Here is a 60,166-nt window from a genome sequence, read left to right as displayed (position 1 = left end):
GGACCAGATCATGAGAATTCTAAGACATTCCTACCAGGTTTTGCTGATGCTCTCGTTAGGATTAGAGCTGCCTGCCTATTGATTAGCTTTGATTGAATTTAAATTTATTTACAGATTGCCAAATCCAAAAAGAATGTGCCTCCCCCCCCAAGGATCCTGAAAGCAGAGAGATACCATCTTTTAAGTGAGAGGTGGACTCAATACAGTAAACTAACACCCTTTGAAGGAAAGGCCACCCTTGATATATTTGTGTTCATCACTTTTGGGCCTATGTCATCAGGTGGCTCTGAAGGCTATTGATATTGAATTGGCTTTCACAGCCATTCCTTTCCCCACAAAGACATGTAGGTCTGTGAGACTGGCTAGGGGTGTCCAACAAAATATGTCTAGCATCCTCACCAGCATAAATTCCAAGTGTCCTTGACCTGGGACAGTCCCAGGGGCAACTCCAAAAAGAAGGAAAAAAATTTGGGGGATGGAAGGGGTGGTCCATGACTAGGGGAGCAAGGATTTTGCTACACATGTTCAACAGGAAAAATACTGGGTCGGATCTATATTCATACTTGGTGTAGTATGAAATCAATGGGACTTGAGTTGGTTGTGAAAATGCAGTGAGACAGAGAGGAAGAGAAGGGGAGAGAGACAGAGAAGTGCAGGGATAGACACAGAAACGAACAATTTAGGCTATGTCCTCTTTCGGCTTTGGTCACGCCACTGTTGGTATGAGGCTCATTGGCTGAAAAAGTCCACCCCTCACCCCCAGTCTAACCCCTGGTCTAAGCTGATGAGCAGTACGTCTCCAGTGTCTCAGGCAGAGGCCTTTCTTCCATCACCAGCCACCTGATCCTTTTAACGGGAGATGCCAAGGTATGAACCTGTAGCCTTCTGCATGCAAAGCATGTACCCTCCACTGAGCTATGGGTCCGCCCTGTGACATTTTGCTACTGCTGCTCTCCTCTCATAGAGTTCCGTTTCCTTCCTTTCTAGGACGCTTATGTCCTTGCACTCAAGGATGCTGTGAGGATAACTGGTTCCAGTACAAAGATGCTTGTTACCGGCTGGAGCACTCCCCAACCTCCTGAAAAACTGCTAAGGTACATTGTGTACGTGTGTGTGTACACATCTTGAGAAGGTGTGTTAGACTCTGGGTATATCCAAACGTGGCTTTTATTGTGCAGTTTGTCGTACCTCATTCATGGATTTTTACAGGGGTCCAGATGATGCTGTCTTCAATTTGTAGCCTTCCATGTTTTCCTACTGCTTCTCCCATCTTTTTCCTTACCAGGGGGGAAAAACATTAAGGAAGAGAAGGCAGAATAACTGCACAAGGCTTTCTGAGTGTCAGTGCCAGGAGCTCTCCATTTGGAAACACCCCAGGTCATTGGTCTGTTGAGCCCAGTATTCTCTCCACTGGCTCTCCAGAAACTCAGATAGGGATATTTCCCAGCACTTCTTGGTAATGGAGGCTGCTAGCTCCAATTCTGGTGGGGCTGTAGATCCATTCTGGGCTCCAGTCAAAACCAGCCAGAACTTTAAAGGGGCTATCCAAGGTTCTGAACCTGCTCCGTAAAGTAGGTTCAGCATCTTGGAGAGCTCCTTTAGAGTTCTGTCTGCTTCTGCTTGAGAACCGGGATGGATCCATAGCCCCACCAAAATCAGAGCCACCAGCCTGCACTGCTTCCTGGACAGACCAGGAACTGAACCAGGGAACTTCTGCAACTGTTCTACCACTGAGTTACATGCCCTCCTACAAACAATGCTTTGAGAAAAGAGGAAGCTGTCTTATACTAGGTCAGGCTAAATGTCCATCTAAGCCAGGGTGGTTTTACTCTGACTGGTAGTGGCTTTTTAGGGTCCTGGAGAGGAAGTACAGAAAAGGGCAATGAAAATGATCCAGGGGCTGGAGCAACTCCCCTATAAGGGAAGGTTGCAACAGCTGGGATTTTTTAGCTTGGAGAAAAGGTGAGGAAGGGGAGGCATGATAGAGGTGTACAAAATTATGTATGGTGTGGAGAATGTGGACAGGGAGACATTTTTCTCCCTCTCTCATAATACTAGAACCCGAGGTCATCCCATGGAACTGACTGGTGGGAGATTCAGGTCAGATAAAAGGGCTGCTTCACACAGAGCATAGTGAAACTATGGAATTTGCTACCACAAGACATAGTGATGGTCACCAATTAGACAAATTCTTGGAGAAGAAGGCTATGAATGGCTACTAGTCCTGATAGCTGTATGCTACCTCCAGTACCAGAGGCAACATGCCTGTGTACACCAGTTGCTGGGGAACATAGGCGGGAGGGTGCTGTTGTGCTCACATTCTGCTTGTGGGTTTCCTGTGGGCAGCGGGTTGGCCACGGTGTGAACAGAATGCTGGACTAGATGGACTCTTGGACTGATCCCGCAGGGCTCTTATGTTCTTAGAAAGGTCTTTTGCATTACTTGCCACCTGATCCTTCCAACTGCAAATGCCAGGCACTGAACCTGGGATCTTCTGCAAGCAAGGCATACGCTCTACCATCGAGTTATATTTCCTCCCTACGGCCCATCCTGCTAGAAATAGGGCACCGAGGGCCTGCTTGATGATTGAACAGCCCAACATGGCTTATTTAAGACACGGTGGGCTGCAGCGTGTTTGGGCAGCCATTTTGCGACTTGTGTGACTGCGGCTTGTCATGTCATCTGGACGTGGCAGGGGTGAGTTATTGGTGTGGTTAACAAATCACCATGAACCCATGGGCTGTTTTAGGGTTGTGGGTGGTTTGTTAATCACGCCAACAACCCACTCTCGCCAGATTCAGACAACACAACAAGCCGTGGTCACAGCCTGAATATTCAAAAGCCGGCTGGCACATGCCAGCACACGCTGCAACCCACCGTAGCTGAATTAAGTGGGCTGCGGTGGTCGTGCGAACCAGGTCTGAGATTCCTTTTTCAAAGCCTCAGGGTGTGATTCAAAAACATTGCCACCTCCATGTGGCAGCTCAAAAATGCATCCTTGTTTTAAAGGCCCTGTCCCCACTCCAAAAGCTGCATCAGCTTCCCCGCAGCTGCTATTTACATAACAAACAATGTGCACTGTGATTGCATTCATGCAGTGTATGTCTTGTCTGATGGGAATTGCTTGGTATTGCTGCCTCCTGTTAAAAAGGCAGTTAGCAGAGAAAAAACAAAAAGGCAGAACAGAATGAGTGTTTACCAGTACCACATGCACACAAGGCTAAAAAAAGGAGACCACGCTCTTCTTCAGTGAAGATAAGGTAAAATGGTTTCCTCGCAATATTCTTGCATAAAAATACAGGTACAGCATTTTCAAACAAGAGTTTGTTGGGTCCATTTCTTTGTGTTCTATAGCACTGGCAGGAGAGAGAGCGCAAACACCAGCAATGGATGAGGTCAAGGGGGGGGGGAGAGAGAGAGGAGGAGCAGGAAACCACACTGTAGGCTATAGAGATCCTAAGGCTAGCTATGCTCAAATTCCCATGAACTAACTGCAACACTGCCCCCTTCCTGTAACTTGCAGGCAAGGTGGCAATATTCCCAGCATTGTCTAGTTTCTCCCTAATGGGTGGATCTCCATGTGAGAACGCAGTGCACATTCATTGCGCTGCAAAGACGGCCAATATATTATACCATCATGTGCCCGTGTGCATTATGACAGCTTCCTCATGTATACCCGCAGCAAAAATCAGTTGGTTGAACCCTCCCACCCCATCGGCCAAGAGGGAACTTTTTTCAACCAGATAGATCCTGGGTGATTGGTGTTTCGAGTGCTGGAAAGGGATGGCAGTTCCACCGATGCTTGCTCTGCTTATTTTACCTCAGGACAAGGGTAACAGACTCCACGCCCACTTAGCCTCTGTTCATAGTGATGACGAAGACAATTTCATCTTTCACCTGATGAGGAAACAGGATGGTTACTGGCTTGGAGCACATAAAACCCGTGTAAGAAAGGGGATACACAACTCTTTTTATTATGCAAGTGGAGGGGTTTCACATGGGGCTTGTCTACCTCATTGTTTCTGGAGTTCTGAAATGTATGCAGTCCTGGACCATTCATTCAATGTAGAGATCATTTAGAAAAGGGCTGGGCAACTTTGCAGGCTCCCTCCTCTGCCCCCCCACCGGCGCTCTAATAACCGCCGCCACACTGCCACCAAATTTTGGTGGCAATTAAAAGCTGCATTTTCCATTTAAAACAAGGTGTGCATGGAGTGCAGGCCTTGGTTTAAAGGGAAAAAGCTGTTTTTTTTCTCACCACCTCTTTGAGCCTTTCTCCACGAAGCTTTTATTGCGCGCACGTGATTGCTCACTCACAGTAGTTTGCAGGTCCTTTACATGACTTCCTCATCCTCCAGGGCCAGTCCTGCTCTTTGCAGCCATTATCGCAGGGTTTTTTCCTAACGAGGAAAATCTGTTATTATGTAGAAAACATGTTATAAAGCCCCGTGTGATTATGCAGTTCCGTTATACCACAACAGCCATCTGGTGGTTGTATAATGAAACATATAGAAAGGCACAGAAAGAAAACCCCTGGGAAAAAAAGCACAAAGGAGACAATCTTAATCCCACAAAGAATCTGGAAGCAGAAGCCTTGGTAAAAGTGTGGGATAACAGCCTGATGTAGAAAGGCCCTTGCCATTTAGGAGAAGCCACATTCCAGTGGTGGGCAGAGCCACAGGCAAGAGGGGGCAGGCCCAAACGCCAGCATATTTTTGCTTAAAGCTCTTCTGCCAGTAACTTAGCCTTAGTATTTCAACCTTTTAGAATAGGGAAAAAACTGCACAAAAGTCAGACAACCACCAAAGGATCAAGCGGGGGAAAGGAGGCATGGCCATCTGGGGAACTCCAGAGCATTGAATCGGGACCCCAGGCAGGCTAGATTTGTAGGGGGGACTTTTCTTCCTACCATGGTCCCAGTCCGCATCCCACCCCCCACTCCTGCTTTTTGGATTGGAAGAGAAGTGGCTAATGATGGTGATGGGAGCTGCCCTCCTAATCCAAATAGCAACCACAGTCCTCCCCCACCCCCTCTAATTCAGAGTAGGACTACAGCGAGGACAAAGGATTAAAGACACCCCGTCCTTCTCCAGTGCGGTGGTCTGGCACCTCTCCTCTATTCCTGTGATTTACTTTTAAGAAAACAACAATCATGAAATTGCAAATTTTGTGAATGTGTTTCAGCTATTAGCCTATTATCGAGCTATTTAGCACAATCAGTAAATTGAACTGAGTTCAATCGGGCTTAATCCCAGGTAAATGCGTAATATAGGATTGCAAGTGGGGGTGGGATAAGCACCTGAGAATATTGTCACCAATATCAGGGGCACATTCTTTTTTTGCTTCTTGTATAGGATTGCAGCCTTAGTTTCCCAAGCAATGGCCTTTCATGATCTTTGACAGTGATCTTGTTTTGTTTTAATTCTTGGATCCTTAGTACCAAGCATCACCCTGGACGTGGACGGATAATTCCACACGGGACTATAATAAGTTTAGGGAGCCTTTACCTCTGGGATACCATCTGCTACACCATAATTATGTGGCTGTTGACACACTGGAAGATAAAGGTTTGCGGAGGGGTGTGGAGTGCGGGGGGGGGGGGGCTCCCTTATATTTTTACCTACAATATTTTTATCCTGCTCTTCAGCCAAAAAAGGTTCCCAGAGTGGCTTACAAAGATTAATGATGAGACAGCCCTGCCCTCAGGTTTACAGTCTAAAAGGCATGACACAAAAATGCATTGGGAGGGAGGAGGGGAAAAAAAGCAAAACTCAGGATCCTGTTCTTAGTTTCAGCATTCTTATAGGTGCTCTTTCTGGCAAGGAGGGATGAAACACGCTCCCTACGGCTCCCCGCTCTCTGACTGATGTATGGGGCCAGGTCAGTCTCATGATAGTCTTTCTGGAAGGCAGAGGGTGCAGCTGCCAAGTGACCGTTGGTTCTTTTACTTCAGTGCATTCAGCCTGCAATGGCCAACCAGCTTCTAGTGTTGATGTGAAGAAATGATGGAATGGCAGGGTGGAAACACACGTACCGTCAAAGGGGGAATGAATTTGGGCTTCTCAACTGTGGGGTTCTTCACTCGCGTTAGAAACCAGTTTAGGGCGCAATCCTATGCAGGCTTAGACAGAAAAAAGCTCTACAGCTCCCAGCATAATGTCTTACATGCTGGCTGGGTAATGCTGAGAGTTGTGGGACTTTTTTTTGTCTAAACGTGCATAGGATTGCACCCTTAGTAAACAGAAAACAATTTAAGCATCACGGGTGGAAACACCCTCCATAACTTATTGGGAACACAGCCTGATGTGTTTCCATTATTAGTTTGGGCTTTGTTTCGGTTCAAAAAAAAAATTATATATATATATATAGCGCACGCACATACACATATGTGAAAGGGAAGCGTAGAGGAGATGTGGCATGAGCAGATGGGGATATGTATGTATTTATTAATGTGCTTATTTATTCACACATTTACATTCTGCCTCTCAACCAAAGATTCCAGAGGCGGCTAGAAACATATGAAAACAGTAACAGAATAAAATCCACAGGAAACTTTTAAAGTAAACAAAACGCTGATATGGCTCAAAAAGCCTGTGGCATTAAAATCTAACACTATGAGAAGCCCGAGAAAATATAGATGCCTTTACCTGTTGCGCAGAAATGATGTGGGGAGTTCCAGAGAAAAGATGCCATCGGGGTTGGCCCAAGACATTCTGCTGGCTCAGGTGAGGGATAAGATGGCACCTCCCCCGGCCCTGTTCCATGCACAAAAGATGACCAGACCGGCAGCTGAATCTTACATCAAGACTGGCAATTGGACAGCATTCTCCCCTGCACCCGAGGGCAGCAGGCTAGCTTAGGGGGTGCAGGGCAGGCCGTGTGGCATATAGGTATCTTCCAAACACCATGCTGCTCCTCCCTGCACTCCAGCACACGCTGCCTCATTCTGCCTAATGGTAGGTATGTGGATACTGTCATTATATAGTTTAGTCACTAGGGGGCACTGGACGTAGTTGTATTTGGGTGGAGTCAGGGGTTTCTTGTTGCTGTTCCGTCCCTCTTTCAGAGAGATGGTAACAGTCTTGGCTTGTTTCCCGACTGCTGCGTCCTCTAAGCTGTCCATGACAATAGGGCTGGCCTAGGTGGCACAACTGAAAAGGCCTCGTTCCCTTTTGCTCCCAACTGCAACTCAGAAAGTCAGTGTACTCTGAGCAGAGCTTCCAGAAGAAAATCTCAGTAGCTGGGCAAGTTAACAGCTTATGAGAGCTTTGGGGGCTTTCGGGTCAGTAAGTGTGGCTTTCTCACATCAGGGAGTGGTTTTTAGTGATCTAAGGGGCAGAGCCAGTCTTCTTTCCTTCCCTCAGTTTAGCACACACTTGCTTCTGTGCCCACATCCAGACCCCACACTCTTATCTGCTGCAACACTCTAGCGCAGGTTGGGATAGAGCCACAGTTAACAATCCCAGTCAGAATAATAACAACAAAAACAAGGAGTGAGAACTGATATAAAAGACAGAGAAACATGCTGCCACTCAGATTTCCTGGATTCCATTTTCAGCTGCCCCATCTTTCTTTTAGGTACCACTTACTGGAAGTATGCACCTAATGTATCTCTGCACATGTCCATCTGCAAATACCTTCTGGAATGAGGATGCAGGCCACAGTGGATGGAGAACTCCTTCTGGCTCTAAGAAGCTGTGCTGTAGCTTTGCTTGGTGATTATTAATCCAGGAGCTGAAAGTGCTCTGGAGCACATACAACTCCAAATGGTTTATTTATTCTCTGGAGTACTGAGCTTTTAAGTTGCACAGAGTAAAGAAAATGCTTTGACCTGTAGGGAGTTTTTGTTATCTAGGAGCCTTTAAATGCATGATGCCTCACTTGCATTCTGAAATGGTACGGTCCAAGGAGACTTATATCATATGTTTCTTCTGAACATTTGAATTGGTTCTGAGAAGGAGTGTCTGTGAGAGTATCCAGAAAATTATACAGGAAACCATTGATATAGATGTTCCTCATTGGCAAGAAGGACTGAAAATATTACACATGTGTGCTTTCTGAAACAATGGATTGACTTAATACATTTATATCTACCTATTAAAGATCAATGTCTGACACAGCTTACAAAAAATACAGAATACATTATAAAAGAAATAACAGAAAACTAAAATATCAGTGGCAGAAATGAGATCCAGATAAAGTGCCAGTGAAACTAGATAGTAATTTACTGCAGCAGCAGCAAAATGATACAATAATTAAAAGCCTAGATAAATATATATATTTTAATCTGTTGCGAGAAAGACTTGAATGTGGGTGCTTGGGGAGTATTCCACAGATAGCAGCCCATCACTAAAAAGGCCCTGTTTCCCAGTCTCTGGCTCCAGAGAACAGACCCACAAGTAATTCTTAAGGCACAAGGAGATCCATATGGGAGCAGGTGGTCCTTGAATTTTAAAAACTTTTTGTTTTATGGCAGGAGGTGGAGACAGACACTCACATCTTGCCCTTCCTCTGAATTTGAGCATAATAAGTTTCCTACAACCTGAACCACATCTCCAGAGCCAAATGAAAATGCACTCTGAATTCAAAGAGAAGATACAATTTTTTTGAGGGGGTGTTCTACAACTCATCTTCGATGGGATGTTTTTAATTTATTAAGATCTGTATCCATGTTAAAAAGGGTTTAAAAAACAGCTGTAAAAGCCAAAAGAAAGACAACCCTAGATATGCCAATGTTTATGGTTCTCAGTGCATTTCAAGAATGTCTCTTTATCAAGGGGAATTCTTATTTCATTCACGATGTCCAAACAACTGACTCTGACAATAATACTATGACTTATAACTCTAATATCCCCATTTTCCAGAAGGGGGCTGACCAAGGACATAATAATAAATCCATAAAAGAGAGGAAGCGTTCTTGAACCCATGCCTGCCAGAGCCAAAATTTTCATTTCTTGACATCCTCAAATACCCACAGGCAAATTGGAGACGAGCAAGAAATGTCCACAGATGCAATTCAAAAGCTTGTGAATTCTTTTTCTCCACAGTCATTTCTGTTCCAGAGGAGGTTAAATCCCAGAGCATTTTGTCATTCTCACAAGGAGCCTTCTGGTGCTCAGCTCAGGGCGTGACAACAAAATGTAACACCAGAAAATGTAACACCTGGGGAGATACATCCTGCTAAGCAAGGCCAAATAGGGGCCTAGGATAGCGAAGGCCTCTGTGGCCACCGCACACTGTTCCCTTGATGTGAGGTAGGCTGGGCAAATGCAACCCAGACACTGAGGCACCCCAATAAGCTGAAACAGATCAGCCAAGCTTTGCTGAAGGTATCATGGAGGTTCCATGCTAAGAAGGCCCCGGTCAAGCTAAATCCTGCCAGCAGGCCCAGATAGGCCGGCATGGCCCAGAACGTGGCATGTGAGCCTTTGCCACACAACAGAGTGATGGCATGGGGAATGGAGTCCAAGTCTCCTTCAAGGGAGGGAGGGAGGGGAAGCCACTAACTACACTGTGCACAGGAGGAACTGGGAGAGGCAGCCCAGTAGGACCTTAGCTCGGGGCACCTGGGAGCTCAGCCACAGCCTTGTGCGGCCACCAGGGTTGGTGGCCCTGAAAGCTGCCATGACCATTAGCATCTTGGCCAGGATGCAAGAGAGACAGAGGGCAAAAGTCATCCCAAAGAGACTGTGGTGCAGCAAGCAGGATCTGTGCACAAGCTGTCCGAGGAACAGCAGGCAGCAAAGGAAACTGAGGGTTCATCTATATGAGCCATTTACTCTGGGGCTGCTGCAATTCGAGGTCCTTCAGGACATATGACACAGTCGCCATTTTGCGGCCATACCGTGGTTTTCATCCTTAAAATGCGGATTTCTGCAGAGGCGTTTTGCTCTGATTTTTTTGTCTACCGTGGGGTTCCTGTGGTTGCCAAGCTGTCTGTCTCTTCCCTGAACCAACTTTGCATTTTGTGGTAGGCGTATGGTGGGCATGCTCAGTGATTATGGCTTCACTGTGTGACGCCCCATCGCTACTCCTCCTCCTCATTCCTTTGCAGCTGCACAGTTACAGCAGCACGAAGAAGCGTGCTCATTTCTTCAACCACAACTTCGTAGCTTTGTATCTTCGCAATGGCTGCTTTGGAGTCAGTGGCCAAGGGCCAGGGGGTTTCATGGAAACACCTCGAGATACTGGACCTACTAGATGTGTGGGGGGGAACAGGAGGTCCAGGACCAGCTTTGCTCCAACCACAGAAACACTGATTCCTATGAGCTCATATCTTGGGAAACAAAGGAAAAAGGGGCACAACCGCAGTGCTGTGGAATGTCGGACAAAAGCCTAACCTCAGAGGGATCCATTTTGGAATGATGGGTGGGCACTACCTCTCAACTGGGCACGCCCCTTTGCATGTGCGAACCATCATGAAAGTGTGAGGCTGGAGGGCCTCCGGTGTAATTGTGTACAAACAGCTGGCATGGTAATGAAGGAGCAACCTACCCACATTTTACCGAACGAGAAATGGGTAGACACAAAAGAACCCCTAAAACACAAAAGAACCCCTAAAAACCGGGGCGTCGCAGCCACATCCTCACATTGCTGTGCAGCTGCGCATTTTAAAAAAAGTTTTAAAAATATGCAGCAGTGCAACTGGAGACTGCCACAGTTTACTCTGCATTCACAGCCGTGTGTCATGGCACTGCAGATTTTTCCCTTGGAGAAGTCTGCAGCAAATCGCATCTTGTGCTGCAGCAGAAGCTCATTCGCAGCCACCCTACTGCACAGCTGCAGCGGAATGAAGATTGAAAGCGGTGCCACGTGGACGGCCCCGAGTGCCAGCCCAACCAGCGGCAGGTAGCTGAGCTCACAGCTGTTGGCCCGAACCAGCAGGGTTTCTTGGTGCACAACAAAGAGGGCAAGGACCAAGACAGGCAGGAGGGAGCCACAGATGGAGGCCAGGCTGGCCCCTGGGGGCTCATGGAAGGGGAGAAATAGCTCCATTCTGGGTACACACTGCGTCTGCCCTTCATCAGGTCATTGGTCTTCTGGGCACCTTGAGCAGATGGAAGAATCTAGAAGCAAAGGCAGATGTCGTATGCTCTCTTGTCACTACGATGACAACCAACCTCCCTCTGCTCCCTGCCAAATACAGGTGTGTTTGTCCACACTCCTGGCTTTGCTGTCTGGGTTCTGTATCAATCTGGGGTCCAGATTCTGTCAGGTCCCAGTCAAATTAGATTCTTTTAGATTACCAAGATGAAACAAAGCCACTTGTGCAAAGGATGACAGTTTGTTGATAGAAAATAGGTGCAGAAAGAAAAATGTGAAGAAAGCTCACACCTCTCATCAGCCAATGAAGCTGTCACAGCTGGGTGTCTGTCTGGGTCCCCAAGATAGACGAGAAGTCATTCCTAGGACTGGCAAAAGTTCTCCTGGCTCACAGTATGCATATTCCCCCTTGGAGCGAGACCAACCCGGTCTGCTCTTGGGCACAAGCATATATAGCTCCCTCCCTCATTCCTGAAGGTGCTTGAAGCATCACAGGCTGAGAACCCACCCTTTCCCGGAGAAAGCATCACCCTTTCCCTGAGAACAGGGCCCCAGCATTCTAGCATGGGAGGGGGAGTCTCTCAGCTCCTCCGTGAGAATCAAGGCACGACACCCTTATCTTTAGAAGGACGAGGTAGCCTGGCATAGGCCAAACAGCTGTCACTCTACTTGCCTGGCACTAATTAAGGTGTGTGAAAGGCCTACTTAATTAACTATAAAGCTGCCGGTTAGGCCAAATTACACAGGTCTCTAGGTGGCAACAAACAGCATATAAGAACGCTGTGAAGTCCACCTTATTGCTCACCAACAAACTCACTACATATGCAAGTAAGGCATACATAAGTGGAGGCTAGCAGTATACATACTCCTACTGGGTAACAGATACACTACCTCACATCATCTTTTCAGAAAGAGGCACCTACAGCCCCCTGCCCACAAGCTTTCAAGCTTCAATTAACCCTGTTTCCCTCTCTCTGACCTGGTTCACACAATCACTGCAGCCGGTCCAAGCCCTCAGCGCCATGGCTTCTTCTTGATACATGTGAACCTGGCAAGGGTGGGTTGTTGGCATGCTTAAATGAGCCATTTACACCTGTAACCTTACGTATATTGGCCATTCATAGTGCCATTTTGCATAAGATCAAATGCGTGCATATCTGCGATCATTATTATTATTTTTTTTGCAAAATGGCGATTGCCAGAGCTCGCCAGATGGGCCCGGGGTGAGGGTGGGTGGCTTGGCGAGTGCAGGGGGAGGTTGAGCAGAGAAGGGGGCTTGGCGGGCGTGGGGCAGCGGACGGGGTGGGGGTCCACTGGGCTCCCGGATCTGATCTGGCACCGACACCTAGCAGTAGCAGCAGTTCTTCCTTTCTATTCTTTTATTTTTTAAAATAAATTGCCTTTTAAATCGCCTTGAATGTTTGGTGGCTACTCTGAAGGACTTAACGTGGGCCTCTCATTCCAAGGAAAAGACAGAGAATGACCACCTTCTCATTTGTAGTTCATCAAGGAAGACACTGGATGAAGACAAAATTGAACTCCCATTGGAACCCAATGTAATAGTAAGGAAGAGAGCCCCCATTTCAAATTTGATTGTTCCCTCAGGTGACCCCGAATTATGTATGATAGTTGAAGATCCCCTAATGAATAAGGAGAGTAACTTTTTTGAACAGCTACTTACTGAGGGGGCCAAAGCATGACGAGTCTCAGACCAGCATATACAGGATACAATAAAACCTTTGGAAATCATCTCATGGAATGTAGCAGGGTGGGCACGCTGTAAAAGTCAGGAGCACTCCCTCTTTCAGCAGAATTATGATATAATATTAATACAAGAGACCTGGACAGCTGAGGACCTGCTGATTGATGGCTACCACTCCTATAGTAGTGGGGCAACACCAGCAGTGGGCCCAGGGAGGCTTAAAGGGGGGTTAGGAATAATAGTATCTAGTGCATAGAGGGCTAGGTGCACCTTATTACAGCCGTTGAATCAACAGGCTATGGCAATACTTATTAAATTAGGCTGTTCCTATACTGGTGGTAAATATATATATCTCACCCCGCCACAAAGAAAGATGATCACCACAATGATCTGGGCTGATCTGGAACATTACCTCGAAGATCTAATAGCAGACAATGTTGTAGATAAGGTCCTTTTAGGGAGGGGATTTTAACACCAGACTGGGCCCAAACGATCATTTTCTTTATGTTAAATATAAGGTGCCTATTGCTGACAACGAGGAAGAACATCTCTATTCCCATTATCCTCGCTCCTCTAAAGATGGCCCGGCAAACTATGCTGGTATATGCCTTGCTAGAATGGCTGAAAGACTGAATGTTGCTATTTTGAATGGATCTACCTTAGGGGATCATCCAGGGGATTTCACATTCATGGCTGGAACAAGATGCAGTGCTATTGACTACATGTTAATCAATGAAAGCTGATTCCCTTTTGTTAAGAACTTTCAGGTGCTACCCGTATTTGTGGGAGACCACTAACCACTTCTGCTCCGTATGGCTCCTTTAGAACGCAAGTTGCATCTTAAGATCCAGTCAGGGGCTTATATAACACCTACCCAGCAATTGGGGTGTCGTGCTAAATGGTCACCCCTACTCGAGCAGAAGCTGAAGGCAGCTTTAGAGGATGAAGGCATGTTAGAGTGCCGCGCAGCTATAGTGGAAAGGCCAGTGGGCCAGGAGCCAGTAACCGCCTACAATAATTTATTGCCGTTACTGAATCCAATACTGACTCACGATGCTGATTTACAAAAGAAAAGAGTAAGTAGGCATTCAAAGCGGTGGTTTGATACAGATTGCCGGGAAGCAAAAAAGGCGCTCAATTCTGCATATTATTCTTATAAGGCTGCAGCAAGGTCAGATGTCTCGAGCCTTCTTAATCAATTATTAGAGAAAAAGAGAGCTTATAAACAGATAGAGGCCCAGAAGAAGAAAGATGATACCAAAGCAACATGGGTTCGGCTTATACAGGCAGCCAGAGACAAGAACTCTTCAGTCTTCTGGAAACGGATATCAAAATTTTTACCTAAGGATGCCTCCCCTTTAGCTTCCTTAATCACACCCGATATTTGGGAAGCATATTTCCGGAAAATACACGTTGAGGCTGCTTATTAATTTCGCACAGAGAAGATGGCTGATCTCCCTGAATGGTCTCCAGTTTCTGATAAAGAAATTAAGTCACTGATTAATCAACTTAAGAGAGGGAAAGCCCCTGGTATCGACAATATTCCTGCTGAACTTTTGAAAAACAACATTGATTGGTGGGCTCCCCCCTTGGCGTCATTATTTACTTATATTTGATTATTCAAGGCATATCCCAAAGGATATGTTTATACATATGAGCTGGTTGTAGACTATTAACAAATTTATTAAATGCAGCCACCACTCTTAACGTTACCAAATTCTGTGCTGCAGCATGCAAAAATCACCAAGAACTGACCTCAGAGATTCTGTAACCCTCCTTGGGAGATTGAAATATGATCACAAACTGTATAATATTATCCTGTTTCTCTCATCTTATGTTTTTATCTTATTTTATCTTATGTATTGTGTGTGTCATTTTATGTGTTTTATGCATTTTTATCTGCTATGCTGGTCATTGACTGTAACAATAAATGACTGATTGATTCTTTTCTTTCTTTCTTTCTTTCTTTTTGCATTTATATCCCGCCTTTTTTTCCTCTTGCAAGGAACCCAAGGCGGCTTACATTATCCTCTTCCTCTCCGTTGTATCCTCACAACAACAACCCTGTGAGGTAGGTTGGGCTGAGAGTCTGTGACTGGCCCAAAATCACCCAGTGAGCTTCCATGGCCGAGTGGGGACTAGAACCTGGATCTCCCGGCTCCCAGCCCGTCACTCTAACCACTACACTACACTGGCTCTTTTTTTTACAGAGCTGGTAGGGAAATGAAGACAGCGGGTACAACCATCTGGAGCTTCCCCTCTGTAAAAATGAGCGCCACAGACAGTCCTTTATTTGAAGATGCCCTTTATTTGATGGGCTGTCCAATCAAATCTGACGTAAAGAACCATAAGGGAGAGCAGAGAAGGGCCTCACAGTTGCCCATCAAGAGTCAGCACGTGGACAGCACAGTGAGAAGCAGGGCACACAGGTCACGTGGTCATAGTCTCCCCCACTATGGTGAGATGGATTGTATTTCTTTTCAAAATACAAGAATCATTTCTAAACTTGCATCTGTATGTATAAATTAGCACGTGCGAATTGTATACAAATGGGTGTCCTCTTTTTTGCTGATATATTTCCTCTTTGGCAATATGTTGGTGCCAAACATAATGCCAGCTGCAGAAATGGAACTGACCATTTGACAGAACAGAAAAATCCTGGGTAAAACAATAAACTTTGGTGGAGGTGGGGAGATATGTGAATAGGCGCACTTGGATACAGCATGAGTCCTAGTTAAAGTGGAACTTTACAAGACATTTCCCAAGGAAATAGTAAGCCTGCAGTGAACAAATTGAAGTAACAGCCTAATGCAGGTACTCCTCTGGAATAAATACACGGTGAATGTCAGTGAAGTACACTCAGTTCATGTAACCACATTGCCTCCTAATGGTCCTTTTGTGCAACTACAACAACGTGTTGGTGACCAGTGTTCAAGAATGCCTTCAAAAAGCATAGATAGCTTGATGGACCATAGGAACACCCCACCCCCCACCCTCTGAGTCACCAAAATCTACCGTATGGATGACTGACCAAAATGCTGCAAAATATGTTCAATGTTTGTGAACTGTCCTGAGAGCTTTGGCAGTATAGAAATGAAATTATTATTACCACCATCTATTGCATTTCTATACTGCTCCATAGCTGAAGCTCTCTGGGTGGTTTACAGAAGTTAAGATGATGATGATGAAAGCTTTCAGGTCCTTCAGAACACCTCATCAGGCCAAAAACGGGGGTGGGGGGAGGGGAGAGAGAAACTTGTCAGGTTGTGATGTGAGAGCCACGATGTCTGCAATTTTACAGTCTACTCCTAGAGGAGTTTTGCAGGTTCAATTAGATTAGCCCCTGCTAGGTACTAACAGGTTTCAGGTTGCACCTATGCTGCTGAGACAAAGAAACAAGCATGGCAGATCCTCCATTAAACATGCACACACATACACACACACACACTCGATCCATCTCCAGCACTAAGCCAAAGACACAGATTCCTGGTGTGGATTTGATGGATGGATCCTTGAGCGCTATATAGTGCCATCAATGCTTTGCATTTTATGGAACACAAGACAAAGGAATTTTGAAGACAGATATCCACACGAAAGTGCTAAAGGGCAATTCATCAAGAGATTCAACTCTATTTCCGGTGTTTTGAATAGGGACAAATATTCACACTACACATGCTACTTGGCTCACCACTGAAACGATTTCTGTGTTATCACCCAACATTTTGTGAATGGTAACTATTAAGGCAATTATCACTGCCTGAACTTTTTGCATTTCAATTGGCTTTGACAAGAATTTACACCTCTCCCAGTACCTCTCCAGATCTGTCAATCTGAGGTTAACACTCAGTCCTGTTAAATTAATCTGAGGTTAATCTGAGGTTAATCTGAGTGTTAACCTCAGTCCAGGTTAACACCTGATAAAGTGGACTATAATCCATGAAAGCTTATGCCAGAATAAATGGCCCTCTCTGAGAATGGAAGGAAATGGACAAAGAAGGTTCTTCTAAGACCCTTCCTGGATTACGCTATTCTCGGGGTTAAAAGAGGGGAACAGAAGGCTCTCTAAACTCAGGCTACTTGCTGCAAAGACTGTCAGCCTCCAAGATAGGGTAGATCTTCCTTTCCACTTCTTGGTCAACAGCTGAGGAAATGCAAAAAGTGAGCTATAGGTAACATTGCATATAGTGTTAGTAAACAGACAGAGCCAGAGAGAGAGAGATCAGCAGCTCTCTTGACAAAGAATCTAGGGACAAGCCAGTGTCAAGAACCCCAAACTCTCTTTTCAATCAGCATAGAGTGCAGAGAGAGAGAGAAAGAGGGAGAGTGAGGGAGCTTTGATTTATACTGTCCTTGGACTACTTCCACCAAGTGGAAAGTTTGTGGGAAGCAGAGGCAGGAGGTGAGATGAGCATTGGGCATACACTACGAACAGCGGAAGTGCACAACTGAAAAGGGACTTTAGGGGCAGTACAGCAGTGACTCCAATCAGCAATGGTGCCTCTGGTTTCTGCATTTGCAGCTAATCGCTCAAAATTATTTCTCCCACTTCACCTTCTAGAACTTCTAAACCCCCTAGTAGGGTTTTTAATACCCCACAGATGATCAAACAAGGTCAGGGGATTCAAATTATTTCATCCAGGAGATGAAAGAAGAATGAGATGTCACATTGCACCTAATCTTGTTCACCTGGACTGGGTGCCTCAAGCCACCAAGCCTCTCCTGGCAAATTTCTGGGCAGTATATATGTGCATGTATTCTGTACAGATGCAGGACTGTCAGGTTACTGCAGGATTTGGGGTCTAGCGTGGAATTCAGCCTCTTTCATTTTAGTTGGAACAAGTTTCTAGACCTCATGACAGCTAAGGAGGAAAACTTGAAAATGCATAGCGTGCTATAAAATCTTGGGGCCTATTCTAATGTAGTTTTTCCTTCCTAAAGACACTTATGAGAAAATCCAAGTGAAAAGTGTTAACAGAATGCTAAATCCACACAGATTCAAAAAAAAAAAATGACCAATACGTGGGCACAGGCAAGGATCTATCATCCTGCCAGATTTCAACAAGATCCACATGGATATACATTTCCACTAGGTTGCCCATGCAAAAATTAAATGCAGTTTTTCCCAGTTGAGAGATGTAGTGGTGGGGAAAACTTCACGGGATGGATTTGTCCCTTGCTCAGCTGTAAAAGGCACAAGATCCCTGACAGGAAAACAAGTGCCAATCCTTGACGTGTACTCTACTTGAAGACAAACTTTGGGCCGTGAAACTTTGCAAGCACAAACCCTGCTTGTTACTGTTAAGAGATCTATTCCCATTTGCTACATGCTATTATACCAGTTCCTGGCCTGAAGCTCATTTTGCCTCATTAACCAAATAAGCAACACACTGCATTACCTTATCGCCATGCACTGGTAAACGGTATGGCAGGTGTAAATTCGGTCCCATTTCACCTCAGAACCTGCACCAAATGGGTCCGAAGCACCCCAGTGGATAACCAAGCTAATCCCAATGGACAAACTTCACTACAGACAAAAGCGTAGATTGAAATCCATTCAAGGCTTTATTTCAGAAAAACACAAAATAAAGAAAGCGGCATGATGGTTATATGAGTGTTAGAAACTTTCTCTCCAATTACAGGGAAAGAGAATGCAACAAAAATAGAAGATTAACCAAAAGGATTGCAATTGCCAAAGCTGGTATTATGAACTTGGCCAATAAGATAACGGCTTGAGCTTCTAACATTGTTATGACTCCTCTTTCCAACTTTCTTTTGTTTACTACTTGCGGTTCAAAGCTAAACTAAAACAACCTAAACCAGGTGTTAACCCTCCCATTACCTCCTCCTGCTTCTTACTTGAATAACGGCTATGCTAAAGCATTACTAAGTTCCTCTAGGCCTATGAAGAATAGAGGTAGGAGTCAGAGTGGACGGAAAACCCAAGACCTGGAAATAATTTCATTTACCATCTCTGAAGATGGGATTCCAAATCCCCTCCTCAGAAATAACCTCTAAGTCTCAAGCTTAGAAAGCATTCTAAGTCCTAAACTCAGAAATAATTCTAAGTTCTACTTTCAGAAAACACCTTAAGTTCCAAAGTCTAAGAGTCTAAAGAGGTCCATAGTTACCCAAATCCTTGGGTCTGGTGGCACGGCAGAAAGAGGGAAGTGGAGTAGCAGCAGCAGGAACCAGAGCAAAAGGAACAAAAGCACCACCCCCGGAGCTCCCATTCCCTGTGCTTTTATACCCCTGCTCTGGTCAAAGGTGGGGCCCAAGGAGCAATGAGACGATCAGCTTCCAATAAAAATGGGGTGCATGTGGTTAGAGCATTTGTTCACCAATCAGAAGCAAGGTGTCTCATCTATATCCCACAATTTCATGTGTCTGGGGAACGTGTCTGACACCATTACAAACAGGTTACTTTGAAATGTCCCAAAGTATGACCCAAAGTCTGCCATCTGGGCATGTTACCTTGGTTGACGCATTTCCCCCTGGTATATCTTCTTTGAACTCCCCATCATCGTAGGCCATTTTTGGTCATACCCACCCAAATACCTCCTCCTAGTTGTCGCTCATGCTCAGGGCTACACTTCCCCGCCCAACTAGCATTGAGTAAGGACATTCTCTTACCAGCAGGTGTATACCACGAGATGTCAAAACAGTATTTTTCCTCCTCTCAGTAGGCATCTGAGCATGCTCAGTTCTGCTGTTCATCTGCCAGCACGTTGTGGCCTTGAGCAAGCTCTGTGAAGCCGCTTGTAAAGACAGCTACATTTTTTCCCCTTTCTTCAAAGACAGTCCTGAAAAATCTCAGAGTCTTCAGTTAGTGAAATAACATCATTTAACACAGAATCAAACTTCAAGGTCTTCTCACCCAGGGGTCAAGAGTCTGGAATATAAAGCCGGTTACGAATCTGGGGTCTTCTAGGGGCTCTTCTTGTAGGCCTCCCCCAGATCAAATCAGCCATCTTTACTCTTTGTTAACCCTTTTAGTACCATATTAACAGCAGGGGAGTCGTTAAGATTATTTTTGTTCCAATTACCACTGAGAAAATAGCAGATAAATGCATAAAATTGAGGGCAAGTTCAAACATGAACACCTTCTTAACACTCCCCTGTCCCAATTAGGTGCCTGTTTGTGCATGTGTGAAAGAGGGAGAGAAAGAGAGAGAGAAGTATATGCCAATCGTTGGCAACAAGCAGCCCAAGAGCCATGTGTGGCCCACAGACATCAAGTTGCCCCACCACTCATGGATGATCCTAAAACAGCATGGTCAATGGTCAGAGTTCATGGGAGTTGTAGTCCAACAACATCTGGAACACCACAGGTTCCCCACACCTGTCCTAAAAGTACTTTTATTTTTTTAAGGCGTTGAACTCTTCATATTTTGCAGGGGGGGGGGGGCAAGCTGTGAGGCCTGCACCACCCGGCCTTCCTTTCTATCCTGCAGTCTTGCTTTCTATCAGGAAAAGGAGCGTCTCAGGACGAAAAGCGACTTGGCTCTAATCCTTGCGGCTTTCAGTTAGCCCGGTTCGACATCAGTCTCTAACTTGCCCATGCACCAGAGGGCTGTTCTGGCTGCGGTTTTAAGAGCATGACCTCTGGTTCAAATCCCACTGGTTGACCTGAAGCTACATCCGCCTCCGCCCTTCCCATCTGCAGCAGGGGAATAACCGCACTACCCTTAACAATAAGCACATACAAACCTAATGGAAGGTTTTTGAACTAACTGGGGCGCCATAGTTCTCACCACTGACGTTCACCCTAGAGATAGAAAAGGGAAGAGTCACCTTAAGACATAAAACCAATTGCCCGCTCAAATAGAAATCATTTTTCCACTCTAACCTCCGATGCTTTCACCACGGAGATGCCAAGGCCTAGAGCGATGCCCGTAGAGGAAGTTAACGCCGTACTTTGCCACCTTAAACATTAACAAATTCATTATATCAACTTTTTATCAATCAGGGTCTACTTCATCAAATGCTGCCACCTCCATGGGCAAGGCGCTCCCTCTGTGCCTCAGCCCTTGCCACCTGGAACCGGAAGACGCCGCCTGTGCCTCAGCCCTTGCCACCTGGAACCGGAAGACGCCGCCTGTGCCTCAGCCCTTGCCACCTGGAACCGGAAGACGCCGCCTGTGCCTCAGCCCTTGCCATCTGGAACCAGATATCAACAACAAAAATGGTGATAAATAATATTAACTATATAGTACCAATACATTATTAATAATAGGCTTTTTGAACTAGTCAGGCCACCGTAGTGCTCTTCCCCCGCCCGCTCCCCCTCCCCCTCCCGAAATGCCTCCGGGACGGCGCCCTCTTTTGCGCTGCAAAGGTAGCGAGAGGCCGACCTCCTATCTGAGCTGGGTTTGCGAACGGCCGGGGGCGGTCCTTTCCTTCTCCTCCTCCAATGAACGGGAAGGAGGAGGCGGAGAAACGGAGCTCGTTCCGGCGGACTCCCGTTACCATGGAAACGGCGGGCGCACGCGCAGGTGTGTTTGGATTCTGCCCGCCGGCCGCTGGAGCGGACAGAGGCGGAGCCGCGCGCGCGCGCGCGCGCGACGTGGCGAGCAGAAGGGGGCGTGGCGCAGGCTCGGAGCGAGGAGGAGGAGGAGAAGAAGAAGAAGAGGAGGAAAGCAGCTACCATAGAGGGAGCGGCTGTCTTGCCCTAGAGCAAGCAAGGAGGAAAGGGTCTGCTTCCGGGTGACAGCCGTTTCCGGTTCCTGCTTCTGCTTCCCGGAGCGGGCGCGATGGAGGCGGTGCTCAGCGAAGTGGTGGCGCTGGAGGACCTGCAGGTGAGTGAGCCTTCCCCGGGGGGGCGGGGGGCGACGCGCGAGCCAGCGGGGCTGTGGGTGCGCCCGGCCCGGCCCCGCCCCTGAGCTTCCCGGCTCGGCACGTGCCCCGGCTCAGAGCTTCTCTCAAATCGTGTTGTCAGTGCGTCGTGAGCGTCGATCAGCTGTCTGCTGCTTATGCAGTCAGGTCCCCCTGAGCAGATGCCATCTAGAGCCAGTTCAGTCCCCTCTTCAATGAGCTTCCGCCGCGCATTAAAAACGTGGTGGTTCAGGCAGGCGTTTGGGGTGGGCTAGGGTGTTTTAGACAATGTTTTTATTGTAGAATTTTATTGTTTTGAATGGTTTTATTGTACGTTGTACATCGCCCAGAGCGGCTGGGTGACCAGCCAGATGGGCGATTAATGAATTTAATAAATAAAATGAAATACTTCACTCAGATGTAGGTAATGCAGAATTCTAGATCTTAAGAAACTCTCTCTCGGACAAGATTTTGCCTTTTACTTGACTGAACAACAACAACAATCAGCATAACAGTCCTAAACACAAGAGCTTCTGCATGCATAAATTCAAACACACGAAAACGTCTGATATCATCCTTAAACGAGGCTTCTAAGCAGAGTCAAGTATATTTGCTAATTCTCAAAGATAATATGCTTACCAGGTTGATTTTACAGGCAACGTGTTGGGGAAAGCTGGTCCTAAAGGATAGCTTCCACTGTTGTGTGTTCCGAGTCTCCTTTATATACCTTTTCAATGCTGTAAAATATGTCTAAACTATTTTTACTATGGCTTATGTTTCTATCCAAGAATTCCAAAGATAACGTTCCTACTCTAAATCTTCATATGTCTAAATAAGAGTATCGAATTTTGAAGTTTCTTATCTAGATTAATGTGCCAGCATACTTATCCAAACATCTTAACTTTCCCTAACATATTACAGGTATGTTTAACACAATCTCATTCACTTGATATCATCCTGTCTTGTGGGCTTGTTCTTACTTATTTACTGTCTCCAGTGAGGCCTCCTGGTCACTTATCCCCATCTGACCTAATGACTTTACTAATTGAAAGTCGTAAACATAAATCTAACATTGATACCTCCTTATCTGGATTCCTTTCTAAGCCACAAAAGGATCTATTTCTAATTGCCTGGTATATCTGGCAAACCTCAGAGCTAAGACATTTTAATTACTCTTGGGTCAGAAGCCCATACTGGGTGATATTAGGCATTGGTATCCCATTTTTAATCCCAGAGTTCTCTTGGAGGCATTTAATTATAGAATTTCCTAATCAAGCAGCAGGGGCAAGATCATGCAAATGTGGACGATTTGCTTGATCTGCCACACCCGGGCGTCTGCCAGCCAGAATCAGTAGCATAAAGTGCTGGGCTTGGTGGGCCTTTGAGGTCAGATTTAGCAGGGTTTTCCTCTGAACCCTCTTTGCTTCTGGTTGCTTCTTCCCTCCTCTTCCAGGTACGCTCACTTCCTCCCACCTGAAAGCTTTTTTCAGGGTGCAATCCTGTGCCTGTTTAGTCAGAAAAAAAGTCCTATGCCAGACACAGAATTGTGCCCTTTCAAAAAATAAAAAAATTAAAAAATCCTTACTTTGTATATTTGGCCAATATAGTGTTGCAAAACCCAGAGTCAGAGAGACCACGGAGTTATAAGGTAGCCATGATAAGGAGAGAACAGAAGAGAACAGCAGAGAACAAGATATACAATTGTATGACCTTTGACAAGATAAGGAATTCCTGTGTCTTGTCAGCTTACAACAATATATTCAAGGGAGAAAGAGCTCAGCAAGAACATAAAGCATGAGACTGCATGGGGCTACTTAGTCTGACCCCCGATATGGCTGCTACATTCCCCCTTAAATGCATAATTTCATTACAATTATAGCATTTTTGATAACCATACAAAGCTTTTTGTGACATACATATTACTTAGCCTCTTGTTGGGCTATTAGAGCGTAGAGGGCAGCAGTTTTACTAGCTGAGACATAAAACAGATTGGTTAAACAGCTCATAAGACAAGGAACGCAGAGACTTTTATGAACAACACTGGTAGAATTAAGATGAACAATGCTTCAAGCCAGCTAAGATCTGGAAGCCAAGGGGTTAACTAATTGAGCTAATTGTTTTGTCTTATTGTTTTGTTAGCTACTATATTGTGCAGCTTGTTGATCTGTTCATCTACAGCATTGCCATTATCAGTTAAGTTAAAACAACAGAGCTTTTGGTGTGTCTCACAACTTAAATGATGAAGAAGGAAGAGGTAATCTATACCAGCTCTATTTTCTAGAACTGCACCTCTTAGATCATGCAACTCTTTATTTAACAATGACAATGCTCGTGAGGTGGCATTTATGCTTTTGGCTAAGCTGCAAGCTAACTGGTTGATCTCCAGACCATCAGCCAAGGCTAAACCTGGAACCCCAACCAGTGACATTGCTAAGGCCAATTTTTCTGAGTCAGAATATAACTGCACATGACTATTACAATTTTTAGTTAGTTGGAGTGCTCGAGGCTGCCGTCGACGGATTTTCCCGGGCTACAGGGGAAGAATTGGCACCAGGCGGCTGAGGCAACATGGGTGGTTATTAGACAAGTTGGCAGGAATGAATGACCAAGTGCAGGAACTACATGTCTAAAACCATCTATGAGGCAAAAGAATGTAGGCATCATTAAAAGATACGATTTGAATTTTATTACAGTGGAAGGGGGCCAGGGATAGCTTTATATTTTCTGGAAAATTTTTGACAATTAAGCGTTCGTGCACACGTAGCATTTGTTTCAGCAACGATGGGGGTGCGTAGAGTGAACTCTGTAGGGGGTAGGATCTTTGCAACCACGCCCCAATTAGCATTTTGGGAATAAGTTAAACTTACACCATAAACTCTTAACATGGTATCTTTTTGAATTTTCCTAGGATGTCTACAGACAGGTATTAGGCAAGAGCTAATAAGCCTGTTTGCAGGTATACCTCTTGGTAAACAAAAATGTTTTACTCTGGTGATGTTAGCCAGGTGAAGCCAGTAATTATCAGCAAATTGCTGGGACAAACTTCTCTTTCTAGGGGCAGACCCCCCTTTTTGCACCTTATTAAGGAAACACAATGCAACACTGCTAACACTACAACACGCATGTTTGATCTTCTTTGGGATCTGACCGTATGCCGGGCAGCTATTCACCTGGCAAGCTGCAGTAGGGTCTAGTCCCCTTCTTCAATTCTCCAGTTGCAGGTCTGACCGTACGCAGGGGGACAGTTTCCCGGTGTGTCCACAGTAAGGTCTAGCCTGAGTCGTCTTACTGCTTTTTCAGAATGATTTTTAAAGGATTTTCAGGATTTCTGTTTACAGTCTACTCTCCCCCTCTCGCTCTCTTGACTCGTGTCCAATGTATCCAGGGTTTAAGTCCAGCTGCTTTCATAGCTGCGGGGGTGGAAAGTATGACAGTTCTCAGTCCTCTCCATCTGGGAGTCAAAGGGTTATTTTTCCCTCTTTAACTCATACCTTAACACTTGGTTGGAAAGGATGAACTTCTGTGATGGGAATGGCTTATTTTCTAAGACAAAGCGACGCTGGGCTTGAAGAACTCTGCCCAGTGTTTGGACTTCTTGTTTAAGGCTAACGTTTGCTTGCTCTTGATGCCGCTCCAGTGTCAATTATGAAGTCAGTGTCACGGCCCTTCAAAGTCAATGTCACGGCCCCTCTCAAGCTGTCTCCCTCTTCGCCCATTCTGGCCCCTTTGGTTTTCTCCTTTGTGTATTTGATTTATTTTATTTGGGCATTTATGCCACTAATGTCCATCTTGTCCACACTGGGCACACTGGTTCTTTTTTAAGAATCTTCTGCCTCTGCCGGGTCTTCTTCTTTTCTTCTTTCATCCACGTCTTCTTGGGCTTCTGGGTCGAGGGGGTGTACTGGCGATAGGCATCTAAAAGACGCTCCAAGTACGCTCTGGGGCCTCCGTGGCACCTTGCAGCACTTTAGACACTTTGGTCATATTAATTGACTTCTTCATACCTGCTTTCATGGCTTCTAACAGCAGGGTTTGATACTGGGTGAGGCGCTCTAGCCCCACTTGTGTTTTGGGATTCCAGCAGGGGGGTGTACTTACAAGGAGACTTTATTGGGTAACTTACAGCACACAGGCGTACTTAATGGTTGGATCAGACAGCTTCTCTGAACCACGAGCTATTGGGCTAAATGGGTTTTATACCATACATGTTACCCATGAGGCAGCACAACACTAGCAAGCATTTTCAGCATAGGCTAGAAGTGTTTGGTTCTCAGGCACAGCTTCCTGTAAACAACTTCGCTTCCCAAAGTGCTTGATAACAATTTTATTCATTAGTATGGGAAGACAAATTTTTTCTCTTTCTTTTGCTTTCTTTTTCTTTGCTGATCTGCCTGTATTGCAGATCATGTTTCAAACTTTTTACATAAAACTTTCTGCTCCATGCACCAGCCTTGTCTCTTTATTTGTCTTTTTCAAGTTAAACTCACTTACTTAAACCTTTCTGCCTTACACTAGTCCCAATGACACACATTTGGGATAGGCTCTTCTTCTCCTTCTAGTTACATTTTCTTCATCTTAAAGAACTATTACATTATTGTGGCTACTTTACCCCAGGTAATAAGCTCCAGGCACAATCAGCTGCTTTTAATTTACCCTGGGGGCAACTATGGCCACGCTTCTTTTCTACAAAAGTTTTTTCTTTGCTTCTTGCCTTTTCTTTCTTCTTTTTTTCTCCCTTCTCTATCTGTCTGCTACTTTCTCTATTCCCTCTTTTCTACTTGCCTTTGTCTTTTCTCCTTGTCATCCATTGGGAACCACACTTAGTATCATTTGGAGTTGCAACTAACACTAATCTGCAAATATCACATATATTTTATGATATCTCAGAAATCATAAAATATACACAACAAACTTTTTCTGCAATTTAACACAATGAATGGAAAGCACTTTTAGCATGGTAAGGCATGATGGAGCAGATTCAGCAATTATACTGCTCTTCTGGCATGCTCAGGGCCCATTAAAATCAAGGGACGGGCATACCCACACACGCAAAGAGTTCTAGGTCACTATTTTTGCATCGGCAACTCTATGCTGCATGAGTTCTAGCAGAAGGAAATCTAAAAGTCATAGATCAAACTTAGCTTGTTGTACACTGAGCTGACTACAAACACAGACACACGGTCCACAGCGATGAGAGTTCAAGTTTATGAAAAGCTTTACAGCACTGTCCATGGCAAGTCTTTGGCAATTTAAAATTTTAGTTCATGTACAGAGTGTCTCTAAAAAGCCCAGATGATGATGGAGGCAAACAGAGAAGGCTCTGGGCAATGAAGATGAGATGTTTCCAGCAAAGGCTCTCCACTTTTGCATCAGTTTAAAAAAGGAAAGTGTGGCCCTACACCCCTTCTGACAGACAAGGGCCTTTAACTTTTTAGCAAGGCCTCTGTCTAAACAGAGCGACACAGCTCAGCTCTCTAGCCGTGACGCTTTAACCTGGGCAACTCCTCTGTAAATCTTATTTTACTTCTGTCAGGTTCTAACAGACATTTTAAAAACTTACTCTTTTTTCTCTTCTAACCTGGTACACGAAAGCACTGAAACACTGAGTGCCGAAACTCAGGACGCTGGGGGGTGATGGGCATCGCCTTATACTTGCATTTTTCAGGCAGCCATTAATCTTCGGGGAGGCGGTGGGGTGATTTGCAGGACTTCAAAGGCAAGCTTCTCAGTTTGTTTGTATTTGTAAATCTCAAGCTCAAAACAGGACATGATGAGGTACAGGGCAGCTAAATCTTTGCTTTGGCACGGCCAACAAATAACTCGGGTCAGCTTTCTTCGCTGGGGTCTCAAACAGGAAAACAGTCTTAATTTAAAGTTGTAACATCACTGACAGCGTCAGCCAGCCAGCTACACAGATCTCATTGTTTTTTAAGACAGTTGCTCCAATATCTTCTTCTCAATCAGGTTGTGTCTCCCAGCTTACACAGTTTATTGCAGCTTTCAGGAGCATGGTAGTAGCGTGATTTTGGCTTGGCCAGGAACATGCTGTCTGGTTTCTCGGTCTCTTCAGCACACACACTTAGGCAGTGTAACACTGGACACTTAAATCAGTGAGATTTCTTCATTGCAGGGAATCCCACGGCAAAAGCTTAATGGTTACGCTCTTCAGAAATCATATAGCCGATGGTCAGTAGCTACAGGCTCTATGCAGTTCTAACACAGTTCAAAGCTAAACATGGTTACCTTGACAGAGATCTTCATCATGGTCTTTCTGCTTCATTCTGCTTTGGGACAGTCTTATGGCACACTTTTCACTCGAAGAGGGGTCTAGCCTGTGCTCTGGGGGCTGATTCTTCACCTTTATTTTCTATTTTGCCTTCATCTTCTGGGTCTTCATTTTCAGTTTCCATTTCTTAGGGATTTCATCTCAATTAGGCGAGGTGATGATGTTGCACAACTCAGAACGTTGTGGGCAATTTTCCTGCCCCCCCTCTCTCGGTGCGCTAGGCCAACAGCTACTTCTTCGGCCTTACACTCTCACGCTCCCACGCTTTGTTAAAAGCCAGGCTGTCCTGCAACATTTTTCTAATTAACAGTCTCAGATCTTGTTCTTTTTTTTTTCTCTCAGCTCGACGTTGAGCTTTTTGCTGTTTTCTCTCTCTATTCTGTATCTTTTTTAAAAAAACCTTTTTCCTTCTTTGTTTGACATACATCTAAAGGGGGTGCAAGTCTTGAGCAGTAGACGAGCTCGCCTCCCCTTTTTTGTGAGAACACATCTTTTTAAGGGTCACTGCCGATTTTATTGAATCTTCTGCCCAACACTTCAATTCTTTAGTTTCTTTTATTAATGCTGATTGAGGTGTAAGAGGGGAACCTCTCGATCCCGTAGAGATGAAAGTCTCGGCAGACAATATCTGGGAGTTGAGGACCGTAGCTGAAATCGGCGAATTACTGCTGGTGGGGCTTGAAACTGATGGCGACAGTTCTAAGTCAAAGCGAGGGGCAATGCCTCTGTAGGGGGGATGGCAGGGGCTCAGGAGCCACAGGATCTGGATCTCGACATGGCGGTCTTACAGTAACGTGGGCCCGTGGTGGAAGCAGGGCATAAGCAGGTGGAAACGCCGTTAGCTCTGCCAGATCTTTACACGAGGCTTCTAACACTGGTTGTAATTTCTTTTTGGCCAATTTTTCTTTTCTGAGCACCAAAACTTTTGCCTGGGATTCTAGGCATTTCTTTAGCCATGGAGGAGAAGCGCGGACTATGGAATCTCACGAGTTTATGTAGGGAAATTGGTCGGGGTGCCCAGGTCTCCCAACCACAATGGCATATACACGGATGATTTTGCTGGGCTCTAAAGAGCCTTTAGTAGGCCATCCTACACCAAAGGACGGCCACTCTATTTCACACAAAGTCTGCAACCATTGAGGATTCATGGGGGGGTCCCCATAATCTCCACTAAAACCTTTCTTAAAATTTGCTAGCAAACATCCCAAGGGGGTGCAAGGTTTGCTTCCCGCACCACCCATAGACTCCCTCCTAAATTGAAGACAGACACAATTAGGGAAGGGGAATTGGTCAGTGAGTAGGGGGTCTCACTGGCCGACACAAGAGGATTTTACACACCACGCACTTTGCTACTGGCCTGGGCACCCGGACGGTCAACGGAATGTGTCAGAAACCGCAGTAGCCACTCACACAATCATCAATCTCTCCACTGCATCCATATGTCCCTGCCACCCACTTTTCCCACTTTTTACCAGAGCGGAAAGCGGCTTCCCCAGCTTCCTCAGCTTCCTACTGAGTACTGGCGTCCTGGGTACTGGCGCCCACTCGGGGGTGTGATCAGGCCCCCCTTCTACCCGTAAGGAGTAGGTTCTCTTTGTATGCGTATACCACCAACACTGACCTTCTTCACAAGGCGGGGCCCTCTTTTTTTCTGCCCAGTGGCCTTTCTCCCTAAAGGCGGGGCCCTCTTTTTCCCATATACTTGCCTTTCTCTTGAAGGCTTCCAATGTGGGTTTCAACTCAATTGCAGCTGTGATACAGGCAGGGCTCAAGTTCCTTCCTCCGCTTCCCAAGGTTCTCTTGCTGTTCGCTGCCGTTTGGGCGATCCCGGTGCAGGCTTTCTCCCATTCACTCGACAAAAAGGTTGGTGGCGCCAAGAAAGGGAGGCATGCGCCCAGCTTGTCTTCCCGGTGCGGTGATTAAGAGCAGGCAACTGCCACCTCTCTGTCTCAGAGCCTGCCACATCCGAGTCACAGCACCATTTATGTTGCAGAACCCAGAGTCAGAGAGACCACGGAGTGAAGGAAAAAGAGATTCTTTATTTAACGCGCGGGCTTAAGGCTGGAATCATTTCCAAAGAGCCAGAAGCCCCGAAATACATCAGCACTTTGTTTTTATAGACACTGTGACACATATGAAACGGCTCCTCCTCTCCCTCCCGCGTGGGGTTGCAGTCCTCAACATTTCTCCTCCTAGCACCATTGTTTATAATACAACACCTGGGTTATAGGGTAGCCATGATAAGGAGAGAACAGAAGAGAACAGCAGAGAACAAGATATACAATTGTATGACCTTTGACAAGATAAGGAATTCCTGTGTCTCGTCAGCTTACAACAATATATTCAAGGGAGAAAGAGCTCAGCAAGAACATGAAGCATGAGACTGCATGAGGCTACTTAGTTTGACCCCCGATATGGCTGCTACAATAGAAGGACCTACACGGTCCAAACATGGGTGAAATGATAATGGACATATGCTATGTGTAGTTTAACGTGCTTAGTGGCAGCAGCTGGGGAGGTGATTGTCCTCCTGCACTGAAATGCTGGACAACCAAATTGTGGGGAAATGGTAGGAATGGTGGAAGGTGAGAAACTTGAGAAAGCATAAAGAGATGTTTCAGATTTCTTGGACTCCTTTTGTTTGTTTCATGACTATAAATATTAGGTAAAAATAAGGAAGATTGTAGCACCTTAAACATCAAATACATCTCCCCACCCCACCCCCTGGCCCAGCATTTGTATGTAAATCTGCTAATTTGACGTTAGCGCTTCATGGATCTGATGAAGCGGGCTATAGTCCACAAAAGCTTATGCCAGAATAAATTTGTTAGTCTTTAAGGTGCCACAACACTCTTTGTTATTGCTGCAACAGACCAACATGGTTACCACCCTGGAAAATATTAGGTATGACCTGGGTATTTAATTTACATATGAAACTTAATGCGGTCTAGTAAGCATTACATATTGTGTATATTTGTACCTAAAAACATGTGTCCTTTTATGTGTTCTCCCCGCCAGTACCAAAGCTCTTGGACAGCTTCAGAATATTTGAGTTGGTTTCTCTCCTTCCCCTATGGTCTTTTGTCACCTCCCCATCCCAACCCCCTCACCACCACCACCCCGGCCCATTGGCAGCTTTGTTTCAAAGGCTTTTTCCTTCCCCGATTAGCTTTCCTTCATGGAAGTGTTTACTACATTTTTGATAACTGAGGTATAATGTCCCTGCACAGCTATAGAACTAAAACCGGAGCCATAGTTCACTAATGCCCTAAAGGTTACAATGTGAAAGAATGGTCTGTCAGAGCAACCTGGCCCCTATGTTTCAGTGTCAGTCAAATTAGAAGGAGGTGAGCCCAGAATAGCAACTTATGCAGGGATATACCCAGAAGCATTAGAAAACTATAAACTCTAAATGTTTAGAATTGGTGGACAACTTGTGGCCTTCCAGATGTTACGGCCCATAGCTCCCATCATCCCTCACCATGCTGGCTAGGGCTGATGGGACTTGTAGACCAAGTTTAGAAGGAGGTGGGGAAAACAGCTGAAAGTACAGCGATACAGCATGCAGCCTCCCTGTGGGTAGGTGAGAATGTTGAGCTTAGGGTTGACTTGTTCCTCAAGGCACAGTTCTCTTGCAGCTTTCTTTCTGGGAATTACTGCTGTAGAGACTTCTCCTCCCCACCTCTGCACTCAGTATACCCATGAGCAATATTTCCTTTTCACAAATACTCTCATCTTGGCTTCAGTAATAATTCTATGGCGGTGACCATTTTTTCTTCATGCAGCAGAGTGTCCCTTTGAGCAGTGATTTGTAGATAATGGACCACCCAGTGCCCATGGTGGCTGGGGATGATGTGAGTTGTAGTCCAACACATCTGGAGACCACCAGGTTGGGGGAGGCTGTGATAGCCCAAGGCCCGTTCTGCCTCTTTCCTCTGTCCTTTCCCCATTCTCCAGTAATCTGCTGGCAAGGATCGCTGCCACCATTTTATCCATGCTTTTCTTTTGGGCCCAGGCTGCAGCATTCAGGAGGCTGGGTTTGGCTTTGGGATCACCAGTTGCTGACTTCTTCCACAGAGCCTTTTCTCCATCAGTGGACACCAACTTGCTGTATCGATGACATTCTTTCCATCCTTACGATGGGTTTGCTGGGAAATCCCCTGCCCGTCTGCTATGCAGTTCCTGCATGTTGTAAGTGATGCCACAATCACTTACATCTCCCCACACACCCCATCCCCTACTGACATGCTGTCAGATTACAGGGTTTGTTTGCCTGTTGGGCCTTGTTATCCTACACAAACATTGCATCCCAAGATGGGCCCAATGCTTCCTGCAGTCGCACATTGCAGAGAAAGTTTGGCAGTAGAGCATGAGCTGAAGATGAGAGGAGGGCAGCCCCTGCCCCGGGTGATTGACTAAAAAGAGGTGGTCACTTAGATATATTGGACCACTTCAGATGTCATAGGTTAGGAGCAGCACCATTTAGTAGTGCCCACAAGATACTAGGGAGGTAGCAAAGGTTGGAATAATGTGCTTCCGCCGTCCTGTCCTGTAAGGAGGCAGGCCACTGTGTTACATTAACTGAAAGCAGCTCCATAAAAAAGCACATTAAAAGCTTGTAATGAGATGATTTGTGGAGGTAAATAGCACAGGAAGTGAGGCAAGTACACTAGGGGGCACCAAATCATTTGTGTTACCTCTTGATCACTAACAGTCTTTTGCATTAGTTCTGTTGAATTCCTTGGGGTGTACATTCTGGTAAATTTAGGATTGCAGTCTTTCATTTTTTGAGAGTAGCACTGAAGATTAGTTCAGTTACTTCCTTCCACCCAACCTGACTGCTCTCTTTGTAGACATCGACTGGTGTCTTGGTTGTAAGGGTTAGAGCTTTGTTTGGTACTGGGTGTTGCATTTTCACTGGACGTGCTGACTCTGTCCAGTGTAAGAGGCGGACAGTAGAAATCATAGGCCTCCATGACGGCAATGCAGGATTGGAACTGGGCGCTCCGGTTTCACTTGTTTGACGTTAATTTCTAGACCTTAAAAATGGATTATTAAATGGGTGGGAAGTTTCTGATGGAGTCTTGGAAAAATACATTCAAGTATGTTCAGTGTAACGCACTCTGCTTGGTGCTTTCTGAGGGTTTTCTTGGGAGCAGGACTGGGATTTTCTTCCTCTTCTGAAATAGTCTAATGTGGAGGTCTTCTTTTCCCTCTATGCTCTGAGAGGGAGCTGATCCTGAAGCCACTGGGGAAGTAGTGTGGAACCATATGGATAGCTAGAGCATCATACCTTTGTAAGCACAGGCTGAGAAGGGCCAACTGCTTATGAGGAAGGAATTGTTGGAAACTGATTCACATGACCTTGTGTGTTACTTGATGGCTATTGGTCAGAGTGTATTGATTTTACGTAAGCAAAAATAATGGCTAGTTTTTAAAAGAAGAATAAAAAGCAATGATTTAAATTGAGTTTTTAGCTTAGCTATTCCACACCAGTGCCTACTAAACTTGTTAAAGTAACCAATATATTTGCAACTAAGGGCACAGTACTATGCATATGTAGATTTAAAAAGTCCTACAATTCCCAGCATTCCCCAGCCAACTGTGTAGGACTTTTTTTTCTTTCTAAACATGTATAGGATTGCACCTTAAATATATTGGCTACCCTACTAATTGGGGAGGGGACAAATATTTCAAATAAAACAGTCTCTATGCTACCCAGGATATTTGTTGTTAAGGGGTACTTAAATCCCCCTTTTCAAAAAAATAGTGTTTTGATCTCTTTCCTGTGGCCACTGCTGAGGAGTAGAACATTCAGAGGAGCTGCTGATCCATCCCAGATCATGGCTGCTGGAGTCCACATGGACAGCTAGTAGCAGGGTGGATATGCCCATAGAAAATTGTTGTCTTCAAAAGCTCTGCCTTTAGTGTTTGGTCTGTGACGGCTCATGCAAGTTGCCAATTGTTGCATGTGTGAGCTCTCCCTGAGTCCCCAAGGGTGTTGCATGTGGAAGGTCCTAGGTTCAATACCAGTCACTCCAGGTAGAGCTCCGAAAGAACCCTGCCTTAAACGACTGGAGAGCCGCAGCCAGTCAGGGTAAACCGAGGGTGGGCAGAAAGTACATCTCCAGAGGTTTTGGACCATTGGCTTTTCTGGCAGGGGTTTCTGGGTGTTGAAGTCATAGAATCTGGAGATCTACCTTCTACCCACTCCTGGTGTAGATAGTACTGAATGTGATGGATTGGTAGCCTAACTGTCTCAGAGGCAGATTCCTAAATGGCTGAAATGTTAACTGCAAGGCTGAAATGTCATGCTCCATGTCGGATGGTTAAACTTGGCATGCATGTTGCCCAGTTTCACTGGAGGACCATTTTGCAAAAGTGGTGGGTAGGGTGGATTAAAAAAAACTATTGTAGTTTTAACACTTCAGTTATAGCGCGTGCCTCTCATTTAAAAATGTGACTTAAAAGGAAACCGAGCTGAATGTGGGCATGTTTAAGCCTGTCACTTAAAACCAAGGCCTGGCTGGTCTATGTATGCAACAGGATAAGGGGGTTAAGTGCTGAGAGGGTGGAGTAGACTCTGTCATACAGACTGGAGCAGGGGAGGGGGGCCTAACATTTTTAACAAGCTCTGCATGCAATAAAAAAACAAATTTTCTAGAACATTTTGAATTGGAACTTCAGCTTGCAGTGGAAAACTTTCTGATGCCCCGGGGAGTGATCAAATTTAGTATGTTTACTTATATTTAGTAAACAAAACTAAAAGAAAGTACCCCACATTAACTTTGTTTGTCCCAATGCATCACAAGTATTTGACCTGAACATTTGATGGGAAAAATGAAAACAAACTCAATGTGATTTAAATGTAATACTGTGTAGACATTTTTATTGGAACGCTTATAAAAATTTAAAGACAACAGCATGTACTTCCCTTGCAGTGTTTACATTTAAAGGGGAAAAACTGTACTGAAAACTGTTGACACACTCATACATTTTAGCGTCCGGAAGAAATGTGCATGATATGCTGACAAACTCATCTATTTCAACATAAATTCTATTTCACACTGAGATATATATGCATCATAGAATAGTAGGGTTGGAAGGGGCCTATAAGACCATTGAGTCCAGCCCCCTGCTCAATGCAGGAATCGAAGTCAAAGCATCCCTGACAGATGGCTGTCCAGCCTCATCTCAAATACCTCCAGTGCCCAAATGCCCACGACTTCCCTAGGTAATTGGTTCCATTGTCGTCTTGCTCTAACAGTCAGGAAGTTTTTCCTGATGTTCAGCCAGAATCTGGCTTCCTGCAACTTGAGCCCATTATTCCGTGTCGTGCACTCTGGGATGATGGACAAGAGATCCTGGCCTTCCTCTCTGTGACAACCTTTCAAGTACTTGAAGAGTGCTATCGTATCTCCCCTCAGTCTTCTCCTCTCAAGGCTAAATATGCCCAGTTCTTTCAGTCTCTCCTCATAGGGCTTTGTTTCCAGTCCCCTGATCATCTTTGTTGCCTTCCTCTGAACCATCTCCAGTTTGTGTGCATCCTTCTTAAAGTGAGGTGCCCAGAACTGGACACAGTACTGGGCACAGTATGACATATATGTATTCTCTCATGTACTTGCTACTGGGAACAATCATCTGAAAAATGATTAATTACAGCTTTGAAACTGCCAAGCTTAAGTTAGTTGTGAGTAACTACAGTCCCTTCCTTTCAGTGACCTGGTTTGCATGACACGACAGCCCATCATGGGTTAATGTACCCTTCAGAAGTTGCGGCGTGTGCTGACCACCATTATGAATATGCAACCCCCGACTGGGCGTCGCTTGTCTCATGCGAAGCCAGCTGGTGGGGGTTATTTGAGGGTTAAACAACCCTTGTGTCACCCATGTTGTGTTGTGCGAACTGCTTCAGTGGGTCTGCTCTGCACAGGACTAATGCTGGGTTTAACCCTTTCTCGCTCTCCAATTCTGTGTGCAGTTGTGTGTGTATTATATAATCTTTCAAATGGAGATAACGCTTCATGTATTTTGGTGAGACTCTAGTCTGAGAGAGCTTATACCATAATATAGGGGTGGGCAATCTGTTGAACTCCAACTCCCATCAGCCTCAGCCAGCATGACCAAAAGTTGGCAGTGGTGGGAGTTGTAGTCCAAGAACATCTGGATAGCCACAGGTTGTCCACTGCCTTGTAATAAATCTGTTAGTTTGTAAGGTGCCACAAGGTTCTGTATTTTGCTGAAAGAAACTACCGCTCTTAAAAACTCTGATCGTGCACTTGTGGTTTGAAGTGGTTCTCTCCATGCTACCACCTCCAAAAGTGGGAAGGACTGATTTAAATCGTTGACTTAAATTGATCTCCTGGTGGGTTAAAGTGATGATTTACTTTGCTTGGACTTGAATCAATCCACCCTACTGGAAGGCCAGAGTTTCACCATCACACCTCAGTGTTGAACTGCTGGCAAGTTCCATGGTCGACCAATGTGCCCTTTTGCCTCTGGACTGGCTACTGGGGGAGTAGGTTTGGCCCAGGGGTTGCAGGTTGCTGACTCTTGTGGTAACAAATCTCTCCTCTTCTGCCCCCCCCCCCCGCCAAGAGGACAAGGTGCGCTTGAGAGCTCTTCTTGGCTTCACTTAGGTATTTCCAGGCTTTTGAGCTGCAGTGTTGCAACTGGAGTGTTTGTTTAAACAGACTTCTGTTTCCTTAAAACTGAAATGAAAAGGGCGCGTTATGGCAGATGACATCTCCTTGAATGGCTGTTTTTACTAAACATGGGTTTTTGAGCAGGCTCATGAGATGTCACACCCACTTCGACAGAACTTTGGCTTGTGTTGGTCATCTTGGTGAACCTCTTCAGGAATTTACACCCCCACCAGCTAAAGGTTGCCTTGTTCTCATCATGGTAGCGGAAGCTCTCCCCTATGTTTTTTTACGTTAACTTCTGAGCCCCTTATTACATGGGGGGAATTTGGCCATTTCCCCCACCATCAGGGTTTGAATGCTTTGTGCATATGCAGAGAAACCTTGCTGACCCTCCAGCGTGGTAAGAAAGAGCTCGGCTCCTTTGGGTAGCAAGTGGGGTGACCTGCCCAGTTCAGTCAGTTGATGGGAGACAAAAGATCAGTGTTTGGTTTCTGACAGCACAATCCTGGTTACGGAGGTACTTGTTGTGCTCTTCATTTCTGTGACTCTTGCATAACGTTTCATAGAAGATCCGGTCGGTAAGCCTGTTCCTGTTGCAGCAATTCCTCATCTGGCAATAGTACTTTCACTCCGGGTACTTGGTGCTTTTGAAGCAAAAATTCTGCAGCCAGTGCCAAACGTAGCAGGGCTGCATTCTCCAACCTCCGTAAAATGCTGTACATGTGTGTGATTTCTCTTTTGGCATTTTAAATTTGGGCCTCCATTTCTGAAGTTTAGAGTTGAGTGTGGATCCTTATATGGGCAAGAGGGCAGCATCCACTCACAAGAGGGAGGAATTGGCACTCCACGAACCCCCTGAAAACTGAGTGTATTTGGTGGCAACAGAGTGATGTGTGTGTGAGACTGGGGGAGGGAGAGACAGAGTGGAATGGACTATCCTAGAGGAGGATATGACTGATTGATGGAACACTGTAAAGGGACATTACATGCTGCAACATTTTGTTGCAGATCCCATTTAGAACTTTGATTCTTTGTTCTGGTTGTCATGAAGTACGATGAGGAGCTCTGTTAATATGGATGAGGGACTCAAGAGAAAGTTAGCCAGCCGGGCCATGATATTGGGCGAGGGGGAGGATTTTTTAAAAGCTTTAAAATGTTTTTACTCCACTTTTTGTGTAGGGAGGAAATCACCAAAGTGGCATATACAAAAATATATAGAATAAGCCATAAATATAAATCCCAAAACTAAACTAAGAGCAGTTTAGAGGTTCCTCATGTGCATCGTTGCTGGGAAGGCTTCATCATGTGTGTGTTTTCCACCACTGGAGTAAGCTTGCGTGTGCACCATAGCTGGAAGTGAAGGGAAACTCGCGCCAGAGAGATAGCTGTGCCATTGCTCCACTGCACAGAGAATTTCTCCATGCAGAGAGAGCCAGAAGTGACGTCCTGCCACTCTCCTGGCGGAGAACGAAGTCTGACATCGGAGTGAGGCTTTGGGAGGGAAGATCAGCCTCCTCATGTCATTGCCCCACCCCCTGACTGTGGGAGGGTGAGCTGGAAAGCAGTCTGGTCCTAGGGGCTGAACAGTTCCCCACCCATGGTGTAGTTGCTGAGAAGGCCTGCTCCCATGTGTCTAAACTCTGAAGGTTGGGGAATGCCAAGCAGTCCCTTGGCTGATGGCCAAAGAGCCTTTACACCATGTTGGTTGCCTTGCAGAGCATTGGGCACAGCACAGGCTCTCCCAGTTACCCCTTCTTAGTGTGTATTAGATAGTGGCTGATGTGCTGCCATAAAACCCATATCCTTTCGGCCGCTGTGTTGTCCCTCCTTAGTTATTTTCCTGCTCAGTCTGTTGCATCCCTTTCTGGTGTTCCGTGTACTTTTGGAGAAGTTGGAGGGGGCAGCTGTCCCATCCTCCAGCTTTTCCCCAGTCTCTGTAAAAAGCCCGGCTAGTTTTGTGTTAAGTGGTCTACATACACTCAGGACGCAGGAACCCTCCCCTGAACGCAACGGGCAGAAATTCAACAGGCAAACTGACTTCCTGTGCTGGATCCCTGACCAGGGAGGCATTCTGCCTGTTCAGTGCTGCCGTGAAAAGGCGAGAGCTTGTTCCGGGATGGCACCCTTAGTTTGGCAAACAAGCAGCAGTGTTGCGATGCCAGCTGGCAATTCTTGGGGGAAATGAAAGGGTGGGGTGATGATGCCAAGGAATTTGAGCTCTTTTGCCAGCTCGGTTCATCTTGCTTTGCCCTCACGGCAACCTTATGGGGTAAAACACCCAAGTGAGGAGGGGCTGGCAGGTCATCAGGAGTCCTTCCTTGTTACAGGGGTGAGGGACCAATCTCCATGGCAGAAGAATGCTCCTGGGTTTGAACCCTGGAATCTCCAGCCAGAAAGGATCAGGTATCAAGTGATGGGAATGCTGGCTGAGACACTTGAGAGTTGCTGCCAGCCAGAGTAAATGATACTAAGCTAGATGGACAGGTAGACCGACTTGGTATTGGGCTGCTTCTTGTGTACGTGGAGAGGAAACCGTAGGTTGTCAGTCCACCTCTGCTATGGTCTCATCTCATTGTACAGCTCTGGGCCAATGCTCCGCTTCAGTTCTCTCCTCTTCAAAATGGGAAGGATAGTAGGCAAAGTTCTGCTGCAGCGGGGTCGGCAAATAAATGGTAGCAATCAAAGCGTCTCCACCAGGCATGTTGAACCTCTTTCAGTCTGAGGGCTGAATTCCGTTTCAGAGGAAATCTCGGGGGTGGCCACCTGTTCCAGTGGTGGGGCTGGCCAAAGGCAAATGTGGTGGGATCGAAACATCAAAAATACCAGCATGTTTTAGCTTAAAGGTCTCACAGCCAGTAACTAAGCCTCAGAAGAGGCATTTTGACCTTTTAGAATGGTGGCTGGGGGAGTTGCACAAAAGCCAGGAAGCCACCAAATGATTGGCGTTTGGGGTGGAAGGGGTGTGACCATCTGGACGGCAGGTGGGGGAGTATCGGGACCCTAGACCGGAGGTTCTGCACTCTGATATGCTTTCTTTTGCCTCAGGTGCCCCATAGTTTGAACACATGTAATTTGGGTTCCCAGTGCGTCACAGACAGGGGCCCACATTTGTCCTGTGCCTGTGGCAAATGAAGCGGGCCCATGGCCCCAGCATCTTTGATGCTCCTCTGCAATCTTCTGCCCCGGTGGTGTGCTGTGGTCAGGATCGTTTCAGGTTGACCCCTCTGACATGTTTTGGAGGCCTGTAAAATCGCTTAATGGGACTGGGGCGGGGGAGACAGATGGCAGCAGTGGACATGGACGGTGCACTTCAGATTGCTGTACCGCTCCTTCTCTCCATCCATCCCCCCTTTTTTTGTTGTTCTACAGAGATTTGAGAAGAAGTACAACGCAGAGTTGAAAGCGGGCAATGTCTCCAAAGGGACCAAGTTTGAGTACGCCTGGTGCCTGGTCCGCAGCAAATACAGCGAGGACATCAAGAAGGGCGTTGTACTCCTGGAAGGTGAGTAATTGACCAGAGTAACCACTTCTGTACTTACCCAGTGGGTCATTCCACGTGGCAGTGAAGCAGCTGTCCAAGCATCACCTCAAGAATAACAAACTATTTTTATTTTTTAAAGATAGACATGTGCACACTGGAAGGCTGACTCTTGCCTTTCAGGAATGACCTCTTTGCTGGGGACTTGGCAGAGGGCTGAAACAGAAGGCCCAGAAAACAGCTCGCTATTGACCCAGCCTATGGGATAGCTTTTCTTATCGGTCTCTGAAAATGGTGCTTTGAAATGCAGTGGCGGAAAGCTTAATCCAGGGGGTGCGGAACTCCCAGCCCACGGAGCCCCTTGAGGTTCCTCCAGGGAATGGGGTTGGCCTTTGAGCCCTCCCCCCTGGAGGAACCCTTCCTGGACATAACAGCTGGGATGCAGGGGGTGAGAGACTCTGGTGTCATTTGGAAAAACGTCTGCCCTTCCCAGCGTTGGCGGAGTTGCTTCATGTGGTCACTGTGTGTGTGTGTGGCAAAGTGTTCTGTGAAACCAGGGACTCAGCCAGTGCTGGGGGGAGTAGCTGCTCCTGCCCCCACTGGCCAAGTACTTTTCTCCATACTGAGAGAGGCACAGAGAAAAGCTAAAATGGATGGGGCTGGAAGTCATTGGTGGGGGTAGTGGAGGGGTAGGTCCCCCCCTAACCTAGTTCTGCACTCCTGGCTTAATCCCCAGTGGGTGGTGGGTTTTGCGGCCTTCCCACCTGTACAACTGGGGTGAGGAGCTGTCCTAGGAAAAGAGAAGTGAACCCCCAAGGTATGGAAGAGTAGCTTATTTGTGTGAAAACGCTGCAAGAAACATTTTCTCTTGTCTGATGTGTTCTGAGCAAAGTGTTCTTCGGAGGCAAGAGTAGCCTTTACTTCCCACTGTAGAGATTTTCTCCTTTCTCAAGAGAACCGCTTTTGATCTTGCTGACTGGGAGAGATACTAAGGGATAGATGGACTAAGGATACTGACTCAGCTTCAGGCAGCTTCCTATGTTCCAATGTCCATCTCGTCCAGTGTTGTGTTTCCCACAGGGGCCAATCAGAAGCCTGGCTGTATGAACGAGAACTGTAGTTTGTCCTGAATCCGCTGCCAGCCAATTAATTGGGGAGCCCCCAAGCCCTTCTGATATGGGCGGGGTGGAGGCGGGAGAGAGATCTTTGCCCACTTTCTGCATGCTCTGCATAATTTTATAAACCTCTGTCATGTGTTTCTCACGCTGCTTACTACACCTTGACTCGGTGATGGTAATTTGGAGTGGGGGAAAACCATTCAAGCGTCTGTTTTGGTAGGGATTCCTCCGTTCTTCCGCCTCTGGCAGTGGGTACACTTCTGCCGCCTCTTTCATGCCTTCAACCTTCTGTTCTGTTTCAGGCTCCCGTCAGTTGGGCATGAACTCACGGCGCAAATACCTTTGTGCCTCTTCCACGGTTGCTCCCCGTGGATTGGTACTCTGTCTTACCTTTGGCTTGCCAAAGTCCAAGAGCTATGATGACACTTGGAATGTGGTTGTCAAGGATCCAGGCGGGGCTACTGTAGTTGCAAGTTCATATTTCTGTCTCTGCCCTACTGGAGGGGGGTAATGGAGAATGCCATGTACACTGTGCGTTTGTCCTCCAAGTTTTTCCGCATCATTATTAAGAAACGGATATGAGTGAACTTTCTTCTCTTCAACGTTTTAGATCTGTTACCCAAAGGGAACAAAGAAGAGCAGCGTGATTATGTCTTCTATCTCTCGGTGGCCAATTACCGGCTGAAGGTGAGCTTGTGGGTGGTCTGCTGTCTCCCCCTGTTCCTCTTGGTTGGCACCTAGCTTGATTTTGCCAGTGGACCTGCTTTATTTATACCCCTGCTCTTCAGCCAAACATCCAAAGAGGTTTACAGTTAAAACACACAAAAACATACAGTATATTAGGAATAGGAGGATACTATGTTCTAGGCTTCTTCCTTCCCACTTCTTTCGTCCTCTTCCCTTTTCAAAGTGTCATCTGGGAAGATATCCCAAACTGCCCTCAATCCCATCAGCTTCTCTTCCATGCTGACTCTCGCAATCTCTCTCCCTTTCTCCCTGATGGGACTGATTTTAGTCCAGGGTTTCTAGTTGCTGATGCCTGCTTTAGCATTTAAACCACACACCCCGGGGGGGCGGTGTTCCACTAAGCAGCCCGCAGAGCTTCTGATCCTCACGGCTCTCTGAATGACTGAAAACTGAGGAGGAGCACTCAGAAGGATGCATCGAGGCTACAGAGATAACGTTGCGCTAATCCCCTGCGCCACCCTATTTTCTCACCCCCCTCAGACAACAGCAACCTGATAGCAACTAAGGAAGTCTGTGCTCATTTTCAGCACCTTTCTCCCTACAGACTTGAAAATCAGTTTCACAACCTGCAGAGTGATGTAGATAGGCAACAGAAGTATTGAGGTAGGAATGCTGAAACCATTGCCGGGGTGGGGGGACTGGAGGGGGATCCTCAGTATGTCAGACTTAACCATCCTCCCTCCAGCCCCCCACCAAGAACACCCAGCCATGTGAGAAGAGATCAGTTCCTTTGGCAGGGATGAAAGTCCTGCACCTCCCGTCACCTTGGCCCTCCCTTATCTCTGGCAGCTACTCCCCACTTCATAAACCTTGTTGGAGCTGGGGTGGCGCTCCTGCGTATCAGTCTTGGCTGTGCTCATTATCTGTGCACTTTATGGACTGTAAGACCAGCACATCATAACTCTTCAATCACGGGTGTGTGTGTGGAGGCAACAATGCAGATAAAGAGAAACTTGGGCCGTGGTGGGAAAGAGCGAGGCACAGCACAGCAGGGCTGAGCAGTGCAATCCCGAGCATGTTTACTCAGTAGAAGGAAGTCCTGGCTTGTGTGGTGTATCCAGGATTTGCAGCCCTAATAGTAGTGGTGTGAGGGAGGGGCACCGGATGGCAAACTGTGTTTACAGCCATAGAGTGTTTACGATGCAGTAGATCAGGGGTGGGGAGCCTCTTTCAGCCGAGGGTCGCATTCAGTTTTGGCCAAGCTCTTGGGGGCCGCATTTCTGCGGTGAGTGGGGCAGAAGGCAAACAGGGCGGGGCCAAAGACGGAAGTGGTGGGGGCAAAATACAGAAAATACCAGCCTGTTGTAGCTTCAGGCTTTTACTGCCACTAACTAAGCTTTAGGGGAGGCATTTTAGAATGGGAGAGAAACTGCAAAAAGCCAGGACACCACCGAACAATCAGTGGTTGGTGGAAGGGTGGTGGAGCCAGGGGAAGGGGGCGTGGTCTTCTGGAGAGCCCCAGGTGGCCAGATCTGGCCCATAGGCCTGAGGTTCCCAACCCCTGTAATAGATAAGTGGCTAGCTTTGCAGGTGAGAGATCCAGCTTCCAATCCTGCCCTGCTCAAAACATACGGGGTGACCTTGAGCAAGTCTCCAACCCTCAGATGAACTCCAGTGAGTAGCCATTGCCTCCCCTGTCCTAGTTTCTACCATGTGGTGGCTTCATTCTCCCATATAGCTTAAGCTCCTTGTCTTAAGCTAGAAGGGAGAATGGGAACGCTTGGTGCTTTGAGGGAGACAACCCCTGAACTGGGCTTGTGAGGCAAGAGTCTTTTGAATTGCCGCAGTCTCCCTATTGAGGAATCTGTACCTTACCTAAAAACTGCCAGGCCAAAGGTCCATCAAGCCCAGTGTTCTGTTCCTGACAGTGGCCAACCAGATGCCACTGTGAAGCTTTGAAAAAGAGCCATTGCCTTTTTCTCCCATAATCATCTGGTACTTGGAGGTACGCTAGCATTGGACATGGAGGTCCTGTTCAGTTGTTGTGGCTAATAGCCACTGCCCGACCTGTTTGCTATGAATGTGTATAACTCTTCTGAAATATTTTAGTGGCCACTATGTAGGGTAAGTTGTTCTCTGTCCAGTCTGACCCTATATCCAGTCAACTTCATTGGGTGATCTTAAGTGTATGTCTGTCCTTAAAAAAATGAGAATATGTTAGTCCCTTCCTCACCATCCTTGAGACTCTACAAGCCTCCACCCTATTCCCTCTTGTTTCCTTGCCCTTCCCAGCCCTTGCCCTCCACCCCAAGAGATGAAAAATTTCCAGAAATTTTGAAGCAAAAAAAGGAAGAAACCCAGAAATTTGGGTAGAAAATGAAAAATATGCAGTACTTTTTTCTTATTTTAAGTGTTCTCTGCAGATATACAGTCACTTTGTAACTTTAGGAACATAAAATGTACTATGTGTAACTTGGTTTGCTCATAAAATTATCATTAAAATTTAAAGCATTTAAAAGTAAACTCAGTAACTCTTCCAACCCATCACTTTCCTCCTTTGAAGCTGGATAGCCCAACTTTTTCTCCTAAGGAATCTACTTCATCTAGATGGCCAAGCAAAGCTGTACATGACATCCCAAACATGGGTGCATTAATCTTCTCTCTCTCTCTCTGGCAGGAATACGAGAAAGCTCTGAAGTTTATCCGGGGGCTGCTGAAGACAGAGCCAAGTAATACGCAAGCCTTGGAGCTGGAGAAACTCATTAACAAGGCCATGCAGAAAGGTTAGAGGGAAATGGTGGCCTCGTTCAGCCTACCTTTTCAGGCCTGGTTCAGACATAATGATTCTGATCCAACAAACTATTGTTAGGGCGATCCTTGCAGTCCAGGATATCAAACCACAGTTTGATTCTGGTTTGTAGGGATTGCCCCAAACACGGCATCCTGATTTTGACATCATGGGAAACCGTAGCTTAATAAACTGAGAAGCTAAGTTGAGCAGGAGGGGGAGCGTGTGGGCACTCTGCTTGTTCCTGGTGCAATGAGCCATGGTGGTTTGGACTGGGATCGTCACACCTACACCAAGGCCTGAGCGTTCAGAGTAGAAGGCATTAAAACGATCCAACCATCAGTGTCTGTTGCTCTCAAATCCTACCTTAAAATATCTCTCGAAATTTCTCAGCAAGGCTGGGGAAATATATTTACGAGTCCTAAACACCGGCAGTGATTTCTGTGTGACAGGGTGGCCAGTGTCAGAGGACCTGGGGGCCAAGTTCCAACCCCTGGAACCCACTGGGAGCCATGCTGAAGCTCCTGCTGCTGAATTGGTGGCAAATATCGGTGGCTTTTTGCCACCGCTGTACCACCGAAATTCAGCCGCAGTGCAGCTGGGACCACATGCAAGGACCGTGCATTGCCCGCCCTTGGCCTAGGATGATAAAAAAACAGGGTTCACTTTGCACCAGCAAAGGCTGATAATGTAGATGCACAATGCTCAAACGGTGTTGGACCTAGGAGGTGGAAATAGTGGGTCACTGTCGCAACTTGGCCACGGCAGGGTTTGTCCAGCCCCCCTCTCCCAGGCTGCAGTCCAAAGATCCCTGGAGCCTCTCAATCTCTAACTAGTGCTCAAGGATGACACCTCTTTGTTCTCTCCGCAGATGGCCTGGTTGGCATGGCGATTGTGGGCGGCATGGCGCTGGGTGCAGCCGGCCTGGCTGGCCTCATTGGCCTGGCCATCGCCAAATCAAAATCCTAACGGGGCTCGGTTCAGGTTGGCCTCCCTTCCCTCTCAGCCGGAGTGGCCTGGCCTGGCAGCTGACAGTCTCAACCCTTCGGAGAGGCTGAGGGATGATTAAAAACGCGCTCGAAAGCCGCTGATCTGACTGATTCCTGGGCTCCCTTCCTCCTGACTGTCTGCTGCACTCATGGGGGGCAAAATGGCAGTTCAGCTTTGATAAACATGCCAAATAGGAAGATGGGTGTGTCTGTGGGGTGCCCTTAGGCCATAGAACCCGAGCTTCCTGTTGTGTCCCCCAGGTTTAGGTCCCTTGCCACAGCCAATCCCACATCAGTGCGGAAGGCACCTTAATCTCCCTCCGCTGCTGTCCTCTGCTAACTCACGCTTTTTGCAACTGCCAAGGGGCTGGGAAGCTCCTGTCACCCAAGACTGAGGCTGCTGTATATTCAGGAACTGAATGCATTTGGAGAAGGCCGCAGAGGGCTCATCTTTTCCGAGATGCCAGGAGATCTTCCTCAGCCCCTGTCACGCAGGACTTCGCCTAATAGTCTCCACGACTGAATGTCAGGAGAAGAGGGCTTTCAGAAAGCCACAAGGTTTTCTGGAGCGGCGTCTCTCCTTCACTGACAGGCCCTTTCTCACATGCCCGAGCGTGTCTCTCCCCTCCCCCTCTCAACCTTCACATGCACAGCACAGACACCCAGTTTGCAGGGGTGCACACTTCTGCACGCACTCACGTCCCCCTTATGGGGCTTGGTTTCTTGCAGTCTTCCTCCTCACATCTAGCTATGCGGTCTCAAGTTCCCCCCCTTTTTTTATTTTGTGGACCTGAAAAGATGGGGTGATGCCAGTTCGTGAATTAGTTGTACCTGGTTTGTCCTTTAATGGGTACAGAGGGCCTCTTGGATATGTAGGATACACAGTGGAAGGGAAGAATATTGAAGTGGCCTTATTTTAGTACATCTGCTTCTGAGTTGACGTTGCGGTGTTAGGATGCGTCTTCACAGTTCGTAATGTTGGAAACACTACTCCTCTTTCTGGTAACTTAATCTCGCTGCTTATTTAACAAGCGCTTTTCTATTGTTCTCTAGCCTCTTTGACTAGTGTGAGGCAGGAATGTGAATAAAAAGCATTTAAGATACAGATATGACTGGGTTTGGTTTCTTGATTTCTGGCCCCTTGGGAAGATTGGGCATTGAAGGTCTGTCAAATGTCCTTGAGCCAGGTAGCGGCTGTCAGCTGTCCTGTTCTTGTTGTAAGTTGCTGGTAATATTTCTATATTCCTGGGCCCTTGCCAGGGTCTCCCTCAATAATAACCGCCTCATAGCTCGCCTTGAACTCTGGATCCTTGGCAGCGGTGTGCTGCTTAATTGCTGTAAGATAGCCCACGCCAAGTGCAGCAGACAACCAAAACTGATCTTCAAGAGTGAACAGATGGCTAGTTTCGCAAGCATTGGGGCTGGGGGCAGAGAACAGTTGAAACTGGAAATGCTAGAACCATTGCATACGACAATACATGCCGGCATCTTGGAAAATTCCTCTTGGCCCAGTGAATGTAGAGGTCTCCAATGCAGCCTTTGGACTGAGACTTGCGATTCATCCCCCCACCCCACCTCCCTCACCCAGAGAGTTGCTGAGGTACTGCAAGCAGGGCCCTCTTCCCTTTCCCCTTTTTGTACTCCACATGAGTTTGGAAGAATCTGAAACTCTCAGTTGTGCAGGGAGTCTGTCGGGCACTACTCAAACTTTCCTAGCTTGGTTTCTGAAGTGCAGCGACTGTCAGTCTCTGATGGCTAGCAGGCAGGGTGGGTTGATTCTTCAAAATCAAGGTGTTTTAAATAGATATGAAAGACAGCTTTTTAAAATCACTAGTTCTAAATCAACTTTCCTGTTTTGAAAAGTTATATTTCCTGAATGAGCATGAGAGACAGTGTGGTATAATGGTTAAGGGTGTTGGGTTAAGGGTGTTGGGGAGACTTGGGTTCAGATACCTACTAGAGAGATAAAATTTCCCGAAATTTTGAAGCCATGGGAAACCAGTTTTTCCCTGCTTCCCCGAGATAAACTGAAATCTTGTGAAAACTTGAAAGATATACTATACCTGCTTTCTTATCAAACCTACACTAATTTTACTGCTTCAACATAAAATGCACCATTTATAATTACTTGGTGTAAAAAATTATACTCCTTGGCATATTTATGAGATTTACAGAGCAATCAGGCGAATGTTTACACTCCCTGTTTAGTGGACTTGCTCACAGGTAAGCATGCATAGGTTTGCATCCTCAAAAGTATGAACGCCTTACAGCGCAATCTGATGCATGTCTGCTCAGACGCAAGCCCTGTTCGAATTCAACAGGGCTTCGTCCCAGAGCAGCATGTGAGAGAAACGTGTAGGACTACCGCCTTAGCGGCAAGCAAAAGGACAGCAGAAGTAGGATACTTGTTTCTACTCTACAGGGCAGGGGAATATGTGCAGTCCAACAACGTCTGGAGGGCCATCCCTATTCTAGTGTCTCCAGAGTAGATCAGAGGTCACCAGAAGAAGGAAAGCGGCAAGGAAAGTCCTGCATGTCCTTTTCATAAAGATGGCAACATCCTGTGGGTGAAATTCCCAGAGGGTAGCTGTGTTAGTCTACTGCGGTAAAAACAACGAAGAGTCTTCTAGGTGCAGAAATCCATCTTGGATTTGGGTGCCATAGAAGTCAACAGTAGGGGGAGACAACCTGGCACCCTCTGGATGTTTTAAAATACAACTTCCATCATTCCCATGCTGGCCATGGAGTTGTGGTCCAAAACATTTGGAGGGCACTATGTTGGGGAAGGCAGTCACAAAAATATATCATTCCAAAAGATAATATGATATAGGAGCTGTTTTCAGCGTTCCCCAAAACTTCTGATTTCTTTGTTGGAAATACTGATGAAAGAATCCTGTGTATCTGTTGCCTCCCCCCCCCCCCCCCAATTCTGTTTGGGTTTGTTTGTTTGCATGCTTTCACACCTCTAAACCTTGCTCGGCGCAGAGCATGCTGAGGCTGCAATCCTACGTCCATTTACCTGAGAGTAAGCCATGTTGAATTCAGTGGGGCTTATTTATGACTAGACATGCATAAGGTTGCGTTGTGGATGAACCTAGGCCAGTCATGCATACTGGGGTGGTTGGGAGGATAAAATGGGGCTGGGGAAATAAGCTATCCTAAATGGAGGAGGAGTGAGACAACATAGTAACAGTACTTGGAGATTATAACAAAACATTGGTGTGCATCTAAATCGCAGGTGGGGATGTATTTTTTTTCTTGTCCAGATCCACAGTACGCCAGTTGAAAGCTGTTGGGGCCCATGTTCCAGCAGTTGGCTGGGTCAGAGCCCAAAGTTGGTGGTGTTACAGGTGAGATTCTTACCTCTTGTTCAGTAAGTAAAGGGGGGGGGGACATTTGCGACCAGGTGTTCTCCTTCCCCAGCTTGGGCAAACTTCCCTCCATCAGCTTTGTAGCTGACTGGTATAGTGGGATGGAGCAAATAATACCAATAACCTGGAGGAGGGCTTATGAAGGGCTCTGGTCTGGAGAGAGTCCAGAGGATAACTGAATGGCCTGAAGGTCTGCATTTGGCCCATGGCCCAGATGTTTCCCACCACTGATCTAAATAGTGCCTTTGGTAAGAAAAGTGCACTGTGAAGGCATGAATGAAAGGGCCTTTTCTGTAGTGGCACCCCACTTTGGAATACCTTCCTGAGGAAGATCTGACTGGTTTCAACATGTTCATTCCAGCACAAGGTAAAAAAAACTTTGCTATTTACCTAGGCTTTTAAATTTTTTAGCAGTTTATTCCACCTGAATGGATCTTTAGCTGGTTGAACAGTCCTTTGTTTTAATTCCTCTCAGTTTTATGGCTGATATTTTCTTGTGTTTTATGATACCGTTGATGTGTAATTTTATGCTTGTACACCACCTTGGGACTCGCTTTTGTGTGTGAAGTGCTCCCTAGAATGTTTTAAAATAAAGGCATACAGCCTACCGGCATAATCCAAAATCTTTGGCTGTGCAGCCCATATGCTTTTTCTTAGAGACAAGAGATGGATTTCTGTTCTGCTGTCTGTCTATATGCAAGGATACTAAGCAAGATTTTAAATTTGGCTTAGAAGTTAAAGGTTCAATCCTTAACATACTAATTTAGAAAAAAGTCCCATTAAACAAAGTGGGACTTAACTTCTTACTAAAAATGCATAGAATTGGCCTGCTGTACAAGTATCTAGCACTTTCTAGAAGTGAGGGATATGTAGTGGCAAAATGGTTTTCTCGCTGTGATGGATGTGCTGTTTCTTTGGTAAGTCTTAAATATTTCATCATTTGATAAATGAGAACATTGTAGAGCTCGGTTAGTTTGGAGGGTGTAAAATACAGATACCAGGTTGCCCATGCAAGTTTCCTTTGTCTAAATTATGTATTCTTGAGATTTTAACGCCGGTTACCCAGTTCATTCACTCTTGCATAGAAAGTGCCCAGCATGTTCAGGATGGTCATCTCCTTTTGCTTCTTCCTTCTTTCTCTACCCCTTTCCATAAGTTTTTTTTGTTGAGGGCCAATTGGAAGTAGCGGAGCGGTGGTATAGGCCTGGTGTGCTGTGTTGGGTGATCCACACATAATACTCCCTGGATTAGGGTCACCTCCACTGCCCCACTCAGGTGGATTCCTCCCAGCTTTCAGTAGAAGAGGCAAAAATGCCACAGGCCAAGTTTCTGTGTCAGCACTGGATGATCTCCAGGCAGGCACGAGTTTCATCTGCTGAATGCAGCCGTTCAAACGAGGAAGCCTTGGTCATCTAGTACAGGCATTCCAGCTCTGGCTGCTGATTCTTTGGAAAACACAGTGATGGTTCGTAAGAACTAGAAATGTTTTTCCAGCTGATCTCATTTTGACATTTTGATTTCCAAGTTGTGTCATTTAAGTTTACTTTTGGTACGGATGATGCGTACTACTTGCCTGTGCGTTGGATCCAGTCTGATTCCTACTTAAGAGTAGACGTCATGAAATTAGTCTTTTGAATGATGTAGTTTTTACTCTTTTGCTGTTTTTAAATTGCTTTTATCGTGTTAAGGTTTTATTGTTCTGAATCATTTTACATTGCCTTGATAGCTTTTCAGCAAAAATGTATTAAGTATGATTAATAATATGCACAACATCCATCCAGTATGTCCCCCAAATAAAGAGGGCCCCTGAAGAGCCTGTGCAGGCCCAGGTGGGAGTGGGCTGCTTGGATGAGACGTCTTTGCCCAGGTAGCTTCTCTTTGGTCCCTCCCACCTCAAGAGCTTCAGCAACTTCCAGAGGCCTCTGAAGAGCCTGCACATACCTTGAATGCTTGAGCTCTTGAGATGACCTGAGATGGCTGTTTCAAACATTAAGGCACCCACCCGTCCCCTCTCTCTGAATCTCATTTGTTTTCCATTGGGTTCACTTACCTGTATACTTTAATTTTAAAAGCCGAAGTGTATATATTTAAAAATCTTCCCAAGTCTCCATCTCCTCCTTTCCCTAGGTCTATTTTAGATGTCAGCTCCTTGGGATAGGTGCATGCGATGCTTTTTCCTTGTAAAACACCATGCACATGGATGGCACAAATACATAATATAATAATGGAGCACAATCCCATCACAAGCGTAGGCGGCAGCTGCTCTGGCTTCCATAGCCTTTCTGGCATGCACCTGTTCAATTCCTACCCCCTCTCCCATCCTCCGTGGCGTTAGGCATCATTTCAATGTTACCGTTTAAGCCAGGGGTGGGCAACATGTGGCCCTCCACGTGTTTTGGTTTACAACACCCATGAGCCCTACCAGCATGGCCAGCAGTGAGGGATGATGGGCGTTCAGTAATATCTTGATGGCTACATGTTCCCCAGATCTCTGTTGCAGAGTAAATTTTTAACAAAGCAGCATTAATGCGTGTTTTCAGTGCCCCAGCATTGCCAATTCACCCCTTTTTAATGGTGTTAGGGAGGGATGGGGTAACTCTTCCCACCTCCCTCCCTCGCTTCCTTGGACTATTAGCCAACTTCTTGGGTGAACAGAATGGCTAAAATGGGAAGGAAAAGGGTAGCTAATCTGCGTTAAGCGATTTTACCGAAATCCCTTCCTATGTAAAAACAACAGCACCATTTAACAAGAATGGGAACGGATTATATCACTGGCAGGTAATCGGATTAAATCTATGGAGAAAAGGTTTGGGTTGGGAAGAATGTTCCAGTGATAAGAGCAGTTGGGCAGTGGAGCAAATTACAGAGGCTAGTCGCTTTCTCGGCTCCTTTTTCTTAAACAGGTGATGTGAACCTGTTGGAGTTGATTTAGGAGATCACCTTCAGGAGGTTGCTTTTTCTCCCACCCCTTCCAATTCCTCCTCAAAACTCACTTCTTCCATAAAGCTGTTGCCAACTTTTGGAGCCAACATGGAGTAGTGAGAGTGTTGGACTGGGAGTCGGGAGATCCGGGTTCTGGTCTCCCCTTGGCCACGGAAGCTCACCGGGGACTTTGGGCCAGTCGCAGACTCTCAGCCCAACCTACCTCACAGGGTTGTTGTTGTGAGGATAAAGTGGAGAGGAGGAGGAGAAGGATTATGTACACCGCCTCGGGTTCCTTAAGGATGAAAAAAAGCGGGATATAAATGTAAGAAAATAGTAATAATAAATAAATAATAAACTTTTCAGCCGGGCTCTGTAGCCGTGGCACAACCATGGCTTGACAGAGCAGGAGTTTCCAACATTTCTCCAAGGAAAACATGGGCATGGCAGTGATAGATCCCTAGTGCTTGCATGTACCACCCACCCCCTTCACACCCAATTATTTCATATTGCTGACGGTCCTATCAGTGGATGCATGAACTTGCTCTGCAATGGCTCTCCTGCACTACCTGCACTACCTTAAAAGCAAAGTGAGGATTTTAATTTCTTTTTTTTGGGGGGGGGGCTGGTGGGGACAGTCCAGCTAGAGCAAGCTGTTGGTGGTAGATGGTCCTGCATGTGGAGTGTGGAGGGAGGGACAGTCCAGTGGGACCCTTGGTCTCCGGTTCCGTCCCGGGGGGCGTCTCTTACCAACTGCACTGTGGGAAGGGTCGGACAGGCAGGGGCACCAGTCTTCAGCTTCAGTGATGCTGTTAGTTTTGAGTGTGTGGTTCTTAGTGTATCAATATAAAACAGAATCGTCCTACAGTATATTATCAACTGTTCAAAACAGAGGGCTCAGCTGCTGCAATTTGGGAAAGGACGAGCCATGCGACAAATGTGATGTCTTAGTGTTCATAAGAGAATAAGAAGAGCCATGATGGATCAGACCAAAGGCCTCTCTAATCCAGCATTCTGTTTCCACAATGGCCAGCCAGATGCCCGAACGGGAAGCCCACAAGCAAAGACAGGGGAAGAATTTAGCAACCTCCTGGCCATGTTCCCCAGCAACTGGTATTCAGAGGTACACTGCCTCTGTTACTGGAGATAAAATGTAGCCATCAGGACTAGTGGCCATTGACAGCCTTCTCCTCCAGGAATTTGTCCAACCCCCTTTTAAAGCTATCCAAATTGGTAGCCATCACTACATCTTGTGGTAGCAAATTCTATACTTTAGCTGTGCGCTGCTTGAAGCAGCCCTTCCTTTTATTTGTCCTGAATCTCCCACCAGTCAGCTTTAGGGGATGACCCCGGGGTTCTAGTATTATGAGAGAGGGAGGAAAATGTCCCCCTATCCACATTCTCCACACCATGCATAATTTTGTTCACCTCTATCATGCCTCCCCTTGCTTGCCTTTTCCCCAAGCTAAACAATCCCAGCTGTTGTAACCTTCCTTCACAGGGGAATTTCTCCAGCCCCTTGATTGTTTCCCCCAGCCCCTTGATTGTGCCCTTTTCTGCACTTTTCACAACTTGACAATATCTTGTCCTCTATTACGCCCATAGCCCAGCTTCCTACGTGATAGGATTCAAGGCAGTATATATACAGGGCCATTCTGGGTGGTCTCCCATCCAGGCACTGACCAGCCCTGGCCCTGCTTAACTTTGGCAAGGTTGTTGCATCACGTGCCTGTGGACTATGCCCCTGAGCTTTGGGGCACCTGTTCAGGAATCTGCTGTGCTCCCTCGCCCAGAGCTTGATTGATGGGTGGAATGCCCCGCGGCCTGCCTTGCATCGGGAGACGGTCGGCACTGCCGGCTCTGCTTTCCAAGCTGTGTGGGAGTGGGAGGCCTGCTGCCAGAAATATATCTTTCCCTCTGATAACTGCTGGTTAAGCTCTCCTGACTGCCAGGAATGGTGGTTGAGGAATCTTCACCATGCCACGAATAGTCTTACGGAATAGCCCAGTGGGCATGGTGAACTCCATCACCTCCTGCCTATGGACCTCATCCCAGGCCTGCCTCTTAACCTTTGGACTTGCTTAAGAACCAAGAACAGAAAGATCTGTGCTTGCACACATCGTAGGTAGGAAGGCACTGTTGTTGGGAGCAGCCTTCAGTATCTGCAAAATTTCCAGGTCCACTCCCACTCCCAAAACACACTTTTTCAAAATCTGCCCAAGTTTCTAGCCCTGGGAAAAGTTTGTTGGAAAGTGGGTTGGCTGAAAGCTCCTGGAGAAATTTCAGCATTGCCAATGCAAGGAAGCCTGCCTCTTCTCCTTCCTGCTTCCATTTCATTAGCAGTGTATACACAACAAACAAATGTATGTAGATGTCCTCTTTTGCATCATGTCACTTGCTGTGGAATTCTGCATTTTTTCCTACCCGGGGAGGTGCGGAATTTGGGTCGCTGTGCTGCAGAGCTTTTTCCTCCACCCTTCTAGAGTGAAGGGTGCGCGCAAAAGCCTCCTAAATGAAAGGCAACAGTTAGGCCTGGAGCTGCCTCCCAGGACCCCTGTGCCATATGTCTCTGTTAGTTCAACTTCCTCCTGAAAATAATAGGGCAAGGCCTGGTGGGGAATGTGTGGCTCTCTAGATGTTGTTGGACTTCAACTCCCATCAGCCCTGGCCAGCATAGCTAATGGTGCAGGATGATGGGAGTTGCAGTCCAGCAACATTGGGAATGCATGCCCTGTCCCTTTGGTAAGGTGTCTAAGTGCTTGTGCCCAGGGTTTTCCATGACGTTCTGTGGCAAAACCCCTTAATTTCCATCCCTGGCTGTAAACCGGGTGGGAGGGTGGCCTGATGATGCCTACCCTGATGTAAAGAATAACAGTCAACAAAGAGATGCATCAACTTGTATATAAAAAGCATCATCAAACATACTGATAAAATGGGGATACAGAAACTCAGGCTTGATGTCCAAATCTGGCTCTTCTGGGGTCCCGGTCCAGCCTTCTGGAATTCCCCACATGGCCATTGCTCCTCCCACCCCCACCCCCTTTTCCTCCAATCACTGATTGTTTCATTTCCTAGTTTTGTGCTGGTCTGTCTCGCCTCCCCCCCGTTCTTAGATTAAAGGCCCTTCCTAAGGCTTCGCTACCGGCACTGAGAGCTTTAAGCTAAAATAGGCTGGTAGTTTTGGCCCTGCCCCTTTTGCCTTTGGCCCCACCCACCACCAGAATGTGGCCCCCGAGAGCTTCTCCAAAATGGGATTCGGCCCTCTGGTTGAAAGAGGTTCAACTCCCGGGTCACAACGTTTAGAAATGGTACTGCGAAGCAGTGCTTGAGAGCTGTAGATCTGGCCCTAGTACTTCCCAGCTGGCTAAATTAAGGGGCTGGCAGGGGCTTCTTTCCAGCAGGCTTCCCAACCCTTGCGCCCTCCAGGTGGGTTGGATTGCAACTTCCATCACTCTGAGCCAGCATGGCTGGGAATGATGGGAGTTGCAATCCAACACATCTGGAGGGTGCCAGGCTTGGAAAGACTGCTGTGTAGGGTCAAGGTGACTTGTTCTGGCTTGTACCAAAGTGGTGGTTGGGGGGCAGATTTGCACCTGCACATGCCCCCCACCCCCTGGCAATTACACCCGTGGGGTGCCGCGTGTCAGAATGTTGCCCTTCACCCACGACATCCCTGCTTTTTTTTTCCCAGGATGAGGTGGCTTGTGTGTGTCCGAGCTGACAGTTCTGGCTGAGCTGGTTCAGGCGATAACAATGAACTGCTTGTCAGGTGATGGGGAGGAGGTCAGCCGCGCACCTGTTATTTTTGTCCTTCCGCCATGGGCTTTCCCAAAGAACTGCTCTGGATGCCTCAGTTCCTGGCAGGCTGATGACCCACACCCTCCAACTATATTGGTACAAAAGCAGTAACACTGGCAGTGATCACTGCAGCATTTATAGCAGCAGAAGTAGCTGCTGGGAGTAGTAATAGCAGTGCGACTACTCTTAGGAGTAGTAGTTATTAGCAGTAGTGAATACAGCAGCTACTACTAGTAGCAGTAAAAATAGCTACCAGTAGTGGTGACAGTTACTATCAGTAGCAATTACTAGCTGTAGCAGTTACTACCAATAGCAGCAACTACCAGTAGCAGCAATTATTAACAGCAGTCGAAGCAGCAATTATTAGCAGCAGTAGCAACAGCAGTTAGCAGCAGTAAAATCAGCAGTTATTAGTAGCTCTAGTGCTAACAGTAGTCGCAGTTATGTAGCGGTTTGGGTTTAAAGGTTGTCTGAAGAGGTTGATGACCCATTACTCCTCATCTCTTTTTTTCACTGATCAATATGAGAAGGTATAGTTTAACCCAGGAGTTAATCCTTGAGCATGTAAAAAGCATATGCAAGAGTACCCCTGAGAATATGCAGAACATTTTCCCCTCATGCACTATTAAACACAGCCAGCCCCTACATATCTGGGACCAAGGAGGCAAAAAGTGAGAAATAGTGAGAAAAAGTGAGAAATAGAAAGACCCTTTCTAGTCTCACTATTTCTATCTCCCCTCCCTTTAGCTCACTGTTTCCCCCCTGCTTAGCCTCTAGCCTTGGTCTTTCTCTACCCCTTTGCCTTCCTGTTTCCCCCTCCCTCCCAGCCTCTAGCCTCACTATTTCTCTCCCCCATCTCTTTAGTTCACTTTTGACTAGCTCCATGGCAGCCATCATGAGACTAGCCACATCCTCTGTGGAAGCCATTTTGTGGTGGTGCCAACAGCAGTTTCTCTAATTCCCAAATGTGCCCAAGGATCCAGAGAGGTTGGGGACCTCTGCTATGCACAAAGTTCTTACAGAAGAAGCTTTTTAAAGGTTATGCATGAGACCCTTTGACGTTTTTCAGGACGTAGCCACCACCATGCGGTGAAAGGAGGTGCCACTGGTGGACTGGCACACGTAGCTCTAGTTTTTCAGGAATATATAGGCAGCTGAAAATGATGTCTCCCCTCCCTGCTCCACAACCCTGTGGCAGGTCTTCAAACCCTGTAGAGTGAATGGGAGGGTTCTTATATTTCATCGCTGTTAATCTACACTCAGCCTTCCCTAAGTTGGGTTCCTGCAGCTGTTTTGGCCCACAACTCCCATCATCTTGACCTGGGGCTGATGGGAGTTGAAGTCCAAAACATTTGCAGGGATGCAGCTTGGGGAATGCTGGTCTACAGGTTCTACCCAGTGGTTTCGTAGTCTGTGGACTCTCACTTCCTCCTTGCAGATTAAGGATTAGGCTGGGGCCCATGAGCCACTTGCTGTTTTGTGTCCATCGTGGGACTTGCTACAACGTGGTCACCGATGTGCAGCGTGGTCATTGTGGCAAACCGTGTCTTCCAGTGGCACGCAAACCAAGGCAATGTGTCTTGGTTTGCATGCCATTGGAAAACATGGTCTGCCACGATGAGAACAAGCCGTGACGGGCTTGCACGTCCTCTGCCCCCTGCATCTCTTTTGAATCCTTGAGGAGGAGGTGGGGAGCTTACGCTTTCAAACTAACCATGTCCGAACATGGGGACTCCAGCCAAAGAGCGGCCCTCAGAGCTGGCAAGTAGCTTCCTTGGAAGGAGATGAAGCTCATCTTGGAGGGTCTTCCTCCCCTTTTTCAGCCGTTGTGGAGGAGGCGGCACCTTTGGAACGTACAAACCAATTAGAATGGTTAGTGAGAAAATGGTTGCTTGCTCACTTTAGGCTGGGGGATACTTTCAGGGCTCTTTATGTCAGGGTGTTGAACCTGCGCCCTGTGCGAGGCCCCCCGCCCCTCTATTCTAAAAGGTCGAAATGCCTCCCCTAAGCCTTCGTTATTGGCAGGAAGAGGTTTAAGCTAAAATATGCTGGTATTGGGGGTATCCTGGCTCCACCCCTTTTGCCTTTGGCTCCACCCACCACTGGAACGTGGCCCTCCAGAGCTTCCTCAAAACTGAATTTGACCCTTGGGCTGAAAGAGATTCAACACCCGAATACACGCCTTATCCAGCGCTGTTTCTCCTTGAGTGTGCATTGTTTTGATTAACAGAACAGCATCATACCGAAGGGTAATCACGTTCCAGTGCAAAAACAGAAGGGTGATCACGTTCCAGTTTGCGTATGAGTTCGGGACGCGTGGATCTGGTTGCTACGTATCAAAATGAGCACCCAGTGAATGTTGCCCCCACCCCTACTCAAGACTGTGGCATCCGTGGCTTTGGAATTACGGTGCGGAACTTGCTCCTGACCGGAGCGTCACATGCCCTTGAAGTCTTTCAGTGATGGGTTTGCCCAGAAAATGGTCTGAAGTCATATAATGTGATTAGGTATTGTATACCCTGCTTGTGGGGACTTCCCAGAAGCATCTGGTTGGTGACTGTGGGAAACAGAATGCTGGACTAGATGGACTTTTGGCCTGATCCACCAGAGCTCTGTTGATGTTCTTATGTCTCAGCCTGGTTAATGATTGGATTTAGTCCCATGTAAGCGTCTCTGAGCTTCCCAAAGGAAGAAAAGGACTTGCATGTAATAATTATTAGTCACCGATTTCAACTCTTTTCCATCAGCGCTTTGTTCTTATTAGTGGTGCTTCCATGGAATCGGTGGCCCTGATCGGGACGTTGCAGTTTGTTCGCAGGCTGGGTGATGAGTATTTAACGATACTTGCGGCCAGCTCCTTCCATTTACTTTTTGATTTGTGCCTGGAACAGTGGAGGAAGTTCCCCAATGCGGTGCCTAGGCCAGCAGACAAAAGAAATTTTTGGCACTCGGGAGAGAGGTTGTGTTTCACTGGTGGATGGAGAGAAAGGAGAGAGGTAACGTGGCTTTGGCCTTGTTCTGAGGAAGCCAAGTCCAAAAAACAAACATTACATTACATTCAAAACAAAACGTTACATTACATTACAAAGTGGTGCAAGGCTTGGCTTAAAAACAGGAAGGGAGAGGCACGGAGAGGGGTGTGCGCATCCGTACGGACGAGGGAAGCGGCGAGGCTGGCTGTGTGTAAAGAGGGCCCAAGAGAATGTGCAGGCTGTCAGGGGAGCTCGGTAGTGGGAAAAAAACCAGGCGGCTGTGTTTGCTGGTAGCTGCAAGACAAAGACGCAAGCAAGCTGGTAAATGGCCCCTCTGCGGATGGGAAACCTGTCCCCACAGATAGAGGCCTTATTGTATAGTGTTTATCTGAGACAGGTAATTAATAAGCTGCCAAGGGGAAATATCCCATCGCTCTTCTATAGGAACAAAAGAGCAAGCAGCGAATAACATGAGCCGGCTGATGTTCCCAATTTGGTGCGTGTCCCCCCCCACCCTCTGACACCATCCTCCACTGGGAAGGGGTAAATAGAGGCTATGTTTCCCTCTATCATTGCAAGCAGAGCTGTATGGTGCCAGACGTTGCTGGAATCTCAGCTTTTGGGGTTTTCTTACATGTCTGCTTGCAGTCTCTGCAGAAACTGGAAAGTTTAGCAGCCTACTCCATCACTAAGAAGAATATAGGAAGAGCTGTGCTGGATCAGTCCAAAGGCCCATCTGGGCCAGTATCCTGTACCTCACAGTAGGCAACGAGATGCGTCTGGGAAACCCACAAACCTGGGTGATAGTTTTGCTATCTGGTATTACTCTGAAGCGCACTGCACCTAAACATGGAGGCTCTCTTTAGCTATCTTGGTCAATTGCTGCTGACAGACCTATCAGCTGTGAATTTGTCTAACGCCCTTTTAAAATTGTCTGGGCAGAAGGTAGATCGTGAGAGGGTTTGGACTGCACCTCCCAGAATCCCTTGCCAGAATGGTCAATGGTCAGGAATGCTGGAAGTTGAAGTCCAAACCATCTTTAGGATTCTACTTCCTGCTCACCCCTGCTTTAAAATCAAACAAAGCCAGGGGCCATCAAAATGTGTTGTAGCAGCAAATTCCACAAACGAATTCCATATATGTGGGAAGAAGAACTTCACTTGTCCATCCCAAATCTGCTGTCTGGGTTCATTGCTTCACCCTGGTGTTCTGGCTGAAGAAGAGATTCTCTGCCTCCACTTCCTCTGTTCTCAGTCCTTAAAAAAATCATCTGTGTAAATCACAAATTAATTTTATGATACAATATGAATATTAAAATATACAATATAAATTCAATAATGTGCCATAACGTTTCTTAGGGGAGAGAGAGAGAGTGTGTGTGTGTGTGTGTGTGTGTGTATGTGTTTAGCTATAATGAGTTTAGCAGCTGGCCATGAAATGGTAATCATTGCCCAATGTGTTGTAGGGATATTTCCATTGTTAAAAGAGTAATTTTTGGATCCAGTACTAATTCTCCACACCTAATCCATTGACTCTACACAGGGTGGCCACTTACA

The 60,166-nt window shown here is 46.6% G+C and overlaps 2 protein-coding genes and 1 long non-coding RNA gene across 4 annotated transcripts; 2 read left to right on the top strand and 1 right to left on the bottom strand.

Moving 5' to 3' along the window:
• The first annotated feature begins 453 nt into the window (after positions 1 to 453).
• On the top strand, positions 454 to 7,684 carry LOC146342675 (snaclec agkisacutacin subunit B-like). The gene is given in 4 exon segments (XM_084806250.1): positions 454 to 1,103; positions 3,826 to 3,945; positions 5,438 to 5,567; positions 7,579 to 7,684. Coding segments are annotated over 4 exon segments (507 nt in total). The 5' UTR covers positions 454 to 917; the 3' UTR covers positions 7,650 to 7,684.
• Positions 7,685 to 18,284: 10,600 nt separating this feature from the next.
• LOC146342674 (uncharacterized) lies at positions 18,285 to 21,202 on the bottom strand. The gene is made up of 2 exons (XR_014783957.1): positions 21,097 to 21,202; positions 18,285 to 20,902 (listed from the first exon to the last, which is right to left on the bottom strand). It is a non-coding gene; the product is annotated as an uncharacterized LOC146342674 (long non-coding RNA).
• Positions 21,203 to 21,476: 274 nt separating this feature from the next.
• Positions 21,477 to 57,850, top strand: FIS1 (fission, mitochondrial 1). 2 transcript variants are annotated; one of them, XM_084806244.1, is made up of 5 exons: positions 21,477 to 21,540; positions 39,857 to 39,989; positions 41,694 to 41,770; positions 44,448 to 44,553; positions 48,814 to 57,850. In XM_084806244.1, the coding sequence occupies exons 1-5, from the start codon at positions 21,496 to 21,498 to the stop codon at positions 48,831 to 48,833; spliced, it is 381 nt and encodes a 126-aa protein (XP_084662370.1). In that variant the 5' UTR covers positions 21,477 to 21,495; the 3' UTR covers positions 48,834 to 57,850. The 2 variants fall into 2 exon arrangements, with proteins under 2 accessions (XP_084662370.1, XP_084662369.1); XM_084806243.1 differs by lacking the exon at positions 48,814 to 57,850 and adding an exon at positions 45,430 to 46,652.
• The last annotated feature ends 2,316 nt before the right edge of the window (positions 57,851 to 60,166 follow it).

This window comes from Heloderma suspectum, chromosome 6, assembly GCF_057233095.1.
Source record: "Heloderma suspectum isolate Gila_16-S chromosome 6, 16-S_ref, whole genome shotgun sequence".
NCBI classification, from domain to species: Eukaryota; Metazoa; Chordata; class Lepidosauria; order Squamata; family Helodermatidae; genus Heloderma; species Heloderma suspectum.
This window is presented reverse-complemented; position numbering and strand designations above follow the sequence as displayed.

Coding starts and splice junctions, on each gene's coding strand:
- FIS1 (XM_084806243.1), top strand. CDS start 21,496: ATGGAGGCGGTGCTCAGCGAAGTGGTGGCGCTGGAGGACCTGCAG. Junction 39,990..41,693: donor GGGCGTTGTACTCCTGGAAG/GTGAGTAATTGA, acceptor TCAACGTTTTAG/ATCTGTTACCCAAAGGGAAC. Junction 44,554..45,429: donor TAACAAGGCCATGCAGAAAG/GTTAGAGGGAAA, acceptor TTCTCTCCGCAG/ATGGCCTGGTTGGCATGGCG.